This window comes from Aplidium turbinatum, chromosome 9, assembly GCF_918807975.1.
Source record: "Aplidium turbinatum chromosome 9, kaAplTurb1.1, whole genome shotgun sequence".
Classification (NCBI taxonomy): Eukaryota; Metazoa; Chordata; class Ascidiacea; order Aplousobranchia; family Polyclinidae; genus Aplidium; species Aplidium turbinatum.
In genome coordinates, this window is record NC_137480.1 from 24,559,890 (window position 1) to 24,629,074 (window position 69,185).

Below are 69,185 nucleotides of genomic sequence, written 5' to 3' on the forward strand. Positions count from 1 at the left end.
TGTGCGCTTGAGCAAAGCATATCAGGACTGCTTTCCATTCAGTTGCGGGTGGAATAATTCCTGGCAACAATGCGGAAACCAAACGTATGGAAAACCAAACATAACTTCCCTGGGTATAATTGGATTTCCACAAGATGATGATGTTGTTTTTGCTTGTTTGTTTTATTTGTTTATGTCATTGTTTCGTGTTGCCAAGTTGTAGCTATTTTGTGAGTCGTGCAAGGCCTGGTGCGTTGCGCTTGAAATGGCTTTGCCCGTGGTCGGATTTCTTTGCCTGCCTTGTTCTTCTTTGCTATGAGCTAAACGCATCAAGATGTGTTCCCCTCACGACCATCAGCACTCTTTATAACGCACCATGGCCGATCTTCATAGCAAATGTTTATTTATACAATTCTTGAAAATATCAGATAAAGCTATAAAATTATTGGCTGTTGTTTTTATTTTTGTTTGTAACATTTTCTTTTATTTCCCTTTCCATCTTAAATTTGTCTGAAGGTGTTGCGACCGTGCCAAATTTCTTTCAACTTAATAACTTACTTCGGTCACAAGCACGTTTTAACGTTTGCGTTTTGTCGCTTCTACCTTTTTCTCGACCTTTGCTATGTTGATGTGTAGGCCTATTGTTTTTTGCTGTGATGATCAGAAATAAAAACAAATGAACTGAACTGATACGAGACGGCTAAACAGATTATGAACCAAAATTGTCTGAAAAAATGCTTTGATTGATTATATGGGAATATTTGTGCTCCATACTGGAAAAGCTTCTTGCATAGCTTGCTCCAGGCAGTTTCGCATACTTGTAGAGACTTTGAACTTCTGCCGCAGGCCCGATCACCGAGATTGACAGTGTAAAGTTTTTGCTTTGTCTCTGACTTATTCCATCAACTAGGTGCCGGTGCATGAAGAGCTGTTCTTGCAATGGATCACTTTTTTGTTTGTTTGTTTGTTTGTTTATCTTTATCCTGCATTGCGGGAAAGCGGACTTGAGCGCTATGCATCGGTGTACGCCTTCCGACATACACCTGACCCACGCTGCAGCCGACGGCAATGTCTGTTTTCCGGTTGTCTACTTTACTTATGACTTAAATTTGGTACTACCCATTACTCGAAATCGATCACTAGGTAGAGGCAATTATCGTTAAGTTTCTTGCCCAGAGAAACAACAGCAAGTGCGGGTGGCTGGAGTCGAACATGCAGGCTCTCGACTGCGAGCCCAACGCGCTAACCACTCGGCCACGGCTGCCGACAAGTGCACACTCGGCCACAAGTGCACACTCCGAGAAACGAACTAGCTCTGCTTAGTTTTGCCGCTTCTTCGTAAATTCGGTCGCTTAACCAGCTGAGCTATCGGGCGGGCTAGTACTTTAGCATTAAAGCGTGTTTCTCAGCTCCCTCGGGACCAAGCTGGCTTTCGCCACGAAAGATTAACCGTAGACCAGGTCACTCTGATGACCCAAGACATCGAGGACAGCTTCTCGGCAAAAAAGAAGGCTGGCGCCGTGTTTTTCGATCTCATGGCTGCCTACGACACTGTATGGCACAGCGGCCTTACCTGCAAACTACTCCGTCTCCTTCCTGACAGGCACATGGTCCATATGATTATGGAACTTGTGCAAAACCGCAGCTTTACGCTTTCCACCGGTAGCGGCCGACGAAGTAGACTACGTCGACTCAGGAACGGCGTCCCACAGGGCTCTGTCCTGGCTCCCTCCTCTTTAACACTTACATCTATGACCTGCCTGACACCATCTCCAGGAAGTATGCTTACGCAGACGACCTGGCTTTCCTACATCCAGCCGGAAATCGGCAGTCAATGGAGAAGAACCTAAGCCAGGACATGTCAACTATATCAACAATCAACATATCTCCTGAAATGGAAGCTACAGCTCAGCAAGGCAAATATACTATGATCCCCTCAGCAAGGGGATCATAGTAGAAGCGTTCACGTCGCGATCCCTGTCAGCACACTACACAGTAGTAGCTGCGAATTCTACTAAAACTTCTAAAGAGAGACTATACTATCTACTGATATGAAGACCCTTAGATGCAAGAAGAGAGGCCAACGTCACAACGATCGGCTTTTATCAAAGCCGGCGTTGACCATAATATCTCTCAACGCTGAAGGGGTATCCGCACCCAAGCAAGCTCTGATTTCCAAATTGTGCAAAGACCACCAGTGTGATGTTCTCTGCCTTCAAGAAACTCACCGAGGGGAAAACGATCCGAGACCTCAAGTGGACGGCATGAAAAATGTCATTGAAAGGCCGCATGAAAAACATGGCAGTGCCATGTTTGTCAGAGAAGGACTGATTGTGCAATCAACATCAAAGCTCAATCTGAAGGACATCGAAGCGCTGTCTGTTGAGCTCACTCATGTCAACATCACCTCTATTTACAAACCGCCACCTACTCAATTTGAACTTCCTCCTTTCTTAACTACAGAGAAACCACATGTTGTGATTGGTGATTTTAACAGCCATAGCACCCAGTGGGGATACAGTGAAACAAACCTTGACGGTGAAGCTGTTGAATTATGGGCTGAAAATTACCAACTCAGCCTAATACATGACGCTAAACAGCCCCACTCATTCAATAGCAGAAGATGGAAATCTGGTTACAACCCCGATATTGCATTTTCAAGCCATAGAATTGCAGGAATGTGTAAGAAAACAGTCTTGAATGCTATCCCAAGAACACAACACCGTCCAATCAGCATAAGCATCTCTGCCGCAATCTCACCATCAAGTGTTCCTTTTCAACGACGTTTCAACTTTCAAAAGGCAAACTGGGCATGTTTCACAGAAGAACTTGAAAACAAAATAAAATCAGTTGACCCAGCGCCAGAAAATTATGAATCCTTTGCCACTCTTGTGCGCCACATAGCCAAGAGAAACATCCCACGTGGATGCAGCTCAAAATATATTCCCGGTCTAAACTGTGAAAGTGCCAAACTGTTGCAAAAGTACCAACAACTGTTTGAAGAAGACCCTTTTGCGGAAGCTACCATCCTTACCGGCGAACTTCTGATGATCTCCATCTCTGAAGAACGGCAACGAAAATGGCAAAACACCATCGAAGCAACGGATATGTCGAGAAATAGCAAGAAGGCATGGAGTCTAATACGAAAATTAAGTAACGATCCATCAGAATCAAAACAGCAACACTATCCTGTCACGGTTAATAAAGTTGCCCACCAGCTGCTAGAAAATGGTAAACCAACAAAGAAAATCCCCAGACCGAAAATCAAGAATGTGGAATATACTGGAAATACTGGTTTAACAAAACCCTTCTCACCAAACGAACTTAAGGCAGGTATTGATACTCTCAAAAATGGCAAAGCTATTGGACTAGACGGCATTTTCACTGAAGAAATAAAACATTTTGGTCCTTTGGCTAGAAAGTGGCTTCTAAAATTGTTTAATTGTTGCATGGCAAAGAAACACATCCCAAAGATCTGGTTGAAAGCACGGATCATTGCTCTTCTGAAACCTGGAAAAGATCCATCTCTAGCAAAAAGCTTCAGACCAATTTCTTTACTGTGTCACCTTTACAAATTGTTCGAGAGGTTAATTCTTGGCCGACTATCACTTTCTGTTGAACAACACCTAATTCCCCAACAAGCTGGCTTTCGACCTGGAAAGTCAACAACAGGTCAATTGCTGTGTCTAACGCAACATATTGAAGACGGATTCCAGAAAGGTATGATTACTGGTGCTGCATTTGTTGACCTATCTTCGGCTTATGACACAGTTAACCATCGTCTCCTGCTGAAAAAGATCTTGCAGATGTCCAAAGATGCTGCAGTAACAAAGCTTATAGCAACGTTACTCCACAACAGACGATTCCAAGTTATCCTGAATTCAAAAACAAGCCGCTGGCATCATCAACGGAACGGACTTCCTCAAGGAAGTGTTCTAGCACCGTTACTGTATAACATATACACCAACGATCAGCCGATAGATCAACACACTAAGCGGTTTATATACGCCGATGATCTATGCATAACATCACAAGAAAAGACCTTTGTTGCTATAGAACAAAACCTTACAAAGTCGCTCGAGGAGTTAACACAATATCACACCAACAATCACCTCAAAGCTAACCCTTCAAAGACACAAGTATGTTCTTTCCACCTAAAAAACAGAGAAGCTACAAGGACCCTCAAAATCTCCTGGTCGGGAACAGAGCTGGAACATTGCCCTAACCCCGTCTACCTTGGAGTGACACTGGACCGTACTCTCAGCTACAAAAAGCACATTGAAAACACAAAGGCTAAGGTTAACACCAGAAACAATATCCTGAGAAAGCTTACCAACTCTGGGTGGGGCACTAATCCACAAACCCTCAGAATGACCGCATTGGCTTTGTGCTACTCCACAGCAGAATATGCATGCCCTGTTTGGAACAGGTCCTGTCACTCATCGAAGCTTAACTCTGTACTCAATCATTCTTGTCGTCTTATTACTGGGTGTCTGAAGCCCACAAATACCAACAAACTTTATCTGCTTGCTGGTATTGCACCACCATACATAAGAAGAGACGTTAGCAGTCAAGCTGAAAGGCTAAAACAAATATGTGATGAAAAACATCCTCTATATGGAAAAACTGCTGCACAAACCCGGTTGAAATCAAGAAAAAGCTTCCTAACAGACGTTCAGCCACTAACCTCAACAAAAGAAGAAACAAGACTTAAGCAATGGAAACAACAATTCGAAAACGACCCATCATACACTGAAATGAAGATCCCACCATCAGAGTCCCTCCCCCCAGGAGCAAACGCTCCTTGGGCAAAGTGGAAAACATTAAATCGACTCCGAACCGGTGTTGGACGTACTAAGTCTGCAATGGTGGAGTGGGGCTACGACACGGGCCCTGCTGTATGTATCTGTGGCACCGAGCCCCAAACAGCGGACCACCTTCTTGTTTGCCCTCGGCTTGCCACCCGGTGCAGTAGGTGGGACCTGTCAGTGTACAACTCCGTTGCGGAAGAATGTGTCAATCTGTGGTGTATCAACAAACTTTAGAAGACTCGATAGAAGAAGAAGAAGCAAGGCAAAGACAGTGTCGGTGGTCTTCCATCTAAACAACAAGGAAGTAAAACGTGAGATCAACATTACCACCGATATGCGCCGAACCCACCTACCTCGGCGTAACCCTGGACAGGTCACCCACGTACCGACGACACCTGGAGTCACTGCGCAAAAAAAACTATCTGCGCGCGTTACACTTTTGAGGCGGCTGGCGAGTTCCGGCTGGGGAGCTGACACGAAAACCCTTCGCACAGTTACCTTGGCCCTCGTCCATTCTACAGCCGAGTACTGCCCACCAGTGTGGTGCCGCAGCTCTCACACCCGCCACATTGGCACCGCCATCAATGACGCACTATACGCACTATGACTGGATGCCTGCGTCCCACTTCAACGGACTGCCTTCCCATCCTTGCAGGCATCCAACCTGCTGAGCTTCGCCGTAAAGGAGCCATGATTTCCCTTGCTCGTCGCGCACTGGACCCCGACCACATCTTCCACAGTAGGCTACATTCCAGCACCTACCTGGAGAACAGCAGCGACTGAAATCAAGACGCCCATTTGTGCCCGCCGCACGAAAGCTTCTGAACAACGTTGAAGATCTTGGAATAAGTGCGGCACACTGGACGAACTACACATGGAACACGGACTGGCAAAACACCACCTCCCGACTCCGTGATTTCCTACCCGACGTCGATCCCCACCCTCCGGGAAGCAAGTTTCGAAAAGGTACCATTAAGAAGTCCCCTTCGAACTTTGTTGGTAACTACGGAAGATAAAGGAGCAAAGCAGTGGTGGGAATGAAACCCACGTCAATGCAATGACTACCACCGCCCTAACCCTGTGCGCCAAGTCAGCCAGTAGCAAACCGATGAGTTAATTCAGCTATTATTTACCTTTTTCCTTTGTTGCTCAAAGAGGATTTTTTAATGGTAGGCCTACCTTTTAGAAAGTTGCCTCCGGGAATGTCCCTCGCAAGATTTTTTTTTTCTTTTTTTTCTTTCTTTGCGTGGGTCCAGCTTAACCGCCTACGAACCGGCGTCAGTCGCCTTCGTTCAGACATGTGCAGATGGGGCCTGGCTCCCTCACCGGGATGCGAGTGTGGTGCCACAGACCAGACAGTAGACCATGTCGTCCATGACTGCCCAATCCATCAACTACCACATGGAACGCTTGGACTGAAGGCCCTGGATGACGAGACTGTCGAGTGGCTAATGACCTCATGCCCAAACATATAGTCCAGAAGAAAGAAGAAAGGGTGTTGCTCAATCGCCTTCCTCGAGATTTGAACCACTGTCGTTGAGTGCTTGGTGAAAAAATGAGTTGTTTTGTAGAAGTAAAAATAAAAACTATTCCTAAGGAAAAACTTACTTCCTATCGAAGACGTAGCCACTGGGGAGGCTTGGTGAAGCAATCGCCTACCACAGAATTTCTTCTTGCTCACTCAAAAAATAAGCTTTTAATGCTATTACAACGTTTCAATGACATTGTATTACTCGTTAAATGACTTTTCTTAAAGATTTGGCTGCATTTAGTAGCTGCATTTTTAAACAAACTCTTTATTTCAAATATCAAAATGTTTGCCCCCCAAATTGCTTTTGCTCCCCTTAAAAAGTCTTTCTGCCTACGTCAAAACTTCCAGTTGAGGCAAGACTAAATTTGCTTTTGAAAACGACACATATTTATAGATCTGCTAAAATTAAATTGATCTCAAAACTATCAGTAGACTATTGTTTGTTTCAATGTTGAGGTGACAATTTATAGTTTGTATTAATCTTGGTTAATCGGATTCGTTACCATGAAGAAACCCTATTGCTTGTGAATTGAAGCCTGTCTGAAGAATTAATTCTAGAAGAATTGCAACAATGCAGTAATTATCTACTGTAGAGCACGAATTGTTTGAATTTTAGTTTAGAAAATAAACATTTTTTTGGAAATGTTCTTAACCCTAAAACTATCCAATAGACTACCACACGAAATATATTTGTCAAATTTATAAACGATATTCGTCTGATGTTATTATTATTGACATATAAATATCATTTGAATAAAACAAAAAAAAAGCAAAAGTTGTTTTTTTCTTTTGCCAACTTTTTGCATGTAAAGCTGACGACCATTCTTCGGAATCATTCGAAGTGATCGAAGCAGTGAGAAAACATATCACAAGAACAAACATTGAAACTTTAATACATTGAAAAAATGAATTTCCAAAAGAAGATAATCAACTTGCTCCTTGTACTTTTCTTTGGAAGCTTGGTATCTGGTATAGAACATTCGCCATCTTGTAGTGGTAAGTGAGATTACAATAAATTCAAATGTTTGAAAACGAAATGAAGGAATATGTGGTTGACTGGTTGATGTCTCCCAACATTGTACCTGGTAAACAAGGATTCGATAGCAGGTCGATTTATGTCATTATGTGACATTATGACAGCACAGTGTCATCGATTACCTAAAAGTGCAAATGTGATGATAGAGTGTTGTTAAAAGACTTTGACCCTTCCTAGCGACAAACCAAACAAACAATTACATTATTATTCTTTCTTCCAGATTGCAAGGACAGCAGCGATTTCTGCCATCAAGATTCTGTGAACTCGCTTTGCAATGACACGTCATTTCAAGGAAGGCTCATCAAAGAGAAATGCGCTTTGACATGTGGAGAATGCAAACCCTGCCCTGATACATTGGCACCGAGGCTCTGTAGTGCAGGTGAGGATAAGTTTGTTAGAAATCTTAATTTATTGTTTTTACGAGGTATTTGTTTAGAGCGGTATGAGCAGCTGAGATAAAGAAACACGATTAATTTGTTTTAATAAATTTGAACATTGTTTTAAATAATAATTGTTCTACGTTGAAATGTTGAATATGAAGCAAACTCGATGCAATCTGCTGAGGTACTTGGGATATATTTCTAAATCTTTTTCAGAAGAACTTTGAAACTTTTGTTATTATTATTATCTAAATTAACTTATTTAAAGTTACCTCATGCTACAAAACTGATGTGTACCAAGACATCACTTCCATAAGTTAAATCAAATTTCTGATTGTTTATTATATTTCTCATTGATGCAGAACCATGTGAGGACAACAACAAACGATGCAGGATCTTCTCCATCTTTGGATTCTGCAAGAGAGGACCTTGGGCTCTTCTGGTGCAGAAGAAGTGCAAGAAATCCTGCGGAGTTTGCAAGCCAAACAACTGCGAACTTCCATTCCCTCCGTCGTTTCTGTTTTAAAAGAAAAATATCTAACGGACGCATAAATCACAGTGTAGCCTAGCAGGGCTAGTGTTTTGTAGGTAAAAAGCGATAGATATTTTTAGCTTTTTTACTATTTTTATTCGTGTTTGTAGCTTATTAAGTCAATAAACATGCTACATTACAATTTTTTTCGGTAGAATTAATTTTGCGATCATCGAATTGTATTGTACTGAAAAGTGTTTGGAAATTTATACATTAATAGCTTGCTGGTGTAATTTATTGCTTTGTTGTAATTTGCAAATACAACAAATGGTGATTTCAGCTTCGTGATGACCTTGATGTTTCACTGTTGCCACCTGTATCATCAAGTTGTTCTTGTGACCAATGATGCATTTCATAATCCAGTCAGCTTGATTCGTGTGAGCTTAGAATTTTTCGAACTTTTCTGGCAGCAGTTACCATTCACGTATGTCAAAGTCGATTGTTGAAGACACAAAACAGCAAACTGTTTTCCAGACCTTTTGAGGTACGGTAGCGAGCTAATTTTGAGTTTTGACCACTTGATGCCAATTATAGTCTATTGTAAGTTGCCCACCAAACCTTAATATCCCTGCGTGATTGCGTCACTGAACTACGTGTTGAGTGACTGAACTACGTGTTGCGTGACTGAACTGCGTAGATGAGGATTGAAGGCGTGTGACGCATCCTTTGCAGGTTGATAATCGATTCCAACCGAGAGCCAAGGCCTATGAGAGGGGTACGGGGGTACGGCGTACCCTTGAGGGCCCAGGCCTGGGTTTGTTGGGGGGCCCGAAGTTGTGGTTTTATAGTTTACGCGCAGAAATGTTTGGTTAAAACCATCCTAAACGACTGATTTCAAACCTAAAAGTTGTTATTCTTGTCCTGGGGGGCCCGTAATCAAGCAAAAGGGCTCAGAAAGGTAATCGAGTGTTTTGCGAGCAAATTAGGGCCCAAAGTGGTAATTTAATGCTTTACGTGCAAAAATATTCTGTTAAAAGCACCCTAAATTAAATCATAAAAGTTAGTTATTTTCCTGTCCGGGGGGGGGGCATAGTGTAGCAAAAGCAGGTTTGAGAAAAACCTGGGCAAAAGCCCGGGTATTTTTGTTTTCTTTTGTATTTTTAAAAACTATTTGACAAAGGTAGTTTCACGCTTATTTCACTTTAAAATAAATTTCGGAGTTAGAGGAGAAGCCGGAGAATACTTTCGGAGCAGGACCAAAAAAAAGTGACTTCTCTCGTTCACCTCTGCTAGTGCTGGGCAATTGGGCATGTGGTGAATGCAAAAGTTAATGAAGAAAGGTTAGGATTGGTCAGATGATTGTCTTGATTATGTTTTAACAAGATGTTATGTTTGAGCCTTGGTCGAAAGCTTGGCTTGTACCTAGGGCCGGATTAACCATTAGGCTAATAAGGCTATAGCCTTAGACCCTGGAAAAAATTCGGCCCTCAATTTTTGTAAAGCTGATAGCGATACAGATCCAGTACCAGTACAGTAAAGTTTTTGCTTAAAAACGAGGCTACGGTGTTTTGTACAGACTAAAGTTAACCAGTAACAACGCTATGGTAAAAAAGCAAAATTATGTAGAATCCTATGCAAAATGTAGATTTCTCAGTAGCCTATCGTTTTCAATGGCATTGAAAAAATTAGTGTTGGCTATTTTGTTTGAAAGTTCTTTCAGTAACAAGTGCACGCATTGACAACCTTAATATTTAGAAATATGCAGCACCAGCGTCTCACTGAAATTAATTTAAATCAATCAGTAAAAGATTACAATAAATTCAACCGGTGAAAGTGCGAAAACGTAGATTATTCTCATTATTTTTTTCTCCTATTATCTAGCTAAGATTGAGTTGTTAAGACAGCTGGTTCAAAAAATTAAAAAAAGGTGAAACATAAGTTTGATACAATTTGGGTAGAGAGGTAACTTTTTTTAAACCGTAAACAGATTTAACCCAGCAACAACACCAGATTTAACATTATAAAAACAAAAAACAAAAAGCGACCGTTTTCGGCTAGTCATACAGCCCTTTTCAAGCCTATAAGAAAAATACTTTTTAAAATACTGAAGAATCATACAGTATCACAGCAAAAGTATGGTTAGATCTAAACATTTGAGCAACTGCCTAGCTCACACAAAATGATAACTGAAAATTATGCAGCACAACGGGTCAAGTATTTGAGAGGTAAAATTAAATATTGTTCAGAAAAGGACTCAAGCAGATTATGCAAGATGGATAGAAGCACAACACGAGATAGTGGCACAAACAAAGCAAAATGCGAGAAGCACTAGACCTGATAATTCAATCAAACTTTTTTACAGTTTTTGATTGAACTATCACGTCTTGTGCTTCTCGCATTGTGCTACATTAGATCGAAACGAAAAAAAAACATTTTAAATTGATTGTGGCTTGTAGTTGGCCATGGCTTACCAGATTAAAATATTTAGGCTTTGAACATGTTATAATGAGTGGCTTATGTTGAAACCATGAGCATTGTGTCGTCAAAAAAGTTGAATGAAGAGCTGTCTGAAGAGCTGTCCCAGCATCATACAACGTCATTTCCTTGGGGTTCCATCATGTGACTTTTGCCAACCGGTAATGCAATTGACAAGTTCTGACAATTCCTGTGCGGGATATTTTATTAGTTATGAAATATTTCAACAAATTTTGCATTTTTACGAACCTTATTTTGGTCCGCAAAAGTTTTCCAATTTGCAGCATGATTGATTTATTAGTTGCCATGTTTAAACATTGCTTGTGGTTTAATTTGTGTAATAGGTTTGAACGTTTGCTTAATTACCTGTTGTGATGCGACAATACAGAACATACTTTTCAATGAGGAACCCATTATGACATTGTAGAAGCTTGTTGCGAAAGATCTCAATCACTCTTTATATTGTCATCACAAAGTGATACTGTTATCGTCTTATCAACGTCGAGCTGCAGCATTGTAATGAGAATGCAGCTAAGTAGTGTGGTTACAAAGGGAAAGATTATAAATTTTATTTTACTGCATGACACATTTATTTCCTTTTGATGATACTATGATATAAAATCTCCGATAATAAAATTTGTAAAGGGCCGTGACGTTTTGAGGGATTGTGCCCATTTTGAGCGGTCGTGGGTGGTGGCTGTTTTGTGGCTTTCAAAAGGGATCCGCCAAGACAAAAAGTTTAAGAACTGTTGATTTAGACCACTATATCAGCTTAATAAGAAAAACCAAAGAAGTGCATTTAGAGACGAAACAATTTTTTTGTCAACTGTTCAAAAACATAAAATATTCTTGAAGTTTTCTCAATAGAAATGTCTTTAACTTTTTGGCATATTTGAGAATGGATATCTAAGCTTTTTCGTCACCACAGACGACAGATCGCTGTGGCATCTCCCTTGTGAGTCGACGAAGCTTACATAACAAAAACAAACAAAGACGTTGAGTTGTTGGTAATTTGAACTTTCCTCATTGTGTTTGAAACGTGGCCTACCAACGTATTTTCCCAGGCCACGGTTTGAAATAATAAAGGTCGCGCGTTCCCAGTGACCTGATAAGAACTTCGTGTTAGAAACAATTGTCAAAGTAAAGCTATCTCTTTAAATTTGGAACTGAAATCTTTACTTTGATTTAATTTAATCCTGACATGTTAGCTTGAAGTTTATGGGAATCATGGATCCTTAGCTAATAGAGCTAATGTTTGAATGTTTGTTTCTCAGTCATGTAATCTTGCTGTGTGTGAAATCATGGACTCTTTCATTGTGAGGTTAGTAGCGTGACATACAATACCATGCTTCGTGTAAAGAACCCACGCTTTGTATTGGAAGCAACGTCCGTCGGTTTGTCAACTTTCTAATAACTTGAGAATCCAAGGACAATACAACGTTGCTTTATAGTTTATTTTGTCACAATAAACATGACGCTTACAAACTAAACTTTACTTGGTGGATGCTACGGCTGAAGAACTGAAGCAGATGATAATCTTAAGATTATAATTTTGAAGTTACCTTCCAAGGTTGTGTGTGAATTCAGAACAACAACGCAATTAAACAAGAACAATGCATCTATGTAAAGCACTTTCGTCGCTACTGACGATTCTTACGGAACAAGTACGAAATATCCCTACCCCAGGAAACCCTGTGACAGGAGCCAATTGACATTGTAGAAGTTTGTCGCGAAAGGTCTCAATCACTCTTTGTATTGTCACCACAAAATGATACTGTAACCGTCTTATCAACGTCGAGCTACAAAATTGTAACGTGTATAATCAATAATTGTACGGGAATGCAGCTAGGTAATGTGGTTATAAAAAGCAAGATTATATATTTTATTCTACTGCATGAAACAGTTGTTTCCGTTTGGTGATACTATGAAATAAAATTTCGTATAATAAAATTTGTAAAGGGTTGTTACCGTTTTGAGGGGTCGTGCGTAGTGGCTGGTTTGAGGCTTTCAAAAGGGATCCGCCAAGACAAAAGTTTAAGAACCGCTGATTTACACCACTATATCAGCTTAATAAGAAAAACCAAAGAAGTGCATTTAGAGACGAAACAACTTTTTATCTTAAGAAGTTTTCTCTACTGAAATGTCTTTAACTTTTTGGCATGTTTGAGAATGGACATTTAAGTTTTTTGTTACCACAGACGACAGATCACTGTGGTAACTCCCTTGTGATTTGACGAAGCTTACATAACAAAAACAAGCAAACCCGTTGTTGTGGACTCAATGGAATCGCTTGGATTCTCTGGGATTGGTAATTTGAACTTTCCTCGTTGCGTTTGAAATAATACAGACCGCGCGTTCCCAGTGACCTGGTAAAAACTTCGTGTCAAAAACAACATTGTCAAAGTAAAGTTATCTCTGTAAAGTTGGAACTGAAAGCATTGCTTTGACTTAATTTAATCCTGACATGTTAGGTTGAAGTTTATAGGAATCATCGCTTGTACATTGAACTCGTTTCAATCAAAGTTTTGCTAGAACTTGAGTCACTAGTGACGATTGCAAAGGATGAAGCTCGAAATTTGTCCCATGAGGGAATTAAAAACACCAGGCTATTGGCCGGGATCAATGTTATGGCAGTGAGTATTGCGACATCAAACAAGAGCATAATATTCTTTTTAAATACATACAAAGGCTAGGACTGTTGTGTGAAGTGTATCAGCCCTCGTACGAACTGCGTCAATTGTTGTTTCAACTCCCTTGTTCTCTAAAGGCTAGCACACCACAGTCAACAGCCCTTACTCTAGTCTTTATCACTGATTTGTGTTCAATAGTCATGGTATATATGCGATAAAAATTCATCTTCTAAGCACATGGCTTAAACTCTGTGATGCTTTGTAAATTTTATATTGGAACTATATTTTACAGACATCATCCCTTGTCCTTTATCACTGATTTGTGCTCAATAGTAATGAGATGTAATAAATATCTGTGTTTTTCCAAAAAAACATACAACTTTATATCGTTTTATAAATTTTGAATGTCAATTATTTTCTACTCTCCTTCGCAATGAAAGTGCAGATGGCAAGCAAAGGCAAAATGCGGTTGAATCTTTCTCAAGCAAAAGCAAAACCTTAATATTTTATTTGCGTTGGTTCAACATGTGCCAACGATGTAACACAATAAACTAAATAGCTTGTTGCTGGAGGTTTGCTTGTTTCTCGCAAAGAAGTTTTCATTTTTTCTGTTTATGGTTCGCTCACGTGACCATTTCCTATATAAAACCCGATTGCTGAGCACTTCTCAGCACAATCGACAAGTTTGAGGTCTGGTCTGGGTTGTAGTCTAACGAAAGTCACAACAAAATAACCGAATTAAACTGTGCTGTTTGTAGTCTTGATGGTGAAAATAAATTTGGGTTAGAACAATAACTTACGAATCCCGCGTAGATGAGTTTGTATCATTTGTTGTTAAACAAGCTGGTTTTTCGCCAGAAAAAAAACAAGAAGATTAATTAGCGTCAGTGGAAACTATCATTGAAGACAAAGGTTTACGTTGGCTTGCTCCTTGGGATTTTATCGTTGCTTGATTCGCCATGTTTTTATTGAGGAAAGCATCATTAAAATCAATCACATTTGCGTTTTGCAGCATCAACTACAAATTCTTAGTTTTAAACCTGTTTCTTTTTTCAAGCTCCTTAAACTAAATACAAACTGTCTCACGAACAAACCAGAACAGTTGTTCAAAATAAAGAAGTTGTGGGTGAAGGTGACTTGTCAACCAATCCCGGTAAGTTTGCTTGGAGGGTCATCATTGTTTTGGCACACCACATAGGACATAGCTTACTGTGCCGCCCAACAATGCTATGGCTACAGCGGTTGATTGTTTCTTTATACCAGGGGTGGCCAACTTCTCATCACATGCTATCGACAAAATTTTTTTTTATTTACTATAGCGATCAACCGGTCAGTGATGAAGTCACAGAGCAACATTTTTTCTATGACAGCATAATTTGTGTCAAAAAAAGTGTGTTTTTTTCTTGCTGCTTATTCTTAGACAGGCGTGAGTGCCCCTCAACCGTCTTTGTATGGGCGTAGGTCTTTTCCACTCAATCATGCAGCAACTGGAAATGACCTCTTCTTGTGAATGTGGTGCTGAAGAATAGACCGCAGATCACATCATCAACGATTATACCATATTTAAGCTACCTAACGGAGTGGAAGGTCTGCGCGTCTTGGATGATGAAACCAAAGACTGGCTACTCTCTGGTAGCCTTCTATTGTAGTTCGGGAAGATCGTGAATCTGGAATGGTGAAAGGATAGACCTCGGCATCAGAGGCTCATGCAGCGACAGTTATTTTTTTTAAATCTTAGTTTCTCATTTTACGTTCTCGTTTTTGTAAACCACACTATTTTTTTCTTAACAGCTTATGCTTCGTTTTCTTTGTTAAATCTGTGGTCATTCCTCAACCTTTACCGTTTGGCCAAGGCACCTGTTTAGATCTACTTCGATTTTTACACTTAGATGTTCGTAGGTACCGGTACCTGTTACATCCCAATCTGCTTCAATAAGCGTGTATGACTGACAGGTATTCTGCTTTCATATTCACAAAAGCCCAGATTAAATTTTGTCGAGTTGATCGACAATATTTCTCCTTTGATCGAAATACTCGCTTTTTAGGAATCTTGTAACGTCAACACTAAATCCGACGCGGTCGACCAGTTGAGACTTGGCGATCGACCGGTCGATCGCGATCGACGTGTTGGCCACCCCTGCTCTATACCAAGCAGCTTGTTGAAAAATGGGAGATAAGGCAATCATTAATGAATGACGCCGACAAAGAACGTGATCAGAGTGAACCCAGTAATGGTGAAGCCCAAAGATCGAACACAGCGCTGTCAACTACTTCAATATTTCCACTGTTGACTACCAGTGTGAAAATGATCGATATCAAGCTTGATTCAATGCTTTCCGTTAAGCGTCATGTTGATATTGATAACAATCATATGTTTGATTGCCACCTCGATATTGTAGATTTTATGTCAAAACATATTGATTATTCTTTTTTGAGTGTGTATCCATCTTTTACTTTCCAGATACTATGGAGAACCTGGAAGGTCAAACTCAGAGCACAAAAGTGAGCAGAGTGGCGACTGGAGGAGACATGAGCAGAAATGCTGAGGTGAGTCAACATCAGCAGCGAATCGTTGCTCACTAAATAAGCACAACTTCCACGTTTCTTGGATAATAATCTTGCGGTTAGCAGTGGCATTTCGATGTTGTGGCTTTTACAATGTGCCCCACGCTCCCTTTGTGACTTATTCTAAACCTTTTACAGTATGTGGTTGTTTTGAAAAATTGCTTTGTACCATCACCAAGGTGGAATTCTTATATCCCACGTGGAAAAAACTAGATTTATGATTTTGTTTTTGATTGGCTATTTTTTTAACTGTTTAAACTATTTCTTTCAAACTTGTATTTTTCAGGAACTGTCAGTGCCATCTGGCAGTGGTTTATCTTCTGGCAGTGGTTTATCTCCTGGCAGTGGACCATCAATTCATGTCGGACAAGCTGAAAACACCATACTTTCAGCTGGAACAGTTATTCAAAATCCAACTGACAATCGATCTTTTACCGTAATCAACCAATACCATCATCATCCGCCAGGTAAAATGTTTTTTTTTTGCTGAGATATGTTTTGCAAAGAAGACCGTTTATTTTATAGTTTATAATACTTCATTTTATTTTATAGTTAGGCTTACAAAATACCGTATCTGTATTTGCATAACTATGCACAGCCACTTATAACCTTTACAACAATGATTTTTCTGAGATAAACTATGCACTGTCACTTACAACCTAACAATAGCTCCTCTCGGATTTTAGCGGATTATTTTCAAAATTTGAAAAATTATCTATACAAATAAATCTATTTAGACGAGAGTCAGTGTGATCTTTACAGCTAAACAAGCGATTTCGATCTTGTTGGATCAATGCTTTTTATCCCTTTTTTTTCCTTAAAATATTTTTTTTTATTCAACATTTCTTCAAATTCTCATGCTCTCTTTCGAACAGATATTGCTATTTTATAAACCTTTATGGTTGACGTAATATTCAACTGGCTTTTTAGGAAGACTTACAATTGCGTGAAATATGAAAACGCCAAATTAGAAAAACTCAAATGTTAAGCGGCACCTTTTCCAACAAACATGCAATAAACTTGTGCTACATGTAACCATTCCATTTCCCACCTTGCAATTCTTTACTTGGAGATAGGTTTTAGTTTGTATAAAGAGTGGAGGCTTGACGTCTTTCTACAATCCCTCCTTCGTTCGTTCTATTGTCGCACACATAACTTCCTATCCTTTGTTCTTTGATTTACTTGAGTCTGCGATTGGGGATAAAAATTTGATTTTTTCATACAATTTAAGGACTTCGCATACAGTTATGAATCAAATTAATATCACAAATCTCTAGGAAGGCGTCATGTCGTTCTCTTGCTTGCTAACAAATATTACAGATCTTCCAACACAAGAATGTAATCGTATTGTCACCTATTTCCTGCTAACCCACCTCATGCTGCTGTCTCTAAAAAACATAGAAATACAATGAAGATATAAATTGTAAGCTAGATTTGTGTTAATTAAATTATAACAGTACGTTTACTAACGCAAAGGTTGCATTAAACCAAATTACAACATTACGTTTACTAACGTAAAGGTTGCATTAAACCAAATTATAACATTACGTTTACTAACGCAAAGGTTGCAATAAACCAAATTATAACATTACGTTTACTAACGTAAAGGTTGCAATAAATCAAATTTAAACTTTTCATTTCTGCAAACTTGGTTTCTTAGATTGTAAAATAAAACAATCACCTTTTTTCTATCATTTATATTCTGGGTAGAAAATAAATTGCAAATGAATTTCTGAAACTTTGCAAACTCAAAACTGGATCTACAAAAGTTTGACTTATAATAAGGCGCTGGAATTCACTCTTCTTTCACAAACGATGCTATGTTAAATTTAAATTAAAAAAATGTTAAAAACAATTAATTTGCGTTATCAAACGCGTTGAGACTTAATTGGTATAGCTCGGTTTGATGTTGATTCAATATTTAAATGTTAAAAATAATTAATTTGCGTTATTAAACGCGTTGAGACTTAATTGGTATAGCTTGGTTTGATGTTGATTCAATGTTTAAATGTGATGTGTTTGTCAGTGATTGTACAATAGGGTGGCTCGTTTTTAAACTTTTTTTTTAAATTCTCTCGGGGTAGTGGGGAAATGGTGCCAATGAGTGAGAAAACAATCATGACAAAATTTGAGATTCGTAACAAATTGTCTTCAGCCTCCTCATGGGGCCCAAAAATCGAAAAATGTGGTCAAAAACGCAATTTTTTTCAAAAATATTTTTAGTTTGGGTAGATACAATATTGTTTAGATATATCTAAATAACCTAAAAAAAAATTTGAAGTCATTTGAATTATTCCTTCAGCTTCCTCACAGCTTCTGAAAATTTTCATTTTCCTGAAAATTTCGAATTTTTGTTTGTGATTACATAACTACAAACTTCGTCAGTGACGTAAATTCAAATAAAAGACATCACTTTTTCCTACCAAATTAACCCAATTTTATTAAAAAATGACGCAACAGCTCAGGGCAGGTCTATAAAGAGAAATACAATAACGTTTTATAGCTGGCAAAATGTCTAACGCAATTATGTATCATGTAACCATCCACAAAAATGCGAAATTTTCAGGAAAATGGAAATTTTCAGAAGCTGTGAGGAAGCTAAAGGAATAGTTCAAATGACTCCAATTTTTTTTCATAGGCTAATAACATATATCTAAACAATATTGTATCTACCCAAACTAAAAATATTTTTGAAAAAAATTGCGTTTTTGACCACATTTTTCGATTTTTGGGCCCCATGAGGAGGCTGAAGACAATTTTTTACGAATCTCAAATTTTGTCATGAGCGTTTTCTCACTCATTGGCTCCATTTCCCCACTACCCCGAGAGAATTTACAAAAAAAGTTCAAAAACGAGCCACCCTATTGTTCAATGTAAGTACCTGTGACAAACAATTAGAACACACTCATAAGGAACGATGAGCCACAGGCGAATAACTGCTGGTGCCTGTGTAGGCTACAAATCTGTCAAAGCTTTGCTGCATTTTAAAGAAGTTGACTTGAACGGAAGTGAAATTTTAAAGAAAAAAGCTGAAATACTGTAAACGTTTATGTTGGATGATTAACCATAGAAGGACCAAGTTGATCAAATGTTGAATGATTGCCAGTAGACCTGAGGAGCAGAAATCATATTAACAGAATAAAATCAGTAATTACAAGATTTCTATTTTGAAAGAGTTCTAGTTTGTCGGGTGTGTGCAATAGCCGATCCAAAAGGACACTTGGTCACGTGTCACGCCCAAAAACAAAAAAAGCTAAAACATTTTCGATTGGGTAATCTAAGAGTTTTTTTAAACTTTTTGTTTCAAATTTAGAAATTGAATTGTTCGGTCAGATAGCGTCACAATAAAATCTAGATAGCCGTCATTTTGACCCAATAGAATAAGTAACCGGTTTTGTTTGTGAATCAGCGAATCTAAGGATGGAACGTGGTCACAACCATTGTTCATTTTCTCTTACAATTTTTACTCCCTAGAAACTACAATGAATTTGTTTCTAGCTTGGCTTCTGCATCTGAACAATTAATCAGTGGCAACTACTGAGCCATTCACTTATATTTATTTTTACTTATTTACCATTTACAGTTTACATTTACTTATTTACCATTTACAGTGGCAACTACTGAGCCATTGTTATTATAATATCTGTCTGACAAAAGTTGATTTCAAATTTCAATCTAGTTTAATCAGTGTTGCCAGTTTTCAAATAGAAAAGTTGCCAATTTTAAAGTAGCTCCGCTACTGCTTCTGAACATAAAAATGACATTGTTTTACGCCTACATTTTATACTAAACGTCTTTGATATCTGGATTGGGTAAAAAATAATTGTCACTACTCAACATAAGAACCTGATGTTAAATCAAAGTTAGAGTAACGGATTGTGCTGATTAGAATTTTACATTGATTCAGCATCTACAGACGGCAAATCAATGTAAAAGTAGTGGATTCCGCTGGTTATAAAGAAGCATAATGTTATTCAACCGTCGCAGATAATATAATAGCAGTTTCATTAATTAACTTTGATCACATGTTAATAAAGGTACATTGGAAGCAACTGCTCACAATGAGCAAACAACACCGAGATCAACTTCTGCATCTTCTCACCCCTTGCATCGACAAAGTAGGTTTAAACGAATCTTAAGTTAAGCTTCACCGTTCGGGGCTGTCTCTAAAAGAAGTCCACAGTCAAGGGGAAAGGGAGGCGTTTGCAAATTGCAAACTTTTGTGAACAAGAGGGAAAGGAGAGTTCCTGGAATTCGGACATTCTTTTAATAGTAAATACAACAAAATCATTTTACCAATCATCTGACTCATACCTGTTTTCATGCCGATTTCACAATCAGGTTTTGCGTCTGATTGCAAAACTCGGAGGGGTTCAGGCATGCACAAACATTAACAATGTAGTAGAGCTGTCTATTTCAGAATGACGTATCCCTAAGAAACGGTTCCAAATTTAAACTAGATTCAAACTATGGAACCGAAATATCCATAATAATACTCATATCCAGTTACTGCAGAGTACATCAAGCCCGAAGAAATCAAGCCTCCAGCAGTAGATTAGAAATGAGCAGAAAACCATGTTTGTCACAGTCAGTATCTCCTGGAAATAGTTGGAGATAATGACACTTGTTGTGAATCTCGGAGATTTAACTGGAAAGTGGTTTGGGAGGCCGTTTCCTACCGGCACCTTATCTTGTAATCCATATTTCACGTGGACTTTATGTTTCTAGTTCAGCAAGTATAAGTGATACTAATGCCATAAAGTTTGGCTCCAAAAGCAGCAGGGACATATTTAGCAAATTTGTTCAACGCGGTAACCAGAGCTGTGGAGTCGGGCGAAAAATACACGAACCCGACTCCTCGGTTTATAACTGGCCCACTCCGGATCAGAAGTAGTTGCCTATAGAAGGTTTCTAAACCACCACTCCAGTAGAAGTAGGCTATATACAGTAGTCTCAAGCAAGCAATACAAGTTTATAGAACTGCCATAGCCACTTACACTTCGGAGATATCGGTCATGTTTTTCGCACGGACAAGGAGGATGGGGGGTTGACACAGTGCGGAAATAGAAGGAAGGGGAAAATTTTTTTGCAATTTTATGAGGACGTGTTTTGTGTACAGTCCCTTGTGTCAACACCTTTCCTACATTTGCGGCACGCACTTTATTTGTAGGCATTCTGGACCAGATGAAGTGGCTGTCTGGGTAGAAAGCGTTGTATGCTGTGTAGTGTGAGCCGATCTTTGTTCGTTTTATGTTCCATAAAGATAAGTTTACTAACAACATATCAGTTCTCGAAATTAGCGGCAGCACGGGGCAATTGCCGTGGTAAATGCCGCCGCAAACATCATAATGGCCATTCTGCTACGGCAATAAAAATGCCGTCGCAAAATGAGCATTTAATTCGGACAAAAATTGTTCAAAATTTCTTCCTGTGTTGTTTACTCGCAGCGGGAGTTTAATCAGCAGAAACATCGCACCAAGACCTCACCTCGGACTATTTTACTTGCTGTGAACACTCACACAGTCTTCGAAATTAGCATATTTTTACTTCGCAAAAACGTTGAATAGGCCAAACGGCAAAAGTTGAAATTGCCTCGGCAATCGCTGTGAACGTTTATTACGAAAAAATTGTAACAAAACATGTAAAACGAGAAGAGAAAAAAATAATCGAATAGTCTATCACGACCGCACTGCTGTTTGATTTGTTGTGATGTAATAATATCAAAAGTAGCGATCACCGCGATACGCACGCTGTTACGGTGATTCACGTTATAACTCATTGGGGGGAAAGTAAGTTAATTTTGGGTTGATTTAACGTTCGAGTCAGCACAAATCGATTTAACTTTCCCGGCGGGTTATAATGCGTAACAACAATGCCCAATAAGAAATTTACGTTTGTTTTTACATTAATTCGACACCTAGCGACGTTAAAGTGCCTCTGACAGGAAAATAAATTTGCTAAATTTACCTAAGATACCAAAGGGATGACACTAACAAACTTCCCTGACCAGCAAATCGTAAAAAATATCAACAGGCTACTAAGTTATACGCTTGCAAAACTTTCGTTCACTTTCGGCAAATCTGGCACTCATTCAATTGCGAAAATAAAAACGGCAACCTCGCTGTGACGTCACCATGGGTGGGAAGGATATATTCTTTCTCTGTGGTGAGTTGGTAAGGTATGGTACGACTGCTCCAAAACGTCTATGTGTGGGGCTCTATTGGTCTAAGCAGGGCTTCTCAAACTTTTTTGCTCTGCGACCCCATTTTGAAAAATATATTTCTATGCGACCCCATTTATTTATTTATTTATTTATTTACATCAGACTCAACATGGTCCATTTTACAATCAAACATAAAATGTAGAAACAAAGCAGATACTCAAATCCGAAGAGCTGAGTTGCATTGTACCACATACAAAGATTGATAGTAACAGTCTGTTGGCATTATTTCATAAATTCATTGATTGGAAAACAAGTTACATCGTGTTACAAACTGGTATAATTTTTACGAATGAGAGCTTGAAAAGTTGTGGAGAGCTGAGTTGCATTGTACCACATACAAAGATTGATAGTAACAGTCTGTTGGCATTATTTCATTAATTCATTGATTGGAAAACAAGTTACATCGTGTTACAAACTGGTATAATTTTTACGAATGAGAGCTTGAAAAGTTGTGGTATTGTTATCAACGAATGCAGAGGTGATGCTGCGTCGTCTCCGCAGATTAAACAACATTCTGCAACAATTATTGTATCCAACACGTAAGCGATTACTATTGGATGAAAGATAGTTGCACCATAGTTGACAGGCATAAAAAGGAATACAATAGGAACAAAACAACACATTTTTAACAGCAATCGAACATTTGGAAAACCTTGCTTTTAACATGTTTCCAGCACAATACAACGACCGTAATTGTCGTTTCGTGTCTTCATCATCGGATAGCAAGTCGTTAATTATTACTCCTAAATATTTCACTAGGTCTCAAAGCAGATACGTTTTTCATTTAAATATATGATCGGATTAAAGTCAAGTTTCAACATCTTGGATTTAAATAAAACACCAACAGTTTTGTTGCAATTAAAGTTTTGTTGCATTATGGGGACATCCACGTTAATGACATTAAAACGGATCATTTTGATCATTATATTTTCTTTTTCTTTCTGACTTATCAATTGTTTTCTTTGTGCTTGCAATTGTTACCGCATGAATCTACGAAACCTAACCACTGATTCATAGTCAATTAATCTTGTAACTGGTTCCTTCAGAAACTAGTTGATAAGCTACTCTGAAATCATAATGCGAGCGGTAAGGTTACTTTTGGTCAGCACGTTACAGCAATGATAGCGTAACAATGCATCAATTGTTACGATTGGTTATATTTTATCGTTCGAGATTTCATACCGACGGTTGCGGTCAATTCACATCATGGCAAGACTACAACCCATCGGCACTAGAATTTCATTACGACCCCAAAATTTCATTACGCGACCCCATTTGGGGTCGCGACCCATAGTTTGAGAAGCCCTGGTCTAAAGCATGTGCAAAATGAGAATTACCGAAATGAAAAAGTCAACTTATTATTTCTATCAGGTTTAGATCAAATAGATTGAGTTTATTTTTATCAAACAGCATCTCAATTTAATTGAAATTGCAGTTTTTCTAAACTCTTGTAGGGCTACAATTTGGATAATTTTTTATTTGTCCTAATCTGGCTATAGCCATTTGCAGTGTAACAGCAGTATCTCACAGACAGTACCCTTAATTTATGGTTGAGGTAATGCCTGCAAATTGCTGTTTATGTGACAGAGTCAGTGGCAAAGACGTGTGCTATCTTTTCATGCTTTCAAACAAAACAAGGTGCTGAGAAGAAAATAGTCAAAGTTTTCTTTAAGTGTTCGAAAGTGGGATGGACCATATAAAACTAGTCGTATATGTTCTCTTCACTTCAATGGAGATGATTTTGTTAACACCACCAACCCGATTTGGATCTTCTCAGCAATGAGTGGCGTGCTGGGAACTGTAGGTGGTGCGTTTGTCACAAGTGCGAGTCTATGTCCCAGCCCAATGAATGTGTATGTTGCCATGAAGTGCCATAGACGAAAGAACTTTTGAAGAAAGACCCATCTAGCTGTGCTACCAATTTGACCGATTTTGAGGCACACTTACATCCTGCAGTTCTGAGGACTTTTTTTATGAAGAGCAGGAAGAACTGGAGAAAAAGCAATAAACCGAAAGGAGAAAACGCAGACTTATCAAAAGAGTAAGGATGCTACATTAGGCTAAAAATACCCTAAACGCTAAAGAATGCACACTAAAAGAAGTGATTTTATTTCCTTGCAGGCAGTATCGGTAATTAGTCGCTTACAGGCATGTATTGGAGTGGATACTACAAGGTGGTGCTCTCGGAAGCAACAATCGGATTATGCTGCCGTCATGCATTGTTTGGCGAATCCGAAACAATTTTCAAGTCCAGATGGCCGTTACACCGGATTTCAATGGCCAACTGAAGGCACATTATGAGAGAGAGAGAGAGAACTTTTATTTATTTATGAATAGTGATGAATTAAATATGAATGATTATTCGTACGATTTCTTCATTTTTCACTTCAAGTATATTTTAGGTTTTGTAGAAACGTATCCAGTACAGTTTTATTAAATTGCAAAAAACAATAAATCTTCGAAAAAAGCAACCGCTTGTACCAACTCCGACCAAACAGTGATCCACCAATTACATCTATAAAGCATTTGTTTTATCCGTCGCTAACGACGCCCACCCAGGATGACGTTACACCACCAAAGTCGTCCCAGAGCAGTGAAATATGGAGTTTCGCCTGTAGTGGCGCTGCGGAACAGTCGTTTTGTATAAATTTCGCCCTAAACAGTCGAGCTTCGAGGTTAAAATTAAAAAGTTCGCTAAGCATAATTCTGCGCTAGAAAATGCTCAAAAAAGTTACTATACTTGGGTCCAACCTGTCAGGGGCACTTTAAATTATCATGAAATAACGTTAATTGCTCAATCAGGTACCGGTAACAAATCAGTAGCTCCCTGCAAGAAGATTGCCTCGATTTACGTATACAGTACACTAACATAATTTCGGCACAATTAGGATACTGCGAGCAACACAAATTCTGTTGGATAAAGAACTAATCAGAATCGGAATCATCGGAGGATGAGGTTGTCGCGTCGTCACTGGAATACTTGAAGACGCAAAACTGCCCGTTCATGAACGCGCGATGCCATATGATCGGAAGCATTACTTTTCTTCACTGCCGAAGAACCATTTATCCAATTTTGTACCACTTTTCATATTCGCAACGACACCGGTCAAAAATAAGCATTCGATGAAAGAATAACTTTTGCGTAACAATTAAGCCAGTATTTATAAGGTTGCAAACTTTTTACAGTTCACAAGAGCATTGTCAGCGTATAAAATAGCTTGCCTGATGCCCTGGGCTACCACCGTGTGACACACGGTGAAGAAGAAGGGCATAAAATTTCGTTTGGTTAAAGCATACTGCAATTGCCGCCGCAATCCAAGGTTTGTTGATTTGGCGACGGCAATGTTTTTGCAGTCGTAGATGGAAGCTAATTTCGAGGGCTGGCTTATTCAAACCTAACAAAAGGTGAATACTAATAGATGTGTTTTTTTTCATTACATTTTCAGTTAATTCTTTTTTTTTTATTTTGAATGTTTTTTCCACAGTCGTTACATCTGTAAGGATGTGCGGGAAAAACTGCAAGAAACAATTGAAAAACGTCAAGATCCACATTTGCTACTTTTTAATGCAAAAATTTAATAAATTTGTTTGTTTGTTTTTTAGGCTCCGACATCGGAATAGAAAAGCTGAAAGAAACGACCCTCAAGCTGTATGACCCTGAATATGACGTCGACCTGTGCCATTTTAACATCTCTTCAGATGGTTTGCCAGACGTGTGTGCTGAACTTTTTTTGGTTAAATTTTACGAAGGAAATCTTGTTCCCGATGACAACAAATATGATCCCGAAACCCATGAGTTTAAACTAACAAAATCTGACGAAAAAGTTGACTTTGATAAATTAGTTTTGGATGCTCAAAATAACGATTTTGTTTCAATAATTGGATATCCTGGGGCAGGGAAAACAACCTTGTCCAAGCGCCTGGCTAGGCGTCTTTGTCGGTGTGGTGATCTTGTGGTTTTGAGGAAACTTTTCATGGACATGAGCGACAGTGATGAAGACACATATACTTTGAAACAATTTTTATTGGGAAATAGCAACTATAACTTAAACGAGAACGAAGCCACTTCTTCTTTTGAATGGATCAAAAACAATCCAAACAAAGTTTGTATCATTCTTGACGGATTTGATCAAGTAGAATGGAATATAATAAAACCTCTAAAGAAATGCAACTATAACAGCTTTCTTACTTCTCAGGAACTAGTTTCAAGCCTTTGCCAAGGACAATTTCTACGTCACTGCCACCTCATCTTCACTTCTCGTCCACACGCTATGCTGTCCATTCCTAAAAACTGCAGACCCAGTCTTATTTTCTTTCTTCGTGACTTAACCTCTTCAGATATGAGAAAATTGCTTGATGCTTTATTGAATAACCAGAGTAAAGCCGACGAACTCTGGGAATCATTAACCAGTAAAGCACCCCAGCTAGAATCATTATGCCACAACCCACTTATGTTACAACTTTATGTCAGAGCTTCATTGGGTTCATCTGGTCAAGTGAAGTGCATTTCCACAATGACCAATGTGTTTCATTCTGTGCTTAAAAATCTTAAAGCGTCTGACAATACAGGTTCTTTGTCGGATGAAACTGTTATGCAATTGCCTGAAATCGCCTATATCGCGACAAAAGAGGGTACAGTACTTATTAATGCTACAACTCTTACACACAAAAATCTGACCATCAGTAAAGTTCAGGATTTTGTGGTACCTTTATTAGGATCCAACAAAAAATGTCCGCTGCTGGAAGGTAACCAACAATTGTATTTCACACATCAAACCTTCCAGGAGTACTTTTCAGCTTTGTATCTTTGTCATCACATGCCATCAAGAGAGTTCGCTTCCTTCGTCAAAAACAATCTGCTCAATGATCATTGGTCCATTGTTGTACAATTTCTATGCGGTCTTTTGCTGGATCCAAGCACAGGAAATGGTAACTTCACGATTGATAAAAAACCATAGTTTCAAAGAGTTCACTGTTTCTCATTTTCCATTTTTATCTGTGCTTTGCATTTATATGGTTACAATGCTGAAAAAAGTTGAAGATTTTAACGTTTAAAATTTGTATAGTTTTTTGTGATTCCTACGTGTACCTACTTACTTTTTCATGATGTTCAAAAACAAACTTAAATGCAGCGTCAACAAATATTTAACAACCAATAGCTTGCTATTAAAATTTAAGTGAGAGTGATCTTCGGGCATTTTATTTAGCATCATGATACGCTTTTGTGGTGTAAAATCAGCTAAACTTTCACAAAAGATGTAAGTTATTTTTAAATCAATGACAAACAAACGCAACCTAACAAAAACACAGCATTCAGCATGACACTAATAAAAATTTGCAAACACTTTCGGCTGTACATCTAGCTTAGCGCTTGCTAGACCCTTTAAAAAATCATAGGCTGTGTTTTTTACACGTTATCTCGCAAACATTTTGGCTTAACTCAGACATGTAGGCTACCGCTTGTCAAAAGTTTACAACAAACTACAAACTAAAGATGTTCAGTAAAGAAGTTATTTTCAGAGCTTAGAGTGAGTTGCTGTACTTTTGCAAAAGTGATGATGGCAAGCCGTAATTTTTATTACAATTTGATTTTTTTCAGGTGAAGATTTGCAAAAGAAGAAAGTATTTATTTCAGAGCTGTACAAGAAAACTCGGAAAGTTGCTGCAAGTAAGTAAATATTTTTACCTGTTCAACACAGTTTTCTATGCTAAAAATGTTTCACCAGTTTCAGGGTGGCCTATATTTAAGGCGGGACATGTTTTGAGAAGATCGGTGGACAGCTGCATCAGTTGGTTGTTGAAGGTATGGTAGAGAGAAGCAGGTGCAGGGGAAGAAGGAGACAAACTTGGGGTGACGATGCGAAGCAGTGGGCTGACTTGTCGAGCATTGGAGAAGCCAAAAGAGCAGCAGATAAACGTGACATGTGGAAGAAAATGACAGCCAACCTTCGGATTGGAGACAGCACATGATGATGATGATATTTAAGGCACTGAAACTCAATATTGCCTTGCTGTTTGAGTGGTTTTATTTAGTGTTTAAACTTCAAGTTAAAAACAATCCAAAACTGTCAAATTATCAAGTGAATATAATCAGTCAGGTTTGGAAACAAAAGTTAACTACAAATATCAGATACAGATATAAATAAACACAGTAAGCATAAAAGCACAATAAGTAAGCTATACAACAAAAGTGGAAAAAGCATGGTCACGTTTCAGGCAACAAAAGTCAATTTATTTATCAAGCAAGACCTTGAAGTTGAAATGGTTTTGACAAGATAACTATTTTTAGACAATTTAGCCTGCGTCTCCGTAAAAGCCATACTGCTCCTCATCTCTGGTGGCAACTATTCGCAGGGTTGTCAGACAGCTTTTGAGAAAAAGAGCCAAACAATGTCGAAAAAAGGGCCAAACTGGGTAAAAAAGAGCCAAATTGTTCAATAATGTTAATAACGTTGCTAATAAAACATAATAACGTTAACAACGTCAATAACGTTACAACATTGCAACAATACAGTCTACAATCTACATTCTAGTACAAAAACAATTCCAAATCTTCATCTTCTACAGTGTTTCCACTCGAATCTTTAGCATTGGCATAAATATTGTCAGCTAAACACTGTCTAAAAAATCGTAATAACACTTTTCAGTCTCAATTTCCGAAAGACATTTATTTAAATAGCTAGTTTGATAGTATGTGCCAACTGCTTCCAAAAAGAGCCAAATATTGAAAACTAAGGGCCAAGGGGCCAAACAATTTTTTTGGGCGCCAACTATCTCTAAAAAAGGCCAAATTTCACAAATTTGGCCCCAAAAGGGCCAATCTGGCAAGCCTGACTATTCGGTGTCCGACAAATTGTTCGTAAGCAATTGTTCGTAAAGCAATTGTTCGTAAAACAATTGTTCATAAAATTAATTCTTCGTAAAACAATTCTTCCTAAAGCATTTTTTCGTGCATGCACTTAAAATTTGATGTAAGCTTATACGAAGAAATGCTTTACGAAGAATTGTTTTACGGATTTCATTTTACGAAAAACAATTTATGAACAATTGTTTTACGAACAATTGCTTACGAACAATTGCTTTACGAACAATTGCTTACGAACAATTTGCCTATAACCCAACTATTCGACTATAACCTTTCAGTTTTTTCATGATTATGGACAGTACTCTGCTCTAGAGAACAATACCTACGGCCCTTCTAAGGACTATAGCCTACTAGAACTAAGAAAACGTTAATGTTTTTTCTTGGAAACATTAAATTCAATAGCCTACCTATGACACTAAATTTCAAAAATGGTTTAATTCAAATTAATTTTAGTGAAATATCCAAACAATCAATTTTCTGTCACAAAATCCTACTTAAATTTGTGGTTATGTATATTTTTTTCGTGGCAACACTACGCAGAAATCCCGCGTAAAGCTGCAAAGGACAATTTTTGTTGTCGGCTGACAGAGTTGCCAACCTTGCAGTTTATCAACAAGCTCAAACTCCCTTTCATAAGTACACGCGTATTTTTTGCAACTTTCAAGTTGCTTCTAATTCTTTTCAAAATTGCTTGTAATTTTCGATTTATTTTTGATAAAACTTAAAATTATTGTGTGTTTTTTCCAACTGGTTTGGTTTTACAACATTACTTTACAGTTTGACGTTTTAATTTATTTGGCAACCCTGCACAAAAAATCCCGCGCAAATTGGCAGGCAACCAGAGTTGTCAGGTTGGCATTTTTTTTATGTTGTTTGGCATTTTTTTTAAATTTGGCAGTTTTTTGGCCTTTTTTGTTGTTCTTTTGCCCGAAAAATTTTGTTTGGCACGTTGTTTCCATGACTAATTGTGATTGGCAATTTCAATAAAACCATGGACATGGCAAATGAACACATTTCACATGTAGGAAGTAGGCCATTTGTAAACATTACCGGTACTGTGTGTTTACGGATCTATTGTTTTTAGTACCTATAATTTTTAGTAGTTGAAGTAACATCTTCAAGTCCATGAACCTTTTTATGATGCTGTTGTCGTGCTTACAAAACATGACGAAAACAACTTCATATTCCATAATTTTTCATATCTGGTTTTCAATTGTTTCAGGCATTCTATGAAGTGATAGGCCTACTTCTTAATGGTAATAGCTGAAATAATAACGATGTAGGCCTACATGTGAATTTGGTTGCTTTTTTTCTGAAGAATACGGTACTCTCTAGGTTGTGCAATACTATAGCAGTAAGTGTAGGCTGAGCTTTGTTGCAGTTTTTTTTTTCCATTTTTCATCGAATCCATTACTCATTAATGAAGAAACCTTCGGTTTTGCAGCGGTTTGCCTATTTGGCATTTTTTTAGGTCATTTGGCATTTTTTCCATAAGTGGACCTGGCAAGCCTGCAGGCGACAGCCATTCTGTTTTCAGTGGTTGTAGCCTACTGGTCAAGGATGCCAGCGCTAGGTTTTTCCACCTAGATTTGTTTTTTTTTAACCACATCTGGGTTTTAAGTTTTTTTTCTTAAATTTGGGTGTAACGTCCGCTTTGTCTATTTTATTGCTACGTTACAGTGACGTATTTTGTTTGTTGTTGTTAACCTTTGCTCTATTTGAACTGTCTGGATTGCTAACAACAACACGACACATGAGTTTTAATTGAGTTTCACGTGTTCTTATTGTGCGTTTTTAGACAATCTTTTAAACACAGGTAAATTTGAGATTTCTTAATTTGTGACCGTCTAGAGCAGGGGTCACCAACCTTTTTTGCATGCGGGCCACTTTGGCACTAAGGAGAGCTGTGGCGGGCCGCACTAATAAAATTTTAGGTAGGTTGACTCTTATGGTAGAAATGAACGCATTTCGTACCCAGTAAGTTATTCAGCGTTATATGTTGTTACTATTTATCTTAGAATACCGCAGCAACAAAATTAGTCGAACAACGCTACTGCCAGGCCGAGCTCCTTTAACAACACTTTTGACTTCTTTAACAATGTCTAATAAACGAGGCCACTTGTTTTGCGCACTTGTAGCGAGGCGAACGGTTTCATTAGAATATTCATCGCCAAGCAAGAGTGATGTTGTCACTCCGCTTCGCAAAAGATATCTTGCAATTAACAGTTTCAGTAGGCTAACCAAAGAAATGTTTGAAACGTCGCAATACCGGCAACAACAGTGACCTGCTATGCTGCTAACATATCAGCGAAAAATAGGCTCCAATAACAGGGAGAAAGAAACTAGGCACCATGAAACAAACGCTTGTAGAAATCACCGAAAAAAACGTTTCTATCGCAACTCATGAACGGTGTTCCCTCTAAAACAGCAATGAGTTGATTTTTCATCTTTTTGTGAGAGTCTATAAAACCGTATTTCTCGATTATTAATATTAGACAACTGTCACTTGCGGTGACAGTTCTTGGGTCACATCATAAGGAAATGCGAACTTGAAGATTTATCTTTAAGTGGAAAATACTAGGAAAACGGTCAAGAGGAGCTCAAAGATTTACATTTTTGCACAACTTTCAACCACATACCAAGAACCCTACTAAAATTTGGCAAGACGCACGAGATCGATCAAACTGGAACATCGAGGGCTGTATCAGCCATGATACCTACAGAGAGAGTCACTTGCGGTGCTTATCGGCATGGCAAGAATTCTTGATTAACAACATTTTGCAGTACCAAACTAAATATTTTCATAATACAACCAGAAGTTGTCTTATGTTTGTTTGTTTGTTTTTCATATCTTTACCCTGCATTGCGGGAAAGCGGACTTGAGCGCTATGCATCGGTGTACGCCTTCCGACGTACACCTGACCCACGCTGCAGCCGACGGCAATGGGTGTTTCCGGTTGTCTGCTCTACTTATGACTTAAATTTGGTACTACCCATTACTCGAAAGCGATCACTGGGTAGAGGCAATTATTGTAAAGTTTCTTGCCCAGAGAAACAACAGCAAGTGCGGGTGGCTGGAGTCGAACATGCAGGCTCTCGACTGCGAGCCCAACGCGCTAACCACTCGGCCACGGCCATAACCAACACCTGTCAGAAGATATTTCATTTTCTTGATACAACCAGAAAATTTCTTTAAATTTATATATAATATTTTGCCAATTTATTATAAATTGAGTTGGCACACCGGCCTATTTTGCTAACAAAAACTTGCTTAGGGAACACTGCTCGTGAAACACAATGACGGTGAAACGCACACTAGTGTTTACATGACACTTACAAACTTAAAATAAGCAACCCTATGCTCACAGACAATTTCGAAATTCGAAAACAGACGTTTTAATCAACCACTGGGACAGTGTGGCTAGACATCGCATTGGAATAACGTTAAGCGACCCCCACCTAGAACTACAATCTGAATGGTCGGTCGGTGGAATCGTATGCAAAGCGAAAATATGCTTCCGGGAAAGTATTTTTTACCTTCATGCTCATTGACTCCTCAAGAAAAGTAGTTTTGGTTACACTTGTACGCTGATACCTTACGCGGGTCGCAGCGATACACCGTGGCGGGCCGCCATTTGGTGACCCCTGGTCTAGAGTAAAGCAATTTGTAGAAATGAGACAAATCGATTTACAGTACAATTTACGAATTCCCTTTTTCAAGGATTGGCAATTATTGAAAAACGAATAGGTCATAATGGTTGTATAATTCAATGAAAAACTGACGTTATATCGTTGACTAATAAGTTATTGATTTAACGAAAACAAACCACAGGTGCAAAACACAGATGCGACAGAGGCAAAAACAATTTAGTAGGCTTTTTTAGTAGCCTACAGTAGACTTGCAAAAGAGAAAAAAGCCAAATATTTACAAACGAGTCACAAAATGAATGCAGAGGGCTTAAATAAGAAATTTGGTAGTAACATTGGGTAAATCTAGGTTTTTCGGTCTGTAACTTTTCTTTGATTCAAAAAGTTGCTTAGCCTAGCCTATACAGCTCAACATAAAATTCCAAAACTAGCACAAACACGATGGCTGGCTTTCTCGAGAACAGGTCGTCAGCACCATATTAGAGCAGTGGGAAGCGCTGGTTTTGTATTTTCAGTCTCAATGAAAGACTGACAAGGTTGATGATGCAAAACGGATTTATGATGCACTTGTTAATCGTGGAACAAAGCATATGCTCGTTTTTTTGCAATATGTTCTTAAAAAGGTAAATAGTGTCAACCTGGAATTCCATTGTGAGCATTTTCGTCTGCACAAGTTGTATTTTATGGTTTCTACAGAATACATATAGAAATATTTTGAGTCTTTTCATCAGAGAAGATTACATCATGCACAGAAAATTAAGAGAAATAGATCCAAGCAATGCTGAAAATCATAGGAACATGTCAGCACCTTGGTGGACGAACAACGGCCCTGTTGGAACAGGAACCCCATTTGTTTTTGTATAGTTATATGCCATAATAACTACCAACAGAAGCATGTATATTTGTATAGCCTAATTATATATCCGTGTTACAATTTGCAGCTTTATGAGGCTTCTGTGTAATGATATAAAGTAGTGTTAAAAGCACATTTTTTACGTCACCTAAACCGTAGCTTATGATTGGTTGGCGGTTTCATTCTAGTCATTTTCAGTGGCAGAATTTCGACTTGTTAAAGTGGCTACCGAAGAGAAAGGTTTGATTCAGTTGAAGCAAGAAACAGTTGGTTTAGCTTTCAATTCTGCTTGGTTTCATCAGACAAATGTTTGTTTCTGTCCGTGTCTTCTGAGTTTGAAGAAAGCATCAGCTTCGATTGTGCTGCAGCGAGAAATGGCTGATTGGGAAATTTTCATGATCAAGTTGCTTTAAAGGTTTATCAACAAAGAAATCAAAGTTTATTTTAATTTGAAAGCTCTAGTTAGTTTAATGTTTTACCAAAAGTTTAGTTTCTACCTGCAAAGCTAGCCTAAGTACTTTATCCTAATTTGATAAAACTTCGGAGCCGTTGAAGACAAAACTTGTGATTTTGTGACCAGCTAAAAAAAGTTGGTGTTTTTTCACAATTCGCCCTGTTGGTCAACTGGTGATGACGTCATCAAACGTCACACACGTTGGAATGGACTATTATAAAGGAGGAAGTACGGGGTGGAAATGCACTGAAAAACATCTGAAGGAAATTGTCTCCCATTTATTTATTATTTCATATTATTCATTCATTTATTTGTGTTCAATGTTTAATTATTTTGTGGTTAGAACCAAACTGTGGTTTTAGATTACAACCTGGTTAGCCGAGCTAATATTGATTGATATTATTCCTGCATTGTTAGATAACAATGATGATCACTCCATCATCGCCATCTCAAAGATCTTGCGCGAAGGCAACGACTTGAAAGTGGCAGTCACAGCAGGACATCATTTTGATGGAGGGAGGATAAATATGGGATCCTCCAACACTCAAAATGACATCCATGCTGTGATGTCATTCATCAAGTCGATGCCGACGCGGATTGGAATCCTTGCTCTGTCCAAGTGCCTCATGAATTCCAACCGATTTCGTCCATGGAAGGAAGCGATCAAATCCATGCCTGGATCCGTGAGTCATGTTTAACTTTTATAACCAATGCATTGATTCATGGTCAGTTGTTACGTTGATTCAACGTCGCATTACGTTGTTTTAACATCTGAGTTTCAACAAGTTTCACAAAGTAAGTAGTCCAGATGTTAAAGGGCTTTACATTGACTTAATTGGTGTAAAGCTGAAATTTTGCACATTGGTTCTGTTCGTTGTGTACAATGACCAAAAAAAAATTCCCGAGAAAATTCTTTGGGGTAAAAAAGCTATCCGCTATTTTCGAAATTCCGCCATTTTTTCAAAATGGCGGATGTACAAATACTGAATTATTCAATTTTATGAAATTATTACACTTACGGTGTTGGTGCTCATTTAAAAGTAAATTTCATACTGCAATTATTTTGCATTGGCCAAGTTTTAGTCCGCCGTGATTGCCTGAAGAAGTTTGCGGATACACGGAAAAAGGGTTCAGGGAAAATGCCTGCAAAGAAATTACAATCTGTGACAAGGAAATTCAAGCTTCTGAAGCCTCCAGTATACTGCGTCAAAAGGGTGCTGATAGGATTAATGCTGCCAGTAGGCTACTAATAGAGGGGACAACATTGTTGCGACAGCTGGTCGAAAAGTACACATAGACTGTCGTAAACGTTACATCAACCCAATCGATATACAGCTTAAGAAGAACAGGGAGAAAAGTGGGTCCTGCGTCATGAGGAAACGAAATGTTCGAATTCTTGATGGCAATTTCCACAGTAAGACTCATTGTTTGTTTTGTGAGACTCGAGTTCTCACGGACAGACCTGGCTTTAGTTTTGTTAAAGCAGATGTTTTTGCAAAAACTATAGTAGAGTGTTGTGAGAGACGTTCTGACGATTAGTCATTCGCCGTGAAAGGTCGTGTTGAATATTACGGTGGCGATTTGCATGCTGCAGACTGTTTATACCATCATTCTTGAAGTGTTAATTTTATATATGGATTTAACGTACCCTTGCAATGCGGCAGAGTACCTGAGACAAAACGTTGAAAATCTGGGCGACCGAAGGATGAGGAACAGGACCAGGCATTTCTAAAGATGTGTTCCCATCTTGAACAGAATGATGAACAGTTAACAATATCAGACCTCAGATATAAAATGAAGATATTTTTAGCAAATGATGATTGCCTTCCTTATGGATCAAAATATCTGAAAACGCAATTATAGAAACAGTACGGTGAATCTATTTATATAGCTGAAAGTCAGGGCCTTCGTGACATTGTCACCATGAGTGAGAAAATATCCGAAATCCTCCGATCTCATTACCTAAAAACAAGGCATGAGGATGATGAAAATTCACAAAAGAGAGAAGTAATTAAAACTGCGGCAAGGCTCATCAAAAATGATGTTCCATCTGTTAATGATCACTATCCAAGCACAGACGCACTCAATAATAATAATAATCGTGTTTTATTTGCGCCCATTGCCATACATAACATGTAGTAACACTGCTATCACAGATGCTATTACAACAGACGACAGGAAGCAGCGAAGTGACATATAGTCTTTGAGTCAGCTGCTCCCCTGATTTTGGCTTGCCATTAAGTATCTTTGCCAAGACACAGCCACGTGCTCTGGAGCGGTGTCGAACTCTCGTCCTTTCGAACGTCGCGCAGACGTTCTCCCCACTCGGCTACGCAACCGACACTCAATCTCGGTCCTGCTCTAATGTACTTACCTGAAACTTTGCGAACACTGTTGAGTTCCTTGTTTGTAGGAAAAGACACAAAGCGAAAGGTTGCAAGTATTGGCCAAGCTGTCAGACCACGAGCGGTGATTGCACCATCGCAAATTGGTCTTGCTGTTCAAGCACATCATTTGTACAGGTCGAGATTTCTTGTTGATACTTTACACAATATGGGATATTGTTCTTCTTACGCAGAAGTCCAGAGGTTTGATAAGAATGCAGCTGATTGTGTAGCGTCACAATCCATTGTTCTAGAGAACATAGACCTACTCGAAAGCACAATGTTATTTGCAGCTGACAATGTTGATCATAATATTATCACCCTTCTTCTTCTTCTTTCGTTTGACACTAGATCAAATCAAATTTCAGGGCAGGTGATGGAGAGCCAGGTGAGTGTAGCTTCGTCCAGCGTTGCTATACCATGCGTTCCATTTGGTGCCTTATAGATCGGACATTCGAGAACGACATGGTCAGCAGTTTGTTCCTCCGCACCGCATTCGCAGGCCGGTGAGGGAGCCAAACCCCACTTGTGCATGTTGGAATGGAAGCGACCGACTCCGGTTCGGATTCTGTTGAGCTTAACCCAAGTCGGCCGAGGCAGGTCCATACCAGGGGGGCGCCCCACCGGGTGAGGTATAAAACGATGTAGTTTCGTGTCGGTGGCACACCACGCTGCATTCCAATTGTCTTCCATGAAGTGTGCTGCGCTGATGGCATGATCGCTGAACGGATGTAGTAATTCAACAGCAGCTGGCACAAAGGGGTGTCTTGACTTTAATTGCCGGGGAGATTCCTGAGGTGGGATGTTGAGTTTTGCATGAAGCAAGTGGTTAGGATCCCCCGCCCGGCGAGCCAGGTGTATAAGGGCTCCCTTTCGGCGAAGCTCAGCAGGTTGGATGCCTGCGAGGATTGGTAAATACTCTGTTGGAGTTGGGCGCAGGCATCCAGTTACAGTTCGCAATGCGGATGATGATAAGGGCCTTTTGTCGTTGAGCTATTCTTTGTACGACGTCGATTTTAGCAGTCGTAAGGCCTTCAACGTTAAGCTGTAGGATGTTGGGACTTCTGGCTTCTTTCTTCGAACTCTGGGGCCGAGGGTTTATCCTTTTAACCCCCCAGAGACGCTCTGATGTGTCTCTGTTTGTTGTCATTAGCCTGTTTTGTGCAGTTACCGGGACTCACCACGAGGAGGTTGACAACATGAGTCCCAATCACCCTGAATGGGAAGGGGACAATCCACGGGATGGGAATGATTGCTGCCTTGACACCGGGTCACCCTGAATGGGAAGGGGACAATCCACGGGATGGGAATGATTGCTGCCTTGACACCGGGTCATAAAGCAAACCGTATGATTCCAAGGCACAACATATCACAACTCAACATCACAGAGAAGACTAGGATTGAAATCATGCAACTCCGCTTTGCCAATGAAGCGCAGAAGACATCACTGGCTGGTTATGTGCCTTTGTCTCAGGATCAAACCCTAAGGAATATTGTGAATGGTGTTGTGGCCGAGGATGACGTTAATGTACATAAACTCGAATCATGATGAATATGAACAAACAAAAAATGATCAACCTGATCAGTAAAGCACTTCGGGGTAGCCTAAAGGCTGCGAAGTGGTCAATGCCCCAGGGGATGCTGATGTTCCGATTGTGAAGGCTGCTGTGTTCTTCGTGCTGTGTCACACTCGACAACGTTGATTGGAGAAGACACAGATCTGTTAGTCCTGCTTCTTCAATGTGCGCAACAAGCAAACAAAGATCTATATTTCCGTTCCGACAAGGCAAATGCTGACAAAGTGTATCATATAAACGAACTGAAAATGGTGGTGGGTGAAGAATTATGCTCCCAGTTACTTTTTATACATGCCTACACTGGATGTGACACAAAATCAAGAACCTTTGGTGTGGGTAAGAAAATCTGTCTATCACAAGCTGGTAAAGTGTGATACTACTCTGAAAGACTGTGCCAATTACTTCCTTCTTCCAAAGCAGACAGCAGCATTCATTGTGAACAAAGATTGTCAAGCGATGGCTTTGATTTTTGGGGGCACGCGGACGGATTCCCTCTCGTCATTGCGCTACAGATACTAAGAAAACAAGTACGGTAGTCTCTTCCCAATCATTTGTGACACCAGAACGCTTACCACCTACTTAGTCATCAACAAAATTTCACTGTCTACTAAGGGTTCACTACCAAATAATGGTCTGGCTAGGACAGGAGTGTGATATGGAAACTTGCGGGTGGGGTTGGAAATTGGAAGGCAGTCAGTTTGTGACAACAGAGTCGGACATGAATGCGGCCCCAGATTGCCTCTTATAGATTATCTACTATTCTACTGCAACTGCACAACTCCCCGTAGCACTGCCAGGTGTAGCTGTAGGCAGAATAGCCTAATCTACCCTGTACCTCAGCATGTAGACAGTGCAACTTGATGCCTGTGACAATACGTACAATCAGTCATTACTGGACGAAGATGATGACCAGGACTTATTAAGCAACTGAACGTAAATAACTTAATAAATGGTGTTTGATTCTTGTACTGCCAGTGTTTCACTATTGGTTTTGTTTCATATAAGTCTTTCCATTAAACTAATGAGTTAATTTCCTTTTGATTTGTTTTAATGAATTCCTTACCACCTTAAACCCAGAGATAGACGCCAGAATTAGAGCTCTAGCATGAATAGGAAGTGAATTATTGTCATTATACTGTTTTGGCGGCCATCTTGAAATGACAATTTTCCGGTGCTCTGATTCTCGTAAATTTTTAATATATTATTCTTGATGATAAATAGCCTACTAGAAAAAACCGTTGGAAAACCTTTTGTAGAAATTTTTTGGGGTCAAATATTGACCTGACTATAAGTGAACAAAATTGTCGTTTATGGAACTATTATACATTAGCGCAGGGGTCACCAAACTACAGCCCGCGGGCCGGAACCGGCCCGCCACGTGCTGCGGAAATAACAGTTGCACTACAACTGTTGAGCAAAAAAGTTATCAAACTTTTTGTAAAGGACTGACGTTGCTGTTTATCATTAGGCCACCACAAAAGGGCAGCCTAGGCCCAATTTGGAAAGATGTAATGTTTTTTCAAGAACCCCATGCCCTGTAGTGTATCACAGCAGGGCCTCAGGGGATAACTTTTCCAGCAACCTTTCGATTTTCATCACAACTTTGCTATTCCACAGCTGACTTTGTTATTTATTGTGCTCAATTCAAGTCAATGGAGATTGTAAATAATTGTATATCTTTTCGTAATTTGCATCCGGCCCGTAGCTGTTAATCTGGCAGCAATCCGGCCCTCAGAGAAAAAAGTTTGGTGACCCCTGCATTAGCGTAGGCTATTATATAATATTTTGTTAATGTCACTTCGTTCAAAGCCAAATAGACTTGTTATTGAGTACCTGCTTGCTTATTAATTGTGACAATAATAATATCATATTTTAAAGAAGCGGTCGATACTTCGGAAAAATATTCAAATTTTGTTTATCCGCCAATTTGAGAAAAAAAATGGCGGATTTTCAAAAAAGGCGGATAACATTTTTTTCTCCAAAAGATTTTCACGGGGATTTTTTTTGTCCAATATACACACTGAACAGAACCAATGTGCAAAATTTCAGCTTTACACCAATTAAGTCAAGGTTCGGCCCCTTTTTTCGCTTCAACGACTGGACTAAAGCTCGAGTTTCCAATTTTAATGATTTTCTAACAATTCTTGTTAACATAAAATAAATAAACAAAAAGTTACAACATAAATACATTGTTTATGTTTAATTGTTGAATCATAATTAATTTGTGTTTAGATTGTTCGGATGTATCTCGATGACAACCTCCTATCTCTCGATGACGTCATTGAGGTGTTGCACAAGGTTGAGGGGCAAGTTGATATGTCGCATTCCCTCGATGATGGAGATGGGAGGAGGGGGAGAGAACCGAACATGAAGGAAAGATCCAAGCTACAAAAATTATTGGATCGGCCGGACAATAAAGTGAGAGTTGTTTACGTTGTATCAACGTTATAACAATTGATTGTGTCAACATTAAATCAACGTCAATTATTCGCTTTATCTTTTACAGAAGTTGGTGATCTTGCTTGATGGCGATCGTTTCCTCAAGCACAAGGATTGTTGATGTTTCTATTTATTTGTTGATGTTTATAATAAAATTATGTTATCAAGTGATTTTGTTTGGTTGAGTTAAAAATACAACAACAAACTGCTTGTTTACATCAGGTGACGTAACATCAACAAAAATGTTTATAATATTATCAAACCAAGGTTTGTTTATGTTTTTCAACTTGAGGTCGACAAACATCAACAAAAGTAAGTTTGTTTCTAAAACTTGTTCATTTTTATGAAATAATTTCAATGAAGAATTCAAACTAAGTTGTTTGTTTGCAGTGTTGCCAGATTAGATAATTATTTAAATTTTTTATGAGTCGTATCTAAAAGTAACCATCGAAATGAGCCACATTGTAGGTGATGTTGAATCTATTCATTTGTATACAGTGTTGCCAGATTAAATTTTCTTTTTTTTAAATCGGAGACCTGCAAGCGTTTACCTCTAAATAGCCATTGTCAGGGTTGCCAATTCCGTTCGGATTAGTGTTGCCTATTAAAGATTGAGGTACAGTGAGGGCAACATTATGATCCGATAACAAAAGTAGCGCGCTACTGTCAAGAGGTGCACCAAAGTACTTATTGTCAGGGTTGCCAGTTTTATTCAGACTAGTTTTGTCGATTGAGGTAAAGGTACAAATAATGCTATAACCATTCAAAATGTTTGCCAATCCCTAAAATGGCCGACATTGCCTGAAGAGTTGCCAGTTCTGCGGTTTTAGCCTAAAATTAGACTACTTTTGCTTCGTAGTCGGCGAGAAAATTATGCCATCTACGAATTGCGGTAGGCTATTATTGATTTTTTTTTCGTTTGGAACTGGAACCGACTTTTAATGGATAAATACTATTTTTACTTGAAATGATCCTGCAATACCGTCAATGGGTATTTAGAGGTAGATACCCCTGCAAGTAGATTTTAAGATTAAAGAAAGAAGGTAATTTTTCTTAAATGTGTAACAGAAGGAAAATTATTGAACTGTAGCGGACGGCGAGTGGTCTGAACATCTGCTCATGTATAACCTAGCTGTAGTTGCTATAGCAACAACCCGGGTACCAGCGCGTAGCGGGGATGATCTTGAGAACAATACCTTACTTCCTTTGCGAGTATGAGTTTATTGCAAAGAAATGAATGAACTTCCACGTCGGAACGTAACTGTAGCCAAATAATGCCTTGAATTCAAATAGAACGAGCTAAACTAATTCAGACCATAAAAACTGCACTACAACCATAATTAAACCAATATCATGATTTCCAAGAAAGGAATCCGTGGCAAACTGATTGAGAAAGTAAGGCACCACACAACTGGTCGACAAAAAAAAACATACTGAAAAGTCACAAACTGAACTGTGTTTCACGCTGAACGATTGATTTTAAAGGGGCTTATTGCTTCAAGCAATGCAGCATGTGTCAAATGCGCAATGTTACAACAACGTAAAACTACGTATGTAAATCAAACCGAAGAAACGCCCTAATCTTCAGCCAGCGTTCCAAATTCCTAACAAGTACAATTTTCACAATGGCAATTATACTAAGGCAAACACGAAAAGGGCCGCAGATGCTACAGACACCCCCGCAAGAAGGCAAACGGGGTGGCCGTTTGGCTTCTGATGAAGCTGTCTGCAGCGAGGACATGAAGCAGGAGAGGCACACAATGCGTAGTATAACCAGCATCTCATAGTACATCGCATAATACATCACGCAGAAATGACACACGGTGAACAACAAGACGGGGTCGGATCCCCTCTGCACGGCGCGAGAGCTAACAGTTCCTCTGATTCCAGGGAGCGGCTGGTCGGCTCTCGATTGGTTGAAGCAGAGGTCTCGTGCGGCGGACATCCGGCCACGATGATTCCTAATTAACACAAAAAATGTGGAAGGTTACAATTATTGACAATGACAAACACAATCTAAACGCTACGCAATGACGATCTAATCGCTACGGTTATTACAGGTTAACACTGTGGAAGCAGTTAATGTCTATATGCAGTACACGAAGCCTACGTAGTTGTGAAAAGTGACGAAGCATGTCAGAGAGCACAGAGCGCACTCTCTCCACGAAACGGAGGGCAGTCCGAACAACGGCCGTGCGAAGCAGTCGCACGAACTGCCACACACCGCGGCGCGAGAGCAAAGCGTCATGACAGCAGGATGGGAATCTCTAACTAAACGGGGAAGGTGAAAAAACGGACAAACATTTTAATTAAACCAGACCAGGACTGTAACGCCAGCAGACAAACCAGAGGGAGCGACGAGGCAAGAAGTGCCCAGCCTCAGGACAACCTGCAAGTACAGGGACTGACTCAGCATAATAGCTATACGAAGCGACTACATGAGGAACTGGTCCAACAGTGCAGGAAGCGGCGAACAAGTGACTGCGAACAACATGTCATTAGTTATATGCATGACATGTCAGTGAAGACTGTGGCTTCACAGCAACGCTTAATGAGACGGACAGTGAAACCTAGAAGATACACATTAAATACAACCCGCTGAGACGACACGCCAGCGAAGACAATCAGCGTATAAGCCCCACCTTAACAAGCAAGTTCCTAACAGTGGCTACAAAGATGAACAACAAGGCGCGACGTGAACAAACTGACCTCCGGATGACCAGTGGTCAGACAAGGATTATAACAAGGTACTATGTAAAGGAAGTGTGCTGCGTCGCACGCCTACATGAAGGAAGCGCAGCTCCTAAAGACAACTACAGAGCAGGGAACTGCTAAACGAGCGAGTGATTAACTGAGGAAATGTATGCAGTTTCAAGTCTTACTCAGGACTAAGAAATGGTTGCAGTTTCACGTCGTGCCCAGGACGGAGAGCTACTGTAATTAATTCGATAACTGTATCCAAGAACGGTGACTAACTAAGGAAAGATGGAATGAATGGATGCAGTTTCACGTTGTGCCCAGGACTGAGAGCCGGTTAAGATAGATCATAGTCTTTCAAGTATGCGGGCGCGCCGATGTTCCTACCGGCACGGGAGACGACGGAACTGCAATGACGCTCGCCAACGTCCACAAGCGGGGACCCGGAGCGTTGCGCATCTCCGCGTTCTACGATGGGACCAGGTCTGGTCTGAGGCGAGAGCACCTCCGAGTTCTCTATTCCTGCTATGGAGTGAAGCACCGCGGCTTTAAGTCTATCGATCGATACCGTGTCAGTCCTGCCATTGATGCTCAGGGTGAAGTACTTATCATTGCGGTTGAAGATGAAACTCGGTCCTTGATATGACCGTTGTAGGCTGGCCAACACTTTGTCCGTTCGGACGAACACGTGCGTGCATGAGAACAGGGCGTCGTCTAGAAAGGTTGCTCGCTTATTGGGATGCCTAGGGCGAGTGTAGCGAAGTGTTTGCATGAAGTAGGCTATGACAGGTTCTGAGCATACAGTGAGTGTTGAATGTCCTCCCCGTCACGAGCATGAAGAATTTGCCAGGAAGCCTTAGTGAAGTGCCCATAGTCATTTGCGCAGCTGAACAGGATAGGTCTTCTTTCAGCGCAGAACGCAGTCCTAACATACGAGACCCAGATTACTACACCAGGCAGCGGGGTTGTGCTGCATTTTTAAAGAAACTTTTAGACTCCGGTTGAAGCGTTCATTGATGCCGTTGGACGCAAGGTGGTATGTCGTGGTGTGCACAATCTTACTTCCCAAGAATGTGGCCATTTCGTGCCATAGGACAGAGGTGAACTGCCTACCACGATCCGATGATATTACGCGGGGCTCCGAACCTGGAGACCCAATGCAGTATGAATGCGTCGGCACAGATCTTCGCGCTGACCTCTGGCAGGGGTATGGCTTCCGGCCAGCGAGTGAATCTATCGATGACGGTTAAGATGTAACAATATCCACCTGAATTCGGAAATGGGTCCTACCAGATCAACGTGCACATTTGAGAAACAAGCCTCAGGAGCGTTAAAGTGCTGCAGTGGGGCAACGTTATGGCGTCCTATTTTGGTCTGCTGGCAGGGCAAGCATTCCCTACACCATTGCCGTAAATCGGACCTCATTTTCGGCCAGACGAACCGTTCGGCTACAAGATTACGGGTTGCTCTAATTCCCGGATAGGCCAAGTTGTGTAACGTTTGAAACACGAGGGGTCTGTACAATTTAGGCACTAGAGGTCGGTACCTCCAGGTACTGATGTCGCAAATTAAGGAGACCCCGTGGTCGGGTAAACTTTTTCCTTCTAACTTCAAGGAGTGTTCGGATCTGCAGAATTCAGCCACTGATTTGTCATCCTCCTGCTCAATGGCTAGTTTGAGTAAGTTAATACCCGGAAAGTTTTCGAAGATAACGTTTATCTGTGGGCGACTTAAGCATTCAGCTAGCCTACAACGTTATCTTCTCCCTTTATATACTGTAAATTAGACGTGAACTCCGAAATATAGGAGAAATGTCGAGACTGCCTACCTGTAGCATGGGCTAGCGTACCCTTGAAGGCGGTGATGAGAGGTTTGTGATCCGTAAATATGGCGAACTTGCGACTTTCCAGGAAGTACTTAAAGTGACTTAAGGCGAGGTATATTGCTGACAACTCACGTTCGAATGTAGAATAGTGTTGCTGAGTATTATCCAGACATTTAGAGAAGAAGGCGATGGGCATGTGTTTGTCATCAATTTTTTGTTGGACGACAGCCCCGACGGCGGCGGAGGATGCATCTACGACGAGAGAGGTCGCGGTGTTGGGGGCTGGATACGCTAACAGTGAAATGCTTTTTAAACCCTCCTTAGACCTATCGAAGGCTGAAATTGCATCGTCGGTCCAGGGTATCAGTTTCTGACCGGATAGTTTAGGAGTTAAGATGCCGTGTAGCGGATGCAAGAGCCAAGCACAGTCGGGGATGAATTTACGATAGAAATTTACCATGCCAAGATACCTCCTGAGCTGCCCCGCCTGCAGTGGGCGCTGAAACTTCTGGATTGCTTCCACCTTTCCAGAAAGGGGTTGAATGCCTTCAGATTTGACTTCGTGGCCTAAGAATTTTACCTTCGAAACACCAAACACACATTTCCCCTTATTCAGAATGAGCCCGTAGTGAGTCAGGCGTCGAAAAACTGCCCTCAGGTGGATCACATGTTCTTCCTTGTTTTTGGAGAAGACACATCGTCGACATAGCAAAACACGAAATCCAATCCACGCAAAACCTTGTTCATGAAGCGTTGAAACGTTTGGCTAGCATTACACAGACCCATGCTTAATTTACAGAACTTGAAGCCGCCAATGGGCGTAACGATAGCAGTTTTAGAATGTCCCGTTCGGCGACACGAATTTGATGGTAAGACTTGAACAAGTCCAAACTAGAGAAGATGGTAGAACCATGCAACGCGTCGACGAAATCGTGCAAGAAGGGTAGCGGATAAGTGTCGCGCCGGGTCTGACGGTTGAGATTTCTATAGTCCTCCGTGATGCGGTAACGACCTGTGTCCCCTTTTGGGACCATGTGAACAGGAGAGGCCCAGAGAGAGTTAGAAGGGCGAATGACAACGAAATTTAGGAGGTGCAGTATCTCCTCGCGCAGATGTATTAACTTTTCGGGCGATAACCTGCGCACGCGCGACGCTGTGGAAGGACCAGAAGTGAGAATGTGATGACACGTTTAGTGTTTAGACGGACGATAATAATTTTCCGGAGCAAAAACCTTTGGGAACTCGACGTTTAAGAATGCGTAGGCGCCCAGCTCGGCAGCATTGGAATCTTTGCCTCTTAATCCGCTAGAGGGTGCTGTGTGTCGCATGCGATTAACATGGTTATCACGATTCGGCATGATCAGACGCCTATTAGGGATATCAATGGACAGGCCAAAATGTAATAAAAAGTCTATGCCTATTATGGGTACAGGTAGATCAGCGAGCTTAAAAATCCATTCAAATTCGACGGGTAGACCGATTGAGAGCCGCTTGCGCACGCTACCGAACACCTGAATGGGCGAGCCGTTCACGGCGGTGAGAACACTAGAGGGTTTAGCACAATTAACCCTTATTAGCACAGGGATTTTAGGTAACTTAATCGGCACAGATGTTGACAAATTGTCAACATGGCATTTCCTTGTGTTTTTCGATACAAATGCGCTGTTTTCAAAGTGAAGTTGTTACTTTAGATGATTTGATGTTGATAAAACCTTAACAAAACAATCATTAATTCTAATTGGGAGGTCTGCTTCCTCCCCAGGACATAGTTTTAGCTTACTAGCTCTCAGATAAAATGCAAAGAAGTATTAACAAGCGAAGTTTTGCCACGTATATTTCAAACACAAAAACGAACAAACGTGGAGCACTACAACAAATCATTCAGCATCCTAGCAATATTGGATCTTCTGAAGTTTTTTGTGTCGTGGGCAAACCCGCGGCTACAAGTGACACATGCATATCGAGTATGCTTTGCAGATCTGCAGCATCTTCCCGGTTTGATACTTTGAACTGTGCGATGGAAAGTGCTTGAAGTAGCAGCATCGATAAACCCCAACTTTTCGGCAAGTAGTTTAGTTTCTCCAGCCAATTTTCTTTTGTTGACATACGGTTGAGCAAGCTGAAAGCTAAGTTGTTTGAGAAAATCTGTTTTTTTGCTGCTTTTCCCATTGCCCCTCATTATGAGAAATGCGTTGTTACGGGCAACATTTATCAAATTGTAATTTATAATCATTGGCCAACAATTTGTTTTCCTCAAGTAATTGAATTCTTCACAGTTTTCATTAAGAGTGTCAACTCCACCATTATGTTTGTTATAATGCATGATAACTGTAGGTTTCTTGTGAGAGTCAGTGATGGAAACAGAAGAGTGTGAAGAAGAAATCATGAGGACATTCCTGTTTCGTTTTGGTGCATATGACAATAGCATAATCTTGTTCAAATGGTCATACAACGCTTCAGTACTTTCCACCTCTCTTCTCTTGCTGATTTGAGCTGCGATGGAACTTCACGGCGACTAGCCATTACTGTTCCTACCAATGTAAGATTTTAAAGCAAAAGATTGCAAACCAAACTATGAGATGTAAAACATCTGACAACGTATATATCCCGACCACTACCAAAGTAAACAGAACACAGGTTCATCACTATATCATTTGCAAGATTTCTGTGAGGAGCCGAGTCGAGTTCACTTCCGGAATAAATAATGCCACTTAGAGCAAAACCTGATGTGGCTTCACATAGCCAAAAGAACTTTACACCATATTTCCTTGGTTTCGATTGTATGTATGTTCTTCCAGGAATTTTGCCTCGATATCTGACCAGTTGTTCATCCACAGTCTATGCTTCCTTAGGGATGTAGGCGTTGTGCAGATTGCTGTTGAATGCTTCCCACACCTCTCGAATAGCAGCTAAACTGTCGTCCCTTTGTCTTTCTGGTCGATTGCGATAGTTATCAAAACGCATGCATCGTAGCAGAAATTTGAATCGATTTAGTGCCATAGCCACTCCATAAAATGGCCTACTATCAAGAGGATCCCACAATTGACATAAATCGGTGAAGTTATCTTTGTCCAAGCCAGCACGTATCATAATTGCAAGACCAGCCTCAACTTCTTCAATTGTGAAGTTTTTGTGTTTAGAATTAGGCAACAGCTTACATCCGTGTCTCATGTCCCTTGCTTTTCTGTTCGTCTCACGTATTATCTGAAGTATAATTTCAGGCCGATAAAATAATTTGAAGGCATGCAATTAAAGTTCAGGAGCAGCATCAATCCGAAGCTGTTGCGTCAAAATATTTCTTCTTCTGAACTTGCCTGGAAAAGGATTTGCATAATAGGTTGCATTGCCAGCTGTTATTGGTACTTGATCTTCATCTTCTGAGGAACCATCATTAGATTCTTGATTTGTATCACCACCAGTCTCGTCATCTTCACTTTCTTCCTCAAAGACATCTATATCGGACAGTTCCTCCTCTTCCAAAGGCAGTTCATTAACATCTGGTATGGACTCACATTCACTACTACTTTTAGCCTCAGCATAAGAGTCGCTATCAACATCATCTGAAGTTATTTGCAGTTGTCTTAGGGCCTCTTGATATGAAAATCTTCTCTGTCTGTCTATCAGTAAATTTGCACCTTACTGTAATTAACCGAAACAACCTTTGAATTTCAAATAGTTAGCATTTCATGTAAGAGCTAATACACATGTAAAGTCTTGTAAAAGCTAGTTAGAGCTAAGGCAAACGTTTCCAACACAATTGCTTAGGCAGTATTTTTCTTCTGAGTTATATCAACTGGCAGTCTAACTCCTCCTAGACTGGCAGTCTAACTCCAAATGGCAGTCTAACTCCTCCTGGCAGTCTAACTCCAGTCTGAGTAGGACCTACTCAGATAGCTTTTCACTAAATACACGTGCAACTTTCCTGCACGTCGCCGGTTATCACTTTGTGATAAAAGCTACCTACTGTATAAGGGTTTTAAATTTCAAACTCCTTTAGTTTCTGATTGTTGACATTTTGTCAACAGATGTGCCGATTAAGGTAAAACGCAAATAACTCATTGTGGAAACAATTTAACGTTTTGAAATCGCTACAGCAGTAAGCTACTCAGAAGTTCTCCTTCGTCACTGAATGTTGTTGAGCTAGTGCATAAGGGGCGAGAGCAATCTCACACAAAAAAGTCGATGTTGACAAAATGTCAACGCATGTGCTGATAAGGGTTAAAGGAACGGCAAGGAAGTATGCTTCTACTACCAGTGTCAATAAGAAAAGTTAGATTCGTATACGGGTCGTAGTGCCGAAGCATCGCCGCGAAGTTTAAGCTGATGGTCCCCACTTCGCCCGCTCTGCTGAAGTGGGACTTGACACGTTTTTTGCTCCTTCCCAATTGCAAGGAGGGGCGCAGCGACGAGCCCTAGGACCAAACCTATTGTAATAGAAACAGAATGAGGGGCGATCTTGAAGATCGTCACGTAGGGGCGTGTGCCTCCGAGCGGCGAGAGAGGGGGACGCCGGAAAGCCAGGCGTCCTAAAATTACCAGAGGTCGCGCTACCGGAAGAGTTCATCCTGCAGTCAAATGATTGTACAGATAATGCGGCGACACGCCTATCCAAAGATTGATTAATGTCTGCCTGCGGGGAAAGACTGTGTGGACCCTGGACGACGGCAACGTCGCCGCTTGAAATTATAACAATTTCCTTCTTCTTTTTTGTGTCAATTTGCAACAATATTATCAACGCAATACTTTCTTTTGTGTAACTATTTGAATGAGAGAGTGCAGACTCGACGACCTCCTACGCCTTCAGGGCTACGGTCTTTCGCACTCTCTCATTGGATGCACACTGTCAGTTTTTGTTTTATGTGTGTTTCGGCGTTTCGCATCCAAACAAAAATAAAATGACCATCCATCCATCCATCATCCGCTCGGCGCGCTAACGTATCCAAATTATCGCCCGCATGTGCGGCTAGAATGCGCCTAACGTCGGTCGGCAACTTGCCCAAAAACAATTCACGCAACAAAGATGTATTTTGTCTAGCAGCATTACCCAAAAGTCGTCTTATTTTAGCTAAATGAGTCGAGGGCCTTTCGGCTCCTGTGGAACAGGGCACTCACACGGTCCCCCTCGGTGAGACCAAACTCGCGCAGGAGGGCCCGATTGAGCATAGCATAGGGGTCGTCACAACCGTCACGGTCGACCACGGCGTCGGCGACCCTATGCAATTGTTGCTCGTTGAGTGCCTGTATAACTAAGTCATATCTTTCGTCAGTATCATCAATGGTCTTATTTCTAATGAAGCTTTCGACTAACTCGATCCAAAGGGGTACGTCCGTCTCAAAGAACTTCGGCAATGACATGCCGCAGGGCTAGAATCAGGGATATCTAAAGAAGGGGATACGAAGGCTCAGAGCGATTGCTGATTCTCATGACAGTAGAAGGGCGGTAGTTGGTACCGCGTTAAACATGCAGTTCTTTTTAAACTTGCAGAAAGTTTTGTAGTGCAGCTGGTACATTCAGCTACACAAGACAGTTAGCAAGTGTTATGTAGAACATATTTAAAAAATAATTGTTTGAAAAGACAGTTGAAAGGTTACCAGTTTAGCTGTTTTTTTAAAAAACCTTTGCAGTTGGCTAGGTGTAAAGCAAGTATACGGGTAGTTGAATTAACAAGTGATTATGAGCATTCATTGAATATCCATACCTGGTTGTAATAGTGCAATGCAGGTTACCATAAAAAAGTTTATTAAATTACTATATGTGCCAATTGTGATTTTAGCATAAACAGACATTATTTAAGATAAATAGAAGCCCTTCTATTGTCAGACGTAATAAAAGCCTTTGTATCCCCTTCTCTAGATATCCCTGCCTAGAATGCCTGCAGACACCACTGTCCAGTGCCTGGAGGGAGTCGTCCGGACGGGGGCGAAACACGTTTTCATCACTGCTGTCAAAACGCCCCGATCGCGAGCCACGAGTGAGGCAACGACCAAAGACGGCAACGGCGAGGGAGATTAAGAGGCTTATGGCCATTACGGTAATGTCAAAATAGTATTCAAACATCATGAATTATTGTCACTTAACTTGAATCCCACGGCGTCGCAGTGGAAGGAGCGTCCGATGAAAGGCAGGCTTGTTGCAATCCGTGATGTAATCCAGAATAATCCAGTGCAACCAATGATCAGTTCACAGTCAGTTAAATCACATCATTAATTAACAGTTAGCAAAACACGTCGGGTCACCAGAAATATGTAGCGGACGGCGAGTGGTCTGAACATCCGCCCATACCTAGCTGTACCTGCTACAGCAACATCCCGGGCACCAGCGCGTAGCGGGGATGATCTTGAGAACAATACCTTACTCCTTTTGCGAGTATGAGTTTATTGCAAAGAAATGAATGAACTTCCACGTCGAAACGTAACTGTAGCCAAATAATGCCTTGAATTCAAATAGAACGAGCTAAACTAATTCAGACCATAAAAACTACACTACAACCATAATTAAACTAATATCGTGATTTCCAAGAAAGGAATCCGTGGCAAACTGACTGAGAAAGTAAGGCACCACACAACTAGCCGACAAAAAAAAACATACTGAAAAGTCACAAACTGAACTGTGTTTCACGCTGAACGATTGATTTTAAAGGGGCTTATTGCTTCAAGCAATGCAGCATGTGTCAAATGCGCAATGTTACAACAACGTAAAACTACGTATGTAAATCAAACCGAAGAAACGCCCTAATCTTCAGCCAGCGTTCCAAATTCCTAACAAGTACAATTTTCACAATGGCAATTATACTAAGGCAAACACGAAAAGGGCCGCAGGCGCTACAGAACCACAATATCTGCAACAAAATACGTACAAATACATAGGCACAATAGCTGGATGCATTTTTGCATCTTCCAGTTTGTAAGGCAAAACTACACTTACGAGAGCTCGAATATTACACCAGATAAAGGACGTTGTGGGTACGATGGTAGCACGACAATTCAAAGCAGACAATTCAAAGCCGACAATTCAAAGCCGTTTATTCAAAGCTGATGATTCAAAGACGAAAATTCAAAGCCGTCAATTAAAAGCCGATAATTCAAAGCTGATATTAACAACAAAAAACAAAACAGAAAAGAAACAGAGAAAAGCCGACAATTCAAACCGAAAATAGTTCATAAGAAAACTACATGCCAAAGTTGTGAACAATTCCACGCAGATACTGAGCCGTTGTTCGAGCATCATACTGTTGCACAGTGTTCCCGACAATGGTTCACCAAATCAAACGTCATATAAAAACCGTTATGGTCTACTTAACCTAGCTGGCATCTTACGTCATGGAATTTTCCTAAAAAATGAGCCAAAATTGCACCATCGTTCGTAACACTTGTGTCAAACCTGTTTAAACATGAAACATTGCATCACCACCTTTGAACACCTGTTGACATTTGCTTCACAATGCCTTTCGCTATGACGTCACAGTAACTGCGTACGTGAGTCTGAGATATTGAAATTTATTCTCTCATTCGTAAAATGGTTGCTTGAAAGTTGGCGCATATTTAACTGTTTGCTTAGTGCTTGCTAGCTGGACAAAATTTCCGTCTTTTATCTAAGTAGTTTGTTGTAGTGACAAGTTCTAGTGGTGTACGGTGTTGCATCCCAATTTCGACAGCCAGGTGGCTAATTTTACAGAAATACAGTTTTGAATAGACGGCTTCAAAAGAGTGTTTTTTTCGGTCATTACATACAGACGAACGGATCCGGGAATCTTATGTTACAATTTTCCCACGAAGAGATTATGATTTACCGCTGTGACCATAAATAATAAAAGACGGTACTCTGTCTAGTGTTTGGTACTGAAGCAAAATAATAAAAGACGTGGCTTGTTAGTTGGTAGGCCAAGAAGCACTTAAAGCAAAAAATAATAAAAGACGTGGCTTGTTAGCTGGTAGGCCAAGAAGCACTTAAAGCAAAGAAATAATAAAAGACGTTGTTGTAAGTTGGAACTTAGAAGCACAAAGAAATAATAAAGACGATCCTGTTGGTTGGTAGGCTACAGAAGCATAATAAAGACGAAGTTGTTGGTCGGTAGTCTACAGCAGCAAAAAATTAAAGCCTTTTTCTTCTCAATTGGTGCAGAAGAACTTCAAGTTAAAAATTAAAGGCGTTTCTTTGTTGGCTCTAAAGAAAAAACAACATTGACATTCATTGGCAAGAAAAAAGATTGAAGACAATCGATCTGTGCTTGAAGATTCAAGTGGAAGAATCCAAGCAAGTTTTGTGGGACTTTAGGACTTCATATATATACCCCTACAACTACGGTATTGTTCATTTAAATTCTTTTTGTATTTTTACAGTCTTTGCAGTTAAGTTTTTTATAACTGCTGTGATAATTTTGTGTGTTTGTGTAACTTAATTTTTTAATTGTTAAATTTAGCCCCAACATTTAATATGTCTACCCTCGGTGGAGACAGGGACTCGACCGCCGTAGACTCGACTGAGTTTAAGCCTGGTGATATTCTTTGCGGTCGGGCAGGCCATTCTGGGGAGGGACCCAGTAACGATGAGGCTAAGCCAGTTCGAGAGGCCCAGCATCTTAGAAGGGATATTTTGACTCAAATTGGGGAACTTTCTGTAGCCCTAGGTTCTTTGAGTGATGAGCAGGAACTGTTAATTTTTCGATCTAACTTATCTACTTTAGAAGAGGAATTACGGCATTTCCATGCACCTGTGAGTAAAATTTTTAACTCTGCAATTTTGGCAGAACTTCGTGATAGGGTAGATCCCGAATTTAACTCGTTAAAAAATAACTTCGAACAAAAAGTAAGTGAGTTCTCAGATATGTTGGATGCTGACATACATCCTGAGGATAGCGCCTCAAATGTAAGCACTAGGATATCTAGGAGTTCGTCTCGGATAGTGGCACAAATTAACCTACAGCTAAGACGAGAGGAGCTCCAGATCCAAGCCGAGGCCGAAGCGAGAGCTGCTGAGGCCGCCGCGAAAGCTGAGGACATACGAGCTGAGGCCAAAGCAAAAGCTGCTGAGGCCGCCGCAAAATCTGAGGCTGAAGTGAGAGCTGCTGAGGCCGCCGCGAAAGCTGAGGCCGAAGTGAGGGCTGCTGAGGCCGCCGCGAGAGCTGAGGCCATACGAGCTGAGGCCGAAGCGAGAGCTGCTGAGTTCGCATTCAAAGACGCCCAGTTGAGGGCTGAACAACGTAAGGAGATAGCTTTGGCTGAATATCGATCAGATGTGGGCTCCCGACGTAGCTCTAAGAAGGGATCTTCTAGGTATTCCAGAAGTGAACATCAATCACAGTTTAATTTACATAACCTTTTCCAGACGCCTGTTCAATCTGTAAGTGGATCAGTGCAATCCACACGTTTTCAAGCTGTTTCAGGAGGTCTCGGGGCCGCGGCTAAGGGTCTTCCGAAGGCTGTAGAGCCAAGGCCTGCGAATTATAACCAAACGCCTCCCCCAGAGCGTACAGGTCACGGGACCGCTATCAGAAGTAATGTTTTGCCCTCTTCACAGTTTTCTGCGCCGCTAGGTTTTGATCGCCCAGCTACACGTAATTTGGGTGGTTGTGAGAGGCGTATCGCGTCTCATGATTTTAACGTGTTTGAGGATCGTGATCGGGCTGTGCATGTGACTGACCCCCCTCAGCCCCTTAAGGGATATAGCTTGTCTTCTCCCGCTAAATCGAGTTCTCAACAACATGATTGCTTTTTTGAATACAAAAATAGTAGGACGTTTTTCGATAAGGCGGCCTTGATTGGTTACGATGGTAATAATATGCCATTTATCTTCTTTAAAAATCGTGTTACGGCCTTAATGGCAGCTTCGCCCTTTAAAGGAACTCATTTGACTTTGTTACAAGCAGCTTGTGTTAGAACAGCTGCGCAAACGATTGCTAATTTGGTTTCCGACACTCCTGGCTTGTCAGAGGAAGACAGGATAGAAATTCGTTAGCTCGCTTGTCCCAGCGTTTTGGGGTTCTTGGAGGTCTTTTCGCCGAACCAGAAATTAGAAAGTATCGCTATGGTAGCAAATTGACTTCGATCTCTTCCAGTGATTTGAAAGAGTTTAAAGATGAATTATCACAGTGTCTGCTTTACGCGTAAGCTTATGGTCAGCGTGACAAATTGGAAGGAGGTTTTGTTTTGGATTTGGCTAAGCGACTCCCGTTTGACGCTAAGAAGCGTTATCTTGACTTTTTGGGTGATCAGTATGGTGGCACTAATGAGCCTACTTTTCAGAGTTTGTTCGATTTTGTAGTACGGGAGGAAACGCGTAAGTCGACTGATTTTAGCATTATGCCAATGGGCGATTCTGGTGAGTCGCAACAATTTAAGAAGTTTGGCAAAGGAAAATTGCCTTCATGTCCGGTTAGGCAGACGTCGGTAAAACCCCATGATAATGTGATTTCAGGTAGTTCGCAGTACTCAACTGCTGTTGGCGCACCGCGCGGTGGTGTGGCCAGACGTAGAGACATACCGGCATGTATTTATTGTTCGTCACGTGGTCTAGTTGAATATCATTTTTTGTCTAATTGTAAAGAATTTTTGCGCTTGACACCTAAAGATCGGAGAGATATTATTGTGAAAGCTGGCAAATGCTTGAATTGTTTGCGCCAGCATATGGTTAGGGATTGCGTTCATGCAAACAACTGTCGTAAGTGTGGCCCTAACAACGATAGGAAACACTATTTTCTTCTGCATGATTTTTATGTGACGTCACGTGATTCTCTGGATTCGGTCAGCAAAGAGGATGCTGGTGCCAGAGTTCCTGTGCGTAATGTTAAGATTGGAAATGTTAAAGCAGCCTTTAACCGCATTACTGCTGCTCGTGTTTTGAATCCAATGACTGGCAAATCGAAGTTGGTGTATTGTCAGCATGATCCTGGTTCGCAGTTGACTTTTGTTTCGAGTGATTTGGTCTGCGAACTTGACGTTAAACCGTATGACAAAGCGTCGTTTAAAATGGATACTCTGGCTGGTCAGAAACCTACTTGTGCTAACCTTGTTAAACTCAACATCCAGTCGTTAGAGACAGATGAACTGTTTTGTGATATAACTTCGGTGGTTAACCCAGCTTGGGCTGACGATGTTAAAACTTTACCGCATAAGCAGGATTTAAGTGGTTTCCGTCATTTTCATGACGTCAATGTCAATTGTCGTCAATTCTTTTTTAGTTATGCCATGTCAGACTGTCATAACTATAGGGGCCGCTATGTTCCCGACAATGGTTCACCAAATCAAACGTCATATAAAAACCGTTATGGTCTACTTAACCTAGCTGGCATCTTACGTCATGGAATTTTTCCTAAAAACTGAGCCAAAATTGCACCATCGTTCGTAAGACTTGTGTCAAACCTGTTTAAACATGAAACATTGCATCACCACCTTTGAACATCTGTTGAGATTTGCTTCACAATGCCTTCCACTATGACGTCACAGTAACTGCGTACGTGAGTCTGAGATATTGAAATTTATTCTCTCCTTCGTAAAATGGTTGCTTGAAAGTTGGCCGCATATTTAACTGTTTGCTTAGTGCAGTGGTTCTCAACCTTTTTTCTATCGTGGCCCATTTTTGTTTGCATAAAAGTTCTGTGGCCCATTCAGTTTTTAGGTAAGAAAAAAATTACAAAAAAGGTTTATAAACAAAAAGCAGCAGAACATTGCCCTTGGAATGTTGCTGGAATCCTCTCGTTGCATCCAGGCGCTGACGCTTCACACTATCTTCTTTTCGTTAAAAAAGTTCACATCTTCATCCTTGTAATTTGGATGAACTTTTTCCAAGTGAAGTTTCAGTTTTGATGGCCTCAATGAACGATGACTAAGAACTTTACAACATAATACACATTGTCCTTTTTCTTCTCTGTTATCAAAAATTCATGCACATATTGAATGTAATTTTCATCAAACTTAAAGCTTCAACTATTGTCAATTCCTCGTCAAAATAATCTACAAAATAAAATGCTGCTCGTACTAAAAAGCGGTTCTGCAGAAGTTCAACAAGACTACCGCTTATAAAGATGGCTTAATTGTAACCACAAACTAGTCTATTTCATCATAAGTGTTGTAAAAACTGAGTTGATGTACAGTAAAACTGTATGTTGCAATAGTTAAAATGATGATTGCCACTTTGTAGCTAAAAACAGCAGCATCATTCATTGTAACTAAACAAAGTACACAAGTGTAAAATTGACTATAGTGACAAAAATGAAACAAAATGTTTCAATAAATCTTTCAAATTTTTAAATATGTCTGTGGCTCACCTCAAAATGCTTCTATGGCCCACCAATGAGCCATGGCCCACTGGTTGAGAACCGCTGGCTTAGTGCTTGCTAGCTGTACAAAATTTCCGTCTTTTATCTAAGTAGTTTGTTGTAGTGACAAGTTTTAGTGGTGTACGGTGTTGCATCCCAATTTCGACAGCCAGGTGGCTAATTTTACAGAAATACAGTTTTGAATAGACAGTTTCAAAAGAGTGTTTCTTTCGGTCATTACATACAGACGAACGGATCCGGAAATCTTATGTTACAATTTTCCCACGAAGAGATTATGGTATACCGCTGTGACCACACAGCACGAAGGATCCGTTCATTTAGTTATTCATATTTCCTTTTTCGCCGTGGAGGATTGTGGCCTGCCACAAGACGTTCCATTAGGGCTTCGTTATGTTTTTGCTCTTTCTTAAAAGCGTTGATGCAGCGAAAGATGGACGGACGAAAGCAACCGACAGTTGATTGAAAACGTCTATGCCACCCTTCAACGCAATTGTTGGTGCGATGCTCTCCATGCAAAGTGCGCTGATAAACATTCCAAAGTTGATTTGGGGCACAGCAGGTCTTCGATGCCCGTGGCGAGTTGGTCGACCAATCCAAGTGTCCTCAAAGTAATCAGCTACAGGTTGAATTCGGTGATCAAATTCTTCATCTATCACTAGGGCTTGTAATGCGTTCTCAACGTCTTGTTCTGGTACAAAAGCTAGTGCTGCCAGGCTCCGCGCATTCATTGCAAACTTTCCATCATCTTCTTTATAAGCTGCTACCAATCCAAATTGCTGTATTTTACGCCAAACGCATTGCTGTAAATGGAAAAAGCAGCCCGTCAGTGAAGTTGTGGGAAAATTGTCTTGAATGGCATTGATTGCAGCCTTCTCAAAGTCTGTCATCCAGGACATTGGATTTATTTGAGGTCGAAGGTTTTTTATAGCCTGCAAAAGTCGACAATAGGTTTGAGCAGCTTTGTTCGGAAGAAGAGCATAGACAAGAGGTACAATTGCGCCTAATTCAATAGCATGGATGACAGGCTATATAGCTGTTAAAAGAGATGGCTTGGAGCTGTGCTAAACGTTCCATCAGAGAAATAGCTTTAACTCTGAGAGAGAAGTTCAAGGTTACACTAGGTACTGAAGATGCATATGCGATCATTTCCAGGTCCAGAATCATAAAGCAGAAACACAGTAGGCCTACCATAGGCCTACGTTCCTCAGTAATTTGAGCTGTTGCATTTGGATGCAAATCTGCTGTTGCCGCCGTAATGATTTGCTGAGTTGTAGCGTTAGACGTTGCTGCTTGCAACTTAACCTGGGCACAAACGTCCAGAACCTGCTTACGCTGACTATTTGGAGCGTGGTTATGTTATCCAACAAATTTCACTGCCTTTTCATTGCAGACATGCATTCTAGCTTTGCACTTGTTTTCCTTCCAATACTCCTCACACAACCAGAAGCTAAACCCCTCACCAAGCTTACTATTCCTGTCGTGATTATAGCAGTAGCCGCCATGGCATGCTTTATTCCTTCTTCTTTCCGTTTTCGTGAAAGAAACATCCATACTACTCATTGTTCGACTTCTGACTAACTTCAGCATTGCGAAACGATGGACTTTTGAGTACAGTACGAGCTCGTACTCTTATCACATCACAGTAAGATTAATTAATTTCAATTATTGACTTTTCCAATCAAGCGGATTAATTATCGTCAACTTTGAATTGCCGGCTTTCAATTATCGGCTTTCAATTGACGGCTTTGAATTGTCGTCTTTGAATTATCGGCTTTGAATTTACCACTTTGAATTATCGGCTTTGAATAGACGCATAACCGGGTACGATCTAAGTTGACTTTTATCGCAATCGCATTTAACTCAACAAGGATCCACGTTTGAAAGATGTTATTGGTTTGGTTTTGAATCTTTATCCTCGGACTGACAATGCCTTGATAGGTTATTCTTGGTAGTTTTGCATACTTGTAGCGTGGCCTACGACATAACTACGTGGCCTATGTTATATCGTAGGCCACGCTTGTAGACGTTTTGACATAAAACTGGTTACTGAGATTGACAGAGTAAAGCTTCTGATTGTTGAAATGTTGTTGCCTGGTATTCCATCCACTAGGTGCCGCTAAATGAAAAGCATTCCTGAAATGCGTTGCTCAAGCGCACACCTCCAGAGCCGAACCAGCGCTGCTTGATCTTCAGTCGGGCAGGCAACCACTGATCTAACGGGGTGTTAATATTATTTTATGTTATTTCATAATAAATTGATGTTATCTGTTATTTGTTTATTACATGGTTGACTTGTGTGACGACGACAAAGTATCAACGATAGACGACGTTGTATCAACGTAAACTTCAATGCTGCCGATAATGAAGTTTCAATGTGTTGTTAGCAAAGGCTTGTGACGATCCGCTTAAAGGCCGAGTGGCTATCGCCTTTGACACTAATGCTGGTGGATCTGAGATCGATTCCAGGTCGGGTCAAACCGAAGACTTTAAAAGCGGTAGCCTACCAATTGTGTTCTTGTACAACGCAGTGAGAATAAGTCACGTAATAATGTGATGACATCGTAAACCTGATATAAAATTAAAAATGAGCTTGGCCGCTAAAAGACTTTACCTATTGTGGAGTGACAATAGCCTAAACAAAACCATAACAGTATAGTCCGGGAGCGGGGATGGTTGACCCTGCATTGTTGTATTAAGTTTTTTTTACTGTTGATTTTGGTAGCCAAGGGTCTCTATTTTCAGAAACTGCTTGATGACATGTCGTCACCTTTGGGCAATTTGAGAAATTCAAGATGGCGTCCAAGATGGCCGCCATTACCTATAAATGACCATAACTCCCTATCCATTCACCTTAGGAAGGTGATTTTTGTCTCTATACCTAGGTTGTAGGGGTCAAGCTATCCATTAGAGCTAAGTATTATGTTAATATCGTATTACACACATAAGAGTAATTTCCAAGATGGCCGCCATTACCTATAAATGACCATAACTTCCTACCCATTCACTTTAGGAAGGTGATTTTTGTCTCCATACCTAAGTTGTAGGGGTCAAGCTATCCATTAGAACTAAGTATTATCTTAATACCGTATTACGCACATAATGGTAATTTTCAAGATGGCGTCCAAGATGGCCGCCATTACCTATAAATGACCATAACTCCTTATCCATTCACCTTAGGAAGGTGATTTTTGTCTCTATACCTAGGTTGTAGGGGTCAAGCTATCCATTAGAACTAAGTATTATGTTAATATCGCATTACATCATGGTAATTTCTAAGATGGCCGTCGTGACACTAAATTATCTTACATAGCCTATCATTCAATCTTGGAGGAAAATATGAAAAGGAAAACGACAACAGGTGTTATATTATAACAAATGTTTTTTAATTGTAATTCTAAATTCTCACACAGACTACCAAAAGCATATTATACAGTACATATACAATTCATAACTAAGGACGGCTGCCACATTACCAAGTAATCTACACTGTTCACTAAGCAGACTGAGACGTCTGAAAAACGGCGTCCCACAGGGATCGGTCCTGGCTCCACTTCTTTTTAACATCCACACCCACGACCTGCCAACCACAGTCTCCACAAAATACGCTTACGCGGACGACCTGGCAATTCTCCACTCCACAAAGTCGTGGGAAAGTCTAGAGGACACCTTGAGCCAGGAAATGAAAACTCTCTCAGCTTATCTCCAGAACTGGTGACTGAAACTCAGCGAAACCAAAACTGTGGCAGCAGCTTTCCACCTCCACAATCGGTAAGCTGATCGTAAGCTGCACGTCCAGAACAATGGAAAATCTCTGTCATTCTGCCACGAACCAAGGTATCTTGGGGTGACACTGGACAGATCGCTCACATACCGCAACCATTTGGTGTCACTGCGCAAGAAACTGACATCGCGCGCTGCGCTACTCAAGCGCCTGGCAGGCTCTAGCTGGGGGGCGAGGGCTGACACTTTGCGTATAGCAGCCTTAGCCCTTGTCTACTCTTCAGCAGAATACTGTGCACCTGTTTGGTGCCGCAGTGCTCACTGCCATAACATTGACACTGCCATAAACAGTGCCCTGCGCACAGTGACCGGATGCCTGCGTCCCACACCATTGGACAATCACCCCATTCTCGCTGTCATCCAACCCGCTGAGCTTCGTCGCGAAAAAGCCCCTCTGTCTCTCAGCCGACGGGCACTGGAGCCTGACCACCTTCTCCACCGCGGGATCTCTGCTCTCCCAAACGAGCACCCCTTCGACTGAACTCAAGACACCCATTTGTGCCAGCCGCTCAACTTCTGATCAACGAAGCTGATGAACGGGACATCTTTTCGGCTGCTTGGGCGGACTATGAATGGAATTCTAAGAGGAGGTCGGGCACCACCAGACTCTATTCGTTCATCCGCGACGCTGACACGCGCCCCATTGGCCTGACATTACCAAGGCGGCATGGCTGCGCCTCAACCGTCTCCGTGTGGCGTCGGGCTTTTCCGCTCAATCATGCACCAATGGGAAATGGCCTCTTCCTCCTCCTGTGAATGTGGTGCCGACCACATCATCAATGACTGTACCATCTTCAAGCCAGCTAACGGAGTGGAAGGTTTGCGTTTCATGGATGATGAAACCAAACACTGGCTGCTCTCTAGTAGCCTTCCAGTGTAGTCCGGGAGCATCGTGAATCTGGGGTGGTAAAAGGATAGACCCTCGGCCCCAGTGGCTCACACGACGACGACGTATAGTTTGTTTGAGCGACTTCTTGCCACCTGCACTGCCTATTTCCGACATGAATATGCTGGTCGCCAACGTTTTGGGTGTTTCGGATCTTTTTCAGGCACACATGTTTCACCACAAAACAAACAATGTACTTTGAAGATAAACCCTGATAGTGATGACCGTCTCCTGGTCTTAGGCGGAATGTAAGACGAGTATTCTGGATTCTTCCTCTTGTGCCTTTGAACCTGCAGGCTTGAAGTGTATGTTGAAGCGCAGTTTCGGTGACGTTTAACTGTGCAGTGTGCATTCGGCCTTCAGGATTTTCATTGTGCATTCAGCCTTCAACTTTTTCTTCAAGAAGTTCATGATATCTGTCCCCATAGGTTTTGCTATGCTTGATAAAGTTTTGAATACTGACAATACCGAGGGTCTATCTTTTCAACGGTTTAGTCTTATTCTCACATCCAAATTTGCACTGTTCTTCTTCTCCATTCATGTTTCACTATTGGTGATCGTCATACTATACTATAGGCTACGGGCAGCACCTAAAAAGACAAAAGTGAATTAGTAGTGCCTGTCTACTACAATATGATATTTATGGGATTTACAGGTAGTTATGGTCATTTATAGGTAATGGCGGCCATCTTAGACGCCATCTTGGAAATTACCATTATGTGTGTAATACGATATTAAGATAATACTTAGTTTTAATGGATAGCTTGACCCCTACAACCTAGGTATAGAGACAAAAATCACCTTCCTAAGGTGAATAGGTAGGGAGTTATGGTCATTTATAGGTAATGGCGGCCATTTTGAACGCCATCTTGAAAATTACCATTATTCATGTGATACGATATTAAGAGGATATTTAATTCTAATGGATAGCTTGACCCCTACAACCTAGGTATAGAGACAAAAATCACCTTCCTAAGGTGAATGGATAGGGAGTTATGGTCATTTATAGGTAAAGGCGGCCATTTTGGACGCCATCTTGGAAATTACTATTATGTGTGTAATACGATATTAAGATAATACTTAGTTCTAATGGATAGCTGAACCCCTACAACCTAGGTATACAGACAAAAATCACCTTCCTAAGGTGAATGGATAGAAAATTATGGTCATTTATAGGTAATGGCGGCCATCTTGGACGCCATCTTGAATTTCTCAAATTGCCCAAAGGTGACAACATGTCATCAAGCAGTTTCTGAAAATAGAGACCCTTGGCTACCAAAATCAACAGTAAAAAAAACTTAATACCGCAATGCAAGGTTAAGGTTAAAAATTGCGTTTGGCTCCCAGACTAGTATTATTATTAAAGATTGAGGTTGAAACATAAGGTTGATCAAAGCTGCAGTTTATATGGATTTTAACTCTTCTTTCCTTTTACTATAAATACTTCACCACATCTAGGTTTATTTTATTCTGACGTCAGATCCTAAAGAGAGTCAGACGAAAAACTGCAAATTCGAGCTACGAGCAAACTTCTACTCGCTATTTTCAAGTTCTGTACCACCAATCAACTCTTTACGTTGATTGCACCTTTGTATTACATAAGTAACGTCGCTGCAACAAGACCACTTGCGTTTTCTTGTACAGACAGTGGATTATTAGAAGATCCATCCATCACGTGATCGAAACAATTAACAGAACACCGAAATAATGTAGCAAGGTAATAAAGTGCTGGGCAGCCTATCGAAGAAAAAACACAACAAAAAATTGGATGAGATCATAAAGTGAGGAATGACAGAAAACGAAACGTGATTATTTAGCGCAAGCAACAAGAACACAGACTATGGTCATTAACATGGCGGGAGGTCGATGGCGCGCTGCTTCTGTTGCGTTATGAGCCACCGGACAAGGTGGAACGTGAATAAACGAGTCAATATACGGAAAAAAGGCACCTAACCCCAAAAAAATTGATACAAAAGGTTTTTCAACGGATTCTGTTACCAATGAGCATACTAAATAACATACTAAAAGTCTACCAAAATCGGACCCCCAGGAAGGGGTCATTTTCAAGGAAATATACGGCATATTTCTAAATAATTTTGCGTATTGGGTAGATGGTGGTATTCAAGTTGTTATTGTTCTTGTGTTTGTGACATCATAATCACATGAATGTGTGCATAGTCGCATCACAATGCAAATGTTGTTGCTAGTATTGGTCATGCAATCATACAGGCAGTCCGACCACGAGCTGATATTGTCCCTTTGCAAAATGGTCTTTCAGTGCTACTGCACCATCTAAATCGATCGCGGTTTCTTTTGGATAGCTTGTGTCAGATGGGGTTCTGCTCTTCGTATGGCGAAATGCAGAGGTTTGAAATGAATGCCGCAAACTGTTCTGCACCAAACATGCTTGGTAAGGATATTGATGCGTTGACAATGACAGGACAACCTGCATTCGCATACTCATTCAGTAGAAAGGATAAAGCCAGGACCCTTGGGCAAAAATCTGCTATCAAGGTCGCTCCTGATCGAACCATTGATACTGCACTTCTTTTTCAACGCTTCATGGTGGTCTCCCAATCTGGACATTTATCACTGGAGGAAGTTATGTGTTACGAGCTTAGTCTTTTCCCTCCTGCTCTCTTTGAATCGAGACATGTATTCCGAAAAGCTGATAAGCCACAGTTAGCACACGCGATCTGTGATCACGTAAGTAATGCAATCCTACATTCTGTGCCAAAAGCGGAGTGCCACGTACTTGATGGCGGTTCACTCCTTCACCGCATACCATGGCAGCGTGGACAAAGCTATGGTGAAATAGCACGGTCATATGCTGATTTCACCATCCAGCAATATGGATCCGGTACGACCATTGTGTTTGACGGCTATGAAGAAGGGCCGACCATTAAAGACAACATGCATCAAAGAAAAGGACGTAATCTTCATCCCGTTGTCAACTTTACAGCTGAGACTATGTTCACAGGCAAGAAGGAGGAGTTCCTTTCACAAGATGCCAATAAACAAAATTTAATTTGGATGATAAGTGGTAAACTTCGGGAACAAAATTGCACCGTGGTAAATGCATCTGGGAATGCTGATGTAGAAATTGTGTAAGCCGCAGTGGAGACATCTCTTCTCCAGACAACGACGCTGATTGGAGAAGATACAGATCTCCTTGTGTTAATTGTTTACTATGCACAAGAAGATAGTAAGGGCCTTTATTTCAGGTCAAACAAGTCCAAAGCTGATGGCAGTACCAAAGTATACAACATCAACCGTTTGAAAAAAATCTTTGGACATGACATGTGTTCTGAGTTGATATTTATCCATGCCATGACTGGTTGTGACACTACGTCTCGGATATTCGGTGTTGGCAAGAAGACTGCTTTTCCGAAACCTGTGCATGGAGATCCTGTTCTTCGGTCTTGTGCTAAAGCATTCACTGCCCCAAAGCAAACCACAGAGATAATCGATGACCTTGGGTGCCAATAATGGCTGTCTTCTTTGATGGCCAGATCACAGGTTCCCTTGTGACAATGCGATACAACACCTTCAGCAAGAAAGTTGTCTCTGCTTCATCATTTGTAACGCCCGAGCGTCTGCCGCCAACTGAATCTGCTACCCAATTTCACTGTCGTCAAGTTTACTACCAGATAATGGTCTGGATGGGAAAAGCAGAGAGTATGGATGTCATGAATTGGGGGTGGAACCGGCAAAAGAATCGGCTCATCCCACTTATGTCAAAAATGAAGACTGCTCCAGACAGTCTCTTGAAGGTCATTCATTGTAACTGCTCCACTGCCTGTAAGACACTCCGCTGCTCCTGTAGAGGATACGGAATACCATGTACCGCTGCATGTGGACCATGCCAACTGCAAGAATGTGACAATCCACATAACAAGTTTCTTCTATACGAGTCGGAAGAAGATGAATAGAGACAGCCGTAGGCAATAAGACAACAAACGGGCTGATCACCCTGGTTTACGATTTACCTTTGTAGCCTACTGTTGTAATTCCGATGATTTCTGAATGTGTCCAGACTTTAATGGGACGCCATTCTTTAGAACAGATTAATCCCATGTATTCATCTACTGTAGAAGGCCAAGTATGAGCTTCCTGTTGGTTGCAGTTTTTCTTAGATGCCGGGTATTGATAGTACCTTCCATCTTATTAGGGGAGATTAGGGGAGATAGTAATTCCATCTTATTAGGGGAGATTGGGGATACTACGGACGGATTTTCGAGTGTTTTGTTTTCGAAAAAATGTTTTATTTTAAAGTGTACTGGAAACCGTTTTGCACCAATACATATGGAATTTATTCAGATGAAAAGTGAGGAGTTGTCTCTGAAAATTTTACCACTATTCAGCTTATCAAGTTGCCAAAAGTATAGAAACTGAAATGTTGGAAAACCACTTTTCTCAAGCTCGTGTTACATAATGGAAGTCAAGATGATTTTGTTTGCGGTTTAACTCAAGCCTCAAGTGAATTTTCTAATATCGTGCTCTGCTCTGTCTGATGTTGGCCTATCGCTGCGTCCGAAATGTCTCCGGGCTCCCCCAGGTCGTATATTATATACAAATCATACGTATCTCAGTAGATAATCAGCCTATCGTAATTTAACCTATTTAATTCGATTCATTGACCCCGAAAACCTAGGGATAGACACCTAAACCGTCTTTCTATCTTGAATAGCAATTGAGATATAGGCAATATAACATCCCGGAGGCCATCTTGGACGCCATCTTGAAAATGACCCCTTTCTGGAGGTTCGATTTTAGTAGACTTTTAGTATGTTATTTAGTAGGCCCATAGGTAACAGAATCCGTTGAAAAACCTTTTGTATCAATTTTTTTGGGGTTCAACCTCATATTGACTCGTCTAGAAACAGATGACAGTCAAGAAAAGTTAAAAAAAAACTCTCAGCATCTCCATCTGGATCTGTGGCATCATCCAGTCGAGTCTTCAAGTGTTGATTCTTTAGTCGATTCTTCGTCGATTTCTTCGATTCAATTCGTCGATTTTTCAGATGGATTTGGAGTTCTTCATCCTGGCTCCTGAGGTATCAAACCTAACGTCAGATCAACGTACACGAACGAAACATGTCCATTAGATTTATGAACAACATTCAAATCGATGGCGAATTTAACCTGGAAATTGTTAATGCTGTCCCAGGACTGGTTGTTAAATATATATTCGTTCCAGTTTTGTGACATAATATATATGTACAGTATATTGCAGTTATTAATATTCCCTTATGTACATCTTTCCAATAGCTGTTAGTTTATAATGGAAACTATAAAAATGTTTCAGTGTTGAAAATTTTGTTACTAATATTTTTGATATATTAATATTCTAACAATTCGAGTCCAAACATAAATCTGTTTATATCGCACAGGAAATGTTGGTTTGGTTTTGTATTATTTTAAATCATACTACCAGCCTCATCCTTCGTCAGAAGACCATGTAGGAAAGCTGGACCAAAATGCCCCGAAGTGGTGTAACTTTTGAAAATGTTTGTTCAAGAAACGTTTCCAATCAATATTTATGAGTCACTAGATCACTGGAGTTCAGCGATGCTCTGCTCCGTGTTGGCATATCTCTTGCTCATTGCTCCTTGAGTGATCTTGATCTCATTCAACTTCCTCTGCATCTGAACCTTTTCCTCATCAATCTCCTTGATCTTTGCTTTCAACTTCATTTGCTCCTCCTAGTAAAGTTAACAAAGTAATAAGGTCCAGACGAGGGTAGAGTGACAAGGTTTTGTATTCACTATTTCATTTGCATACAAACAACTACTTGCTGCTGAATGCTTAAACGTAAAGATGATGTTCAAATGATCGATCGTTATGTTTGAGCGATGGCTGTTTATATGAAAATACTAACCAATAAGATATTTTAGTAGAAATAAATGTGAATCATTTCTTGATCTGCAGATGATTGTAAGCAGTGGTGGTGAGGTGTTCAATGTTCATGCCTTCGTTGACCAATCCTGACAAAAAGTTTACAACTTGTTTATATAATCAAAGTTGCAGCCATCCCTGCGTCCTCACTTGAAATTTTGGTTCAATCGGTTCCACTTCCTCCTCTGCAAGTCTCGCTCCACTTCCTCGTGTTCATCCTTGAGTTCCAACAGCTTCCTCTTCAAGTCGTGAATTGTCTGGTACCAATGAAAGTTAGTCCCCACCGCTGTGCCGGGCCAATGGTACCGGGGTGGACTATCAACGCCCATTATATGATTGGTTACAAAACTTTCTCGGGTTTTGTCTTGTGTTTAGAATATAATCTTGATGTTCGTTGCAATCGTTACTAAACGTTCATGAACATAAACTTGTTTGTTCAACCTTTAGATTAATTGCAATCATAGCAGAGATATCTTTGGAATGTGCAGTGTATATATATTTTATAAGAACTTTGAGTACCCGGATAATATTCCGGATATCCGTTGCTCGGAATTGGCCACTAACTCTGAAAGTGACGTAATCAGAAACAAAGCGACGTCCGTATGTGATGACGCTACAATGGCAGCGATAGTTTCCTCATAGTTGATGACAATTAGTCCAAGCACAAATGAATCGGCCACCAACCTCCGCTGTGGCTCCCCTGGATTCAATTAAAAGATTTGTTTTACTTATGTAATAAGTAAAGATAAAACAATTTACTTAAGTAATTCAAGTAATATAAAATCTGCTATTTACTCGACCATAAACAGTGTAGGCCAGTGGTTTTCAACCAGGGTTCCGCCAGTAAGTCTAGGGGTTCCGAAAGTTTACATTCAAATCCGAAAGTCTATTTTATTATTATATGCATATTGTTTAAATAAAATCAAATATTGTTTAGGTTTGCCACTATTAATAAATTTGTGTAATAAACTTGTGCAAGAAACACCAGGCTCAAGTTTCTCATTGAATTTTTTATGAGAATAAATGTAATTTTTACAGTTTGTATTTTTGTTGTTAATAAATAAATCTGAACATGAGTATTTTAATTTAATTTTATTAATCAAATGATGTTTTTTGCATAAGGCAATTAAATTATTGAACAGGGGTTCCTCGAGCTTTTGGAATGTTTCATTGTCTTCCGTTCCACCAAATAAGTTGAAAACCACTGGTGTGGGCTAACTGTACCGTAGAAGAAGCAGTCGTATCCGTGTAAGCACATCTGCAATGTTTACATCATGATACTTTTTTGGTGATATGGTATTGGCAAAATGGGCAGTTGCAATATCACGTTAACTTGGTAACAATGCGGTTTTAACAAAATCAATCAGTCAAACATGCCACACTGTAATAAATGAAAAATATAATGTCTTAGTCATTACAGTTACCCAGTTGAAATAGTTGTACTTCTTTCCTTGGCTCTGGAAATGACTTCTCAGAAAGCACAAGGAATCGACCATACTATC

General features: G+C 40.4%; 2 protein-coding genes across 2 annotated transcripts; one reads left to right on the forward strand and one right to left on the reverse strand.

Moving 5' to 3' along the window:
* Positions 1–14,336: 14,336 nt before the first annotated feature.
* LOC145776828 (uncharacterized) lies at positions 14,337–40,640 on the forward strand. Its single transcript, XM_082588049.1, has 9 exons — positions 14,337–14,467; positions 15,776–15,861; positions 16,166–16,346; positions 19,917–19,997; positions 25,706–27,031; positions 27,702–27,770; positions 34,340–34,605; positions 40,116–40,301; positions 40,390–40,640. Exons 2-9 carry the CDS (start codon positions 15,781–15,783, stop codon positions 40,441–40,443), a joined length of 2,244 nt encoding a protein of 747 aa, XP_082444175.1. The 5' UTR covers positions 14,337–14,467; positions 15,776–15,780; the 3' UTR covers positions 40,444–40,640.
* Positions 40,641–57,440: 16,800 nt separating this feature from the next.
* On the reverse strand, positions 57,441–58,006 carry LOC145776829 (uncharacterized). Its single transcript, XM_082588050.1, has 2 exons — positions 57,740–58,006; positions 57,441–57,680 (listed from the first exon to the last, which is right to left on the reverse strand). The coding sequence occupies exons 1-2, from the start codon at positions 58,004–58,006 to the stop codon at positions 57,441–57,443; spliced, it is 507 nt and encodes a 168-aa protein (XP_082444176.1).
* Between the last annotated feature and the right edge of the window lie 11,179 nt (positions 58,007–69,185).

Bases quoted from the DNA above. Each gene is read 5' to 3' on its own strand.
- LOC145776828 (XM_082588049.1), top strand. From the start codon at position 15,781: ATGGAGAACCTGGAAGGTCAAACTCAGAGCACAAAAGTGAGCAGAGTG. The intron at 15,862-16,165 runs GTGAGTCAACAT...TGTATTTTTCAG, and splicing joins ACATGAGCAGAAATGCTGAG to GAACTGTCAGTGCCATCTGG. The intron at 27,771-34,339 runs GTAAGTAAATAT...CTGCATTGTTAG, and splicing joins AACTCGGAAAGTTGCTGCAA to ATAACAATGATGATCACTCC.
- LOC145776829 (XM_082588050.1), bottom strand. From the start codon at position 58,006: ATGACAGACTTTGAGAAGGCTGCAATCAATGCCATTCAAGACAATTTT. The intron at 57,681-57,739 runs GTAGCTGATTAC...CGGGCATCGAAG, and splicing joins TTGATCACCGAATTCAACCT to ACCTGCTGTGCCCCAAATCA.